The following is a 72089-nucleotide window of genomic DNA, read 5'->3' on the forward strand; positions in this document are numbered from 1 at the left end:
ACAACTCCTGGTGCACTGCTGAGTTGTGAAATCAGAGCAGCATACAGAGGCTTTGAGAATTCAACAGACTTGGAGACACATGGAGACAGAATGTGCCCTATGGCCCAGACCACATCAATTGCCTGCTAGGAAAAAAATTTAAAAATTTAAAAAAAAAATTTTCCAGTGAATTCTAACTGGATTGTGTTTATTCTATTTTCTTATTTTCTGTCTTCTTGACACTGGCATCTGGGACCTTGCTGATCAGGAAAGGACTGCCCCTCCCAGGGTAAGCTAATCCTGAAGATAGCAGACAAATGGTCCTAGGAGCCTATCTTTAATATGCAAAACAATCCAGAGCCTGTATTTCCCTCCCACAGCATCCCCCTCCCCCCCTCAACTCTTACACTCCATTCCCCTTCTCTAATCCATCACTCCAGGACCAGATACCAGACAATTCAGGACAGCCCCTACATCCCAGAGCCTTCTAAAATTACTCAAATTAACCGATCGTAAACCTGCTTACCCTGTGTCTTCCATTTTTCCTATGGCAATCTCACCAAGATTTTCTCCTGCTCCCTCGCCTTCCAGATCAATTCCTGACTTTCTGGGTGTGGCATTGCCTGTGGTGGCATGCCTAGACGTGTTAGGAACTGTCATAATCTTTCCATTGGCAATTGGCTCCTGATCTGTTGGCCTCACCATACCTAACTCATAATAAAACCTACATTTTACAACAAAGACCCAGATTATACATAATCTTTTTTATAGAGTCTACACAAATGTTTTTCTTTTCTCTCCTTTTCCTTCTCATTTTACCAAAGTATACTGATAAAGTTACCAACACAGTATGTTGCTATTTCAAAATATTTGCTCAGATTGTATATTATCTATTAAAAGCATATAGTTAAGAAATTACTTCTACATAGTACAAGTCAACAGTGATTTGTCAAATTCATGAGTCTGTCTTACTGATACAGCAATTCTAAAAGCTCATGAATGAATGCTTATGAATGCTACCATTCTACCTATCACTAGTGTTACCTGAGACGGCTGTTTTTCTCAACTGTCCCTTTTCCTCTTAATAAGATAATACAAAGTCTCCACACAGGCACTAGGAACCAAGACTGCATTTCCTAGTCTCCCTGTAACAGTTAGCTGTGTACACATAATAAAGTTCAGGTCAATGGGATGTGTGTACAAGAGAGATGTGCAACTTCCGGGCTAGACTGCCCACCAGGTGAACTGTGAAATTGGTGGTGAGCCATTTTGAACCGTGCAAAGAGGGCAGCACCTAGGGACCACAGAACAGCAAGCGCGAAGGAGCCAGACCCCCTGAGCTCTGTGTAGCAGAGCCACTCTAACAAGTCAGATTCATACGAGAAAGGCAGAAAAAGCTACTGGTGTAACCCACCATTACTTTAAAATCCTCTGAAAAGAAGTTAAACTTATATTCTTATATTCACTAATAGAATGCATAACCATTGATTTTTTAAAGGCTTTAAAAGGGTTTTTGAATTGCATATTAGACTTCTCTGAAAAAAAAAAACATTATTGATATATGAAATTCTCAGTATTTGTTAGTATATCCCTATTTGAAATGTCAAGCCTAGGATTTAAAAGAAGTGTTGTTTTCTTGACACTACATATCAAGATAAAAAGCCAAATTAATGCAAATCTCTGGAAGAAGTTTTTTTTTAATATTTACATATATTTGATAGAAACTTAACTGAACTCTGTAAGAACTCTTAAAACTTATTGCCCTTTTTGATATCAATACGGACCTGTCTTCAAAGTTGAATTACACAATTATAACACCAGTGGAATATGAAACCTTAGAGAACAGTTCTGCATGATTAAGACTGTGAAGAAAGAGGGTCTAGGCTTTGCAAAAGATTACAGTGAGTTCCACCAACAAAAAGGAGAGCATAGAATCCCTAACCTAGAAAAGAATCTAAAAGTCAGGTCAGCTACCTTAAACTTCAATTGCTTTGTAATGCATTATCATCACCCCCACTTCAAAAAGCCAACCTACATGAGGCAGCCTCAAGCACCTCCTCAATTAAGCATTTTGAGTAGAGCTCTTCATGCTCATTTGTACACCTGCTTGTGAAATTCTTAAGCCTGCTGTGTCATAGAAGATCTCAACCTTTGCCAATACAAAGGGACATAAGAGAAAGCAAAGAGGTTCTATGTTCTTTTCCTCTCTTCCTATCTCCTCTTTCTTCCTCCCATTAAATAGAAGAGGGGAAAAAAATAGAACAAAAACATCTGAAAAAGCTACAGAATCTGCCTACGTCCATCCCTAAGTATCTTAGGAACAAAATTGTTACGTTATAGAGGAGAGCTTAGAAGCCTTACTTAGAATTTCAAATTTTAAACCCCATATGGTCAATATTCCAACAGTGATGGGTATTTGGAGGTTCAAAACAGAAAATGAATTGAAATAATTTAGGACCAGCCAATTTGATCCAACCAGAAAAGGTTCTCTTTTATTAAATGCATTTCCAAGAGCAAGGTAAAGTTGTAAAGCCAACTATAGTTAGAACTTCCTCTCTTCAGCCTCTTAGGATTTATCTTAGGATAAAATATGACCTTTGGAAATAGCTCCCATTCTCTTTCTTCTGTAACAGGTCTGAGCGGGACTAAGGAGAAACTAGTCTTTCTCTGATGTTTAGACAAACAGGTTGAATTGTATCTCCCAAAGGATACGCTCACATCCTAATCCCCAAATCATATGAATATAATCTGGGAAAAGAAGTTCTCTGGAGATATAATTAAGATTCCTGGGATAAAACCATTCTGGATTATCCAGGTGGCCCTAAACCTAGTAAAAGGATCTTCTAAGAGACACACAGAAAAGAGGCGGCAGCAAAGTGATCACAGAGGTAGAAATTAGAGTAATACATCCACAAATCAAGGAAGCCAAACACCACCTGGAGCCACCAGATGCTGGAAGAGGTGAGGAAGAATTCTCCTCTAGAGACTGTAGCCTTATCAATGCCTTGCTTTCAGACTTCTGGCCTCCAGAACTATGAGAGAATAAATCGCTCTTGTTTCAGGCCACCTAGTTAATAGTAACTTATTGTGCCACCACAGGAAACTAATGCTCAGTACGGTAAGCTCTGTAAATGAGTATGAAGGCCATGGTGCCAATGTGGTATGCTAAGATCCAAGGGTATTTCTCTCTCTCTTCCATGAACAGGAATAATGAAGACTACATAGCTTAGCCAGGGTTCAAGAAAGCCATTGATTCAGATCCTCCATAAGTAACAACCACCCTAGAGGAAATGTCTAGACCTCCAAGAGTCTTCTGTTCTGGATTCAGGAGTAGGAGAATAATTCTTTATCCCCCCCCCTTTTGTCTCTACACACAAAAACATCTCTTAAGTACTTATTAAAATACTATTTCATTGACTGAGCCACAGTAGGAAGATTTGAAATAGGTGGTCTGTGAGACTATGAAGTTCTCCTGAAGTGATCTTTCAGCAATACGAATTCACTTCAACTCTAAAAATGTATCATAGGATCAGAGCAAAGAAGTACACAAAACTTTATCTGCAAAGTATTTGTCAAAGCATTATGTATTGTAGCAAAAAAAAAAAAAAGTAAACTAGATAACCAACACTGAGGATTGATTAAATTTTACTAGAACCACACAAAAATATTCTATGCAGCTACTGAAAAAGAAGGTTCTTAGTGATATATATGTTGACAAGCAATATATTGCTGAGTGGAAAATCCTTACGCAATATTATGAATAGCTTTTTCTCCATCTTATATGAAACATAAATGTCTGTAGGATGACATAACAAAATATCAACAGTCATCCTCTGGGTTTAAAATTATATGTGATTTTTATTTATGCTGATAACATTTTAATAATAAATATGTATTATTAATGTAATTCACAAGATATTTAAAGTTAAACCATTAGAAAATTATAGACACAGAAACCACTGTCAATCTTACCAAAAACTCCTCTATTCACTGATTCGAAAAAATAAGTTGAATTTTCTATAACTTTTCCTCAGGGCAACTTGAAATGTCACTCTGATTTTATCATTCCCTTGTTAAAATAGTGGGGACCTTACATATTTGCAGTTCATTAAGTGCCCTATTTGAGAAATCTGATACCAATTTCCTAATTGCACTGGATAAAATAATCAGAAAAATAGTTAATAGACACGAGCATCCTCAGCATTTTTTCAGGGAAACTATAGTTCCCCCCCCCCAAAAAAAGAGAGAGTTACATTGTGTGACTCAAATTAGGTAGATGATTTGTAATGAGACCCATTTCAGATCACACCATTAAATGCAACCAGTCACTCAATTTTTTCAATTGCCACAAATATCACAGGATTATATAATTATTGCCATTGTTATATCAATTTAAAGAGTTAACATAATTGAAGCTCAGTCTACAACTTTATGAAAATTTAGCAGATATAAAGCACACTTTCTTAAAAACTCACAGTTTCTTAACTAGGGCAACAGGAAAGAAAATGCTACTGAATGATTTCAATTTGTGTATTTTTACAAATAAAACTCCTTAGGAGAAAATTTTAAAAGCTGACAAATAAACTGACAATTTGGGAAACTTTTCATTGTATAACTTCATACAAAAAAATTTAATGAGGAAAGATTTGTAATAAATTAATATACTGAATTAGGTCTAAACTCAAGGAGATTACATTAAAATCTCATTTCATTCTATTAAAAATTCAATAAAATGATGCCAATTAAATGAAGCAATCGGTAAGAACACAGAGATTTACTCAACGTTTCATCTATTCTCCCTCATTATTAGGTTTCATTTTTAGCAGCTTGTTGACAGTAATTCTCTGCTGATACTACCAGCACTAGAATCATGACTCAGCTTTGAAATCAACTTGGAGAAAAAAAACATAATCCTCAAATTGCCATTTAGCACATCTGCTTCTCCAGGTAATTGAATTCTCATTGAAAATATATCACTGGAGATGTATTAAAAGTAGCGGAAGAGAGAATGAACTGAGGGGAAGCACTAAAAACATAGAATAAAGAACAGCACAGAGCGTAAGAAAATAACTTAGAAAGTTGCTACTTGCTGTAATTTCTATTGCGTTTCTACTTGGAGATTAGCCCCCAAAAGACTAATCCATTCCCATTTTTATTTATGCACCACAGGCTTCAGTTTAAAGAGGTGTGGTGTGCTTGCTGGGCCTGCTGATTTTAAGTGTCGTATCCTAGGGCTTAGTCTATTGAAACACCCTGATAATGGATCCAACCACACTTCCAAACAGTCCACCCACCAGGTCTCAGCTGGACTGGCTCATTACAAAAATTCATAATCATTCTGCATATGGACTCAAAGTGTACCAGCAACTGAGGTGTCAGCAGAAAGCAGTATTATTTTGCTAATCTCCAAGCAACTCAGAGACAGAGTCATGGCAGATATCCTGTAGTTTTGGGGTCTTCTTTCCAGTCTGTTGATATGTTGGACACACAGACTCAGTGAGGGATTAAGTGTCATTGACCATACACTGGATTTGGAATATGTTTTCCCCAACCTTTCCTAACTCCAGTCTCTTTGTAAGCCCAGCCCTAACAAGCAAGAGCACTTATTTTAATGGTTATTCTAATCAATCGAATTCCAAAGCAACTAAGGAACATCAACTATTCCAGAATTTTGTTACAGAGGGATTTTCCATAAAACTACAAAAGTATAACAGAATATTTTATAAAGTCTACAACACCAATAGACTAGTATTTGGTAACTTGCATATATGTATAAGGCAGCTAAGCAATAAATATATTTTAAGTGAATAAACAACTAGTAATTTATCAGCAAAGACAGCTGAAGAAAAACTCCTAAAATGATCTGTTCTCAAGAGAGAAGACCTTCTCATCTGAGAATGACTGTGTCCTTCAGCCATGAAATATTTATCGGGATCTGGAAACATTTCTGTTTGTCACAATTGTGAAGGATGCTACTGGCATCTATTGGGGAGAAGTCATTTCTCGTTGTCACAACTTGGTCGGGGGCAGGGGGGATGCTATTGGGTGGAGGCCAGGGATAAGACGAAAATATCTTACAATACACAGGAAGATTCCCACAACCAAGAATTACCCAGGTCAAAATGTCAGTCAGAGCAAGGTTGAGAAACCCTAGATTAGAGAACAAAGAGGAAACTCCAACTCAAGATTGAGAAACTGGTAAGTTGATAAAGCAGAACAGTCTTTAGGGGCCACTCGTCATCTTCTGTTGAGACTATGAGGCAAGAGAACCTGAGAATGTGGAGAAGCACTTCTGGTTATACAGACCTTTGGCAGAATGGACTATTGAGAGCCCAGGAGTGTGGACATGCCACCTTCATTTACACCCACATTCACAAGCCTCAGGCTGAAGCCAAAACTTAACTGCCAGCTGTTTTATGTGTTCAGAATTTGCACAAAGATCTTGCCCACATTAGCAACTGCAACCATTGGTTTAAAAATCAGATGCCTTTTGAATTATACAAGTAACTTCCTACCGCCCTCATCCGCCACTTACAAAAAATGTCTTATTTTTTCCTTCTAATTCATCATCCACTTCTTTTCTAACTTAAAAAAAGACACCTATGTTTTTCATAGTCCTAGATCTCAATAGTACCCATAATTTGGGCAGGCAATCAGGGGAAAATTGAGAATAGTGTTTCTTCAGTGCTTTCCCACCTTTCCAAAGTCTTATCCCCTATCCCTTCCAATGACATTCAGTATTGCTTCATTTTCTACAGTTTAACATAAGGCATCGAGTTGTTCTCGTCAGCATCACGCCTATACTCTGGTCCTCCTCCCTCAGAGCCTCTCTACCAAAAGCTAACTATTCTGTAGGACATGCCTGAGTGGCCCCAACTATTAGAAAGTATGGCACGAGGAGACAATGGAGGTTATTCCATTACTTCTCGCAAGTGTATTTATGCAGTAACGAATGACTCTGAGAGACCTGAAGGCATTACAAAAAAATCACAGTAGACCATGATTGGTATAATATCAGACTGGAGTAAAGACTATATTTAGGGGGTAAAAAACAGCATTTTGTCAATGTCCAAATTGTACCAAAACAGCCATTCAGATGCTAGGCAAGACCAGTCTGAGGTGCTGACAATGATTTCTCACTCCCTCTGCATTGGCATGCAGGAACATGGCAGAGAGGGAGAGGGTGGTATGCGCCCCACCATCCTGTTAATGGCATTTATGTTGGAGGCTTTTTAAATACAGTAGAGTAGATCTCATCTTTTCATCTGGCATTCTGTAGAGATCGTTAGAGGTCCACTGGGTTTTTTGAAAAAGGCATTAAAGGAACACATGACAGGGAAACACAAATACGAACAACAGCGAAAGGTCTCTGAAATCAGAACCATCTGTGTGTTCCCTGCCAGACGTCACTGATCTACACCCCTGAGGTGGGAGCATCCTCCTCCACTGTACAATTTCTAGCTCTCTTTTTCCCTTCTCTTTCCTATTCCCCTCTCTTTTCCTTTTCTGTTTCTTCTCCTATGCTATTTTCCCTTCTGTGTCTGGTGTATCTGGCTGGGGCCCTGCAGGAATGCTCAGGGATGCCCAGAAGCACAGCTTCGTTTGCAGCACAGCTAGCAGCTAGAGGGCTGCCGACCCGCTGGTGGGAAGAAAGGAAAATCAGGTTCCTGTATGAGGACAAGATGACTAATCATTAAATTATGTATCAAATTTTGATGGAGCACTTTGTCCCTGACAAACAATGACCAGAGTGTGGTGGACATGAATTAGATATGAGCCTGGACACAAAGACTTCCTAACACTACTGAAAATCAGAGGAATAGAAAAACAACTGGTAAAAAATGAAACAAGGACAAAATCAAGGAATGGGTAATTCGGTGGCATTCAAGCTCCCCTTGGAGATAGAAGGAGGTCATTTAGGCTACAGACCTGTGTTACTAAAGACACTGAGGAATGAAGCCTGATTGCGAGATGGAAGGACACCTGATTCACTGAACCATGAGGCAGTGGTCTCATTGTAAGGGGTGACAACATTTTTTGGGCCATGAATAACTTTTGGTCATCTCATGACCCCAGTGGAACCCTTCAAAGAACAATGTTGTGTTTTTTTTTTAATGTATAGGATAAAATACACAGGATTAAGAACCAATTATCTGAAAGCACAGTTCATTCCTTTGAACTCATCAGCGGTCCCTGGACCCCAGAGGAACCACTCCTATCTGGAGTCTAAGGCCAAACTCCAAGAGTTAATGTAACTTCCAGGCTAAAGAATAAAAATGTGGTGGTGGGGTGCATGGGTGCCTCAGTTGGTTAAGCATCCAACTTCAGCTAAGGTCATGATTTCACAGTTTGTGGGTTCAGGCCTGCACTGGGCTCTGTGCTGACAGCTTGGAGCCTGGAGTGGGCTTCAGATTCAGTGTCAACCTCTCTCTCTGCCCTGCCTGCACTCTTTCTCAAAAGTAAACTTAAAAAAAATGTGGTGGGCAAGAATGAGTGAAACAACTTTGCAGCAGCTTAGAACTAGGAGACACTACTTTAATCCACCACAACCTACAAAAAGAAATAGTCATTCAATGAAGACATGGCAGCTAAGACCGGTATAGGACCAAACAAAGGCTCAGAGAACTAAAACAAGCTAAGGACACAACAAGTGGGATTTGCTGGACTGGGATGTCCGGCTTGCTCCCTCTCTGAAGGATGCTGACTTTTCCTGGCCAGAGGGTTGTTCTCCCACCACAGAATACCATCTTCAGTGACAAGAGTTAACTGTGTGCATGTGCACAACTTAACTCTCATCTTCCTTCCTCTGTATTTCAAAGCTCTGTATTTCAGGAAGAATGTTTAATGGGTAGCTCATAAATTGCTTTTTGAGGTTTATTTCCTGCTTGTGAGTCAATCAAGTTATTTAAACTCTGGATTGAAAGAAATTCAAATGCTGTAGGTCCTTCCATATATGCCAAGACAAACTGTAGATGTCTCTACTTGGGTCTGGCTGAGCAGGTCCTAAACCTTCAGACTTGCCTCTGAAGTACCTAACTCTTGGCATCACTCCAGTGGGTTCCAGGACTCGGGCAAAGACTGTTTATTTCTGGAAGTATCTGAGAAGGAACTTTGGTTGCTCTCAAGAGTCACCATTGATTGTCTTTGGGAAAAGTTCCCAAGACTGCCCAAATAGCTCCTGGGGAACAGGGATAGGGCTGTTGGGGACTGTACTGAGAACAAACAGCAACACCAAGCAGGGACTTGAGATGGGTGAGAATCTGTCCCAAGACACTGTAGCTCAAGCCTTCCTTCTCCCACACCCACTTAGAACCAACCATCATCAAGAAAAATAGGATGCTCTAAATATCCAAGGTGGGGTCACTCAGGAAAAGGGTCACTCAGGTCACTCTCTCAGAGTATCTTCAACTATTATACCTACTGCAAGGCAATGTGTGAACTGTCCCCACTGCAATTACTCAACTGTTTCTTATTGTAGGAACAAACTGTTAGCTGCCACTAATTGTAGATTCATGATAGAAGTTGTAGATTTTTTTTTTCTTATTTTTTTGTTTAGGAATATGTTAAAAGGTATGCATTAATACACAAAAGATATTTCAAAAACACTAACTTCTTCCCTAAAATGTTTCTATGAGGACTAAAGGCCAATATGCTAACTTCCCCCACTGAGATGACACTTTTAAGAGTCACTGGTGGATTCCTGTAGCTAATTCTGCAAACTACATAGAGTGCATTAAATTTGGCAACCCACAATGTGAACAGAAGATTCATTGAGAAATCAGTCAGCCCACATCTAAATGGATAGTCAGAATGCTAAAGGAAGGTCATAAAGTTTAGAGTGCAGTGACAGCAAAATGGGACCTAACCTTTTCATCTGTATGTGGAAAAAGGGGGTTGCTAAATTATCTGTGGAAAAGCAAGTACATGTTTACTGTCTATTTGAACAAATTGGTATAGAGAGCAACAAATCTCCTAACAGCCCAGGAGTGCACAAATTAGATGCTCTCTCTTCCTAGTGTTATGGTGTAGCTATTATATTCATTCTTTGCATTAACAGGGCTACATACTGATGTTGCTTCATGGGTCACCCAAGGCATGTATCTTCTAACATTTTGATGATTTCCTGTACCTCATACAAAAAGCACATTAATGAAGATAAGCTTCATCTTGAAGGATGAAAAGATAGAGGCTTCGGTACAAATTGTGACCCATTAATGGGTAACTCAGAACTTATCTCTGCAGAGCCATTTCCTGAGTTGCCAGGGGAAAAAAGGGAAAGAAAAGAAAAAGAAAAAAAAAGATATTGAACAATGATTCAACGTGTGATTTAACATTCAAGAACCTAACTAATGCACTCGGTGGAAATCTAGCCTTATTACGCCCTCCTGACTTTGATAAAGTATTCCTGGTCCACACAGATGCCTCTGACATTTGACCTGAGTCACTGCTCTCTGATAATGAAGGAAGAGAAACACCCAGGGATATACACACACAAGGAACTTTTAAAAGGAAAACTCTAAGTTTCTTTTTCAAGGAAAATCCTGGTCTACTAAGAAGCTCGTCTATTCAGCAGGTTTGTTCAAATTTTCTTCCCGTATAAAATTCAACAACAAAAAAGAAAGGCAACATTTGTTTCAGACAGTACTCTATCAGACAGTTACTCAGAACTATATGGTAATGTTCATGAGATACATGTGTTCACATAGTTTGCTGAATGCAACAGATCCATGATGGAAATGATAAAATATTATGCCAGAAAGTGTATGTGACTTAAAAAAAAAATAGTCCCTAAAGTCTAAGAACTTTTTCACCTAATATAACATCATACACATAGATATTTGTTTTTTAAAATGAAGAGATATATTGACATAGAAACATAACAAAGTTCTAAGTTTTGCTTGTTGGCTATTTTGTCATTTTGGTTCTCTTCATTTACCTTTAAGTGTGTTTCTCTATGCCTCCAGAACATTTTTTTTTTTTTACTATATACTGCTTTTTTTTTTTAATTTTTTTTTTAATGTTTTATTTATTTTTGAGACAGAGAGAGACAGAGCATGAGCAGGGGAGGGGCAGAGAGAGAGGGAGACACAGAATCGGAAACAGGCTCCAGGCTCTGAGCTGCCAGCACAGAGCCCGACGTGGGGCTGGAACTCACGAACTGTGAGATCATGACCTGAGCTGAGGTCGGACGCCCAACCGACTGAGCCACCCAGGCGCCCCTACTATATACTGCCTTTAGTAGTTTTCAATGTTTGTAAAAGTTGCCCCATATTTTGATGGTTTAGACATCCTTTTGATAATCTGTTTTGATCACTCATCATCTTCTCTCCACTCACAGCTCCTTCTGCTTGAATTAGTCTGCTAACAAGTGTGGACATTCTCATCTTTTTATTCAGCAAACCACAGTCTAATGCCACCAGTGCCATGAGGAAATATATGGAAACCATGAGTGCCCAAACACTACTCACTAAAACCATCTTAGTAATTGGCTTAATGTAAGTGTTTTTCCCTATTTGTTATAAATATTAGTTTTATTTATTCTGACACTCCACAAATCAAAAGAAATCCATCTATTAGAACATGGCTTTTTAAGGTAGAAGAATTTCAGATGGAGTTGGAAATTATTAAGGAATCTCAAGGGCATTAAGCCTGAAAATAAAACCATTAGATCTTCTCAACAAATGGAGTCAATACTGGGAGAGATTAGGTACATGTGCAGTTTGTCTTTTCCTCCAGTGCCTAAAATTAGAAACACACCACAAGAGGAAGTAATAACCCTGAAAATATTCAAAGTCTAATTTTTACTCACAATGATTATTTTTAATATTTTGAAATATCATTTTTATACCTCCATCTGAAAGTATTTATAAGAATAGTATTCCAGGGCTGTGGAATACTTCACTATAGTATTTTATGAAAGCAATATTTTTCTTAGTTATACTGGGGGAATGAAATTGAAAAATATTTTAACAGAAACAATTTTCTAGTCACTTTCTAAATTAGCAATCATGTATTCTTGTCCTAAGTCTCACTAGTTGGACAACATGGGCTTTCAGTGTAGGATTATTAGCTGTTAAATATAACACAGCCAAAAACAAAAACTCTCCTTCAGTCCTGATCCAAATTATTTGACTTTTTGCCTTCTCTCAATTTCCACTTTTTTCCCCGTCTATGAACCCAGAAAATGAGATATCTTTTTAAAAGGGAAAGCCTAAAGTCATTTCTCAGTCCTTGAAACTCTAAGTTAATTCATTTCTGAAACAGATCAATGCCCATAAACACCGTTGGCCCCATCACACCCAGTCATTCTCAGTGATAAAGTAGAAGAGACGATACACATAGTGAGCTGCCCCTTGAGAGAGAGAGACATGTTATCTTAATGGCATTCATTACAAATCTACAGTGTATGTCATGGTTGTTTGGCCAAAAATGCTCCCTAACTGTGTTTCTAATATCACTCAGGAAGATGTCAACAAAACAGTGTTTGAACTGTATCAGAGGTTCACAGAAAGATTTTCAGTGCTCCTGAAAGTTGATTTACCATTTTCTTGTCAGTTATTCTCACCTTTATAATATACAGTGTTTGCAATGATTCACGGATGTTTAAAACAAAAATTCACTAATTTTCTCTTCATCATACCAAATTTTGGTCCTGTAGTTTCTGAACCATCCCTTGCTTCAATTCAAATATACTATGGATATTTTAACAGGGTGCACAGCCAGTGAATTCTTTTTCTCATTTACAGCACAAACAAATGTTTTCTGTCTACATAGTAGATGGACCACCATTACTCTACGTGCTAGGGACACAACATGCTAGCAGGTAAATGCAATAAGATGTCAAAACCCAAAGAATTGGAGTGTGTATTAGGTATTTGGAACCAAATGGAAAGTATGAGTCCATTCCAGTTAATTCTGCTCTCTTCTAAAAGATGTTAAAGTTTATAAAAATGTTAGCCATTTGATTTTTATAAAACTTTAGGAATTATGTTTAATAGTTCTTTTATTAAAACACTAAAGAAATGGTGAACCATGTTATTGCAGTAAAGTACACTAGTAACATTTATGGATGCTAACACAATACTAAATATTAACATGGCAACCTTCTAAATATCTAATTTTCAAATCAAATTTTGGGAAAACGTTGATAATATACTGAGCCCATTCAAGAAGTATTGCAGACCCCTTTATCTTTTATTTCTAGGTGAATAATTCATCCCTCTGAAGCAATTTGTGCTAAGATCTATTATTATTTTCATATCCCATTGATATACAACATTTGAGTCTATCCATGGCTCCAACAAACCGTATTTAAGCTAATGTTGGTATTCACTGTAATCATAAAGCTTTTAAACATCAAAGTCAAAAGCCAGTCTTAGTCTTTTGTAAAAGGTGGAACTATCCTATCTATTTGTGACCTTTGAAATGTATTATACCTATTGGGAGGGAGTGGCAGCTGACTCCTCACATAAAACTCAAAAAAAAAAAAAAATCACTGATGAATTTTAAAACATCCTTCCCAGCTCATTCATCAGTGGCCCATCTAGCCAATACAGTAAAGCAGAGAAGATTAGTGTTCAGATAAGCCTAGGTTACAAAAGAGAGAATCTGTGATTCAACCTGTTTTATTACTGAAATAATTCATTTCTAAATTATTTGTCACTTAAATTTGGTTTGGTTTTTCTTAATTTGCAACATGAATTATCATATTTTAATTCTTCCAAATATTGAACAGAGAGTTAATGCCAAAGCAAAATTACTCTTAAAACACTTTTTTTGTTAGCTATTAGACTTGCCTCAAATAAATAACTCTTCTATTATGTTTATATATAAGAAAGTACGTGCAGTTCCTCAAGTAAGACACAAGTTAAAAGAATTGTTTTCAGCTAAAGAAGCCACAGTTCATGCATGGTGGAATAATTATTTCAACCACAACCACAACCACAACAAAAACAACACTCAGAAATATTTGTTTAACAACTTACATAGCTATGTTTTTAAATGTCAAACAAAGCAATCTTTGAAAGTTATTATTTAGTGGGAGGGGAAAAATACAGTACTTAACAACATGGCTAATACTAAAATCACACAAGTTATTTAATTTTAAGATAGCATTAACAGAAGCTCTTTAAACAAATTCAGTACACTGTCTTGCTTAATGGAGCATGCATTCGTATATGTTCAAGATAATAATACCTTCATTCAATGGTTTAAAGAATGTCCAAAGCATTAAAACATTGACCCTCATAGTATCCCAAATAGTAACACCAATAATCTCTATCGATAGATATAGAAAACAGGATACAGAGCTAAAATGAATAAAAACCCAAGGATTTAGCCCAATACTTTTGAATGCATCCTTGGTCTCCACTCCTTTATCACAATGAAATCTAAACTCTTTAAATAACATAAACTCTAAGAGACATTTCCAAAGAATTAAGACAGATATGGGTCTTTGTTTTCATGAATGCGTTTCTTTAATGTGGTCATAATTGTCTCCTTCAAGGCCTTCTTTATAGTAAGCCTTGTGGATTATTTTTTAACATACATTTTCTTGACCCCTTCTTCCTACTCTATATTTTAAGAGTTCCAATGTAATTACCATGGGGTACTGCCTGGACACTGGAATTTTTTTAAAAACTCCTCTGGCAATTCCATGTACAACAACATTTGGAAACAACTATTCTAGGCTGTATTTTCTGGATAAAAATACAAATGTAGTCAAGTCTGAATTTTTTCAGATAATTGCCTTAATTCTTCCTTTCACAAAGTAGTGTGACATCTGGGCCTCACCTAAACAAACTAATGGGCCAGAAATACAGTTTCTATATGATATTCTTATTTCTTTATAGGTGAACTACATATGTAATACATCATCTCTAAGTGACATAACCCCAACATTCTAAGGGAAGGTCATCAACATTCTTTGATGTGGACCCAGTCTTTCTGGAATTAGCTAATATTATCTTTACGCTTTCCTACACTGCACCTATCAATAGTATTCCCCTCTTCTGCATCTAAAATGGTGGTGACTGTTTAAGGCCTGGCCAGATGAAAAGCTCTTCACAGGTAAGTCGCAGGCTGGCAGAGCAGCTGTTGATGTTGATGTTGATGTTGCTGTTGATGTTGATGACTGTTAACTGCAGTCACTTCAGTGCTTCATCTTCCTCTAAAGGGCACATGTCTTCCAGCATATTTCATTCATGCTCTCAGTTCTGCTCCATGGGGTGGGGGGGCAGGGAACAAACTAAGTCTACTCAACCTTCCATTAAGAACTCTTTACAGTTTGACACAGTTATCATACTTCCTTTCCCACTTCTCTTCACATTTGCTAGAAAGATTAAAGATAGATGCCATCAACACCAATCAATGCCTGTCTAGAATCTAATTACCCTTTCTATCAATCATTCAATGTTTCAGTTAGTGATTTCTACATTTAAAATAACACCGGGGCACCTGGGTGGCTCAGTCGGTTAAGCGTCTGACTTCGGCTCAGGTCATGATCCCGTGGTCCAGGAGTTCGAGCCCCATGTCGGGCTCTGTGCTGACAGCTCAGAGCCTGGAGCCTGTTTTGGATGCTGTGTCTCCCTCTCTCTCTGACCCTCCCCCGTTCATGCTCTGTCTCTGTCTCAGAAATAAATAAATGTCAAAAGCCTTTTTTTAAATAAAATAATGCCAAAGATTAGTGATTTAAAACAATTCATTATTTTTACTTTGCAATGTGTGATCTGACTGGATTTATCTGTAATTCTTAAGGTATCCTAAGTGGTTTCAAGTCACATAGCAGATGGGTATGTAGTCTCTTAAAGTTTGAGTAAGATATACATCCAGTGTGACCTCTTTACTGTCTTAACTGATCCTTGTCCCCTCTTTCCACCTGCCTTCTCAATCTCTTAGAGAGTCATCATTTGGCATGGATCTTTACCACTTGATGGTCCCAAGGTTGTCATATCCTAATGTGGCAGCTAACTTCTAAGAGGCAGAAAGCACAAAGTATGAGGACATTTAAGGGCTCTGCCCAGAACTGACACAATGTCATTTTGGTCATACTTATTTTACTGTTTAATGTAGTCACGATACCTGCCCATATTGAAGGGGGTAAAGAGATATAATATCCATTTCTTGATGGGATCACAATACAGAAGAGCAACATGTGATCAAAGATACTGTTGTGATCATCCTTGAAAAATATAGTTTGCACCATTCAGCAAACTTTTGATGAGTGTCTTTATATCATAGGAACCAGACTGGTTTCTCATGATTACAAGTCATGGTTTCAACAAGTTATTTTAGCAGCTGAGTCACGTACCACCTCCATCCTCTAGAATCTTTTTCACACAAACTTCTGCCAAACTACTACATGATTTTTATATTATTATCTAAAAAAACTGTATTTACAACTTTGCTTCTATCCCTATAAAGTTTTATCCAGTTCATCCCACCCATTTATTCTAACCTGAAAGTATAATTCTGAATTGTATTATCTCCTGGACTCTCATCACCTCAGAGGTGTTTCTTCTATATTTTCTATAAACCATTCATTTGTCAATTCAACACATATTTACTGAGTACCTTCACAGTCAAAGCACGGACATAAATATATACGTTGAACGGAACTTGAGCAATGATTCAATTATTTGTCATTATTATCCCACATCTCCCTAAGGCTAATACTGACTCATTAACACATACTGAATACAGCTATTTCGAAGGGGCTGAAAACTGTACAAATGTATTATCTGCTTTTTCTATAGCTAGTTCACAAGCAAAGCATAGGAGACTTTGTCAGATGCCATGTTCGCCATATTTGATCTATGGCAGCAATGTCCCATCAAGAGGAAGGCAGGAAGGAACAAAGAAAATTGGGTTAGTATCACTGCAAACTCAAATGGATTCCAGTTGATCACTGCTTTCTATTTTAGATTGTTAGATAATATTTGTCTTATAAAATGTTTTATTTTATAATCTTTGAGATTAACAATTTATTTAATTTCATTTGCTATCCAAAAGTACCAAAACCCATGTGCAAAGAGTCCCAGATTGGGATGTTTTCATTCATCAAAAGCTCTTAATAAATATTTATCGGGTATGGATTACTGGTTTTAAAAGAACTAAAATTTAATTAACATACTCAATTGAGCATAAATCATTGGCCTTAATGATCCTGAATTTGATTACTTTGCTTTAAGTAATTATCTTAATATTGCCTTGTCTTAAGTCATAATTAATAACAATGATTACCGTATAATAGGTATGCCCTTTACAAGGAGTTCTAATTGGTACAAGAGACAAAAAAGAAACCTTTCTATGAGACTCCTATATTTAAACACAATAAAATGGTTTTACTGCTATATTCTCATACAAAAACTTTTCAGATAAGTCAAATACTTGAACTTTGAAAGCACACAATCTTCCAAGATATGAATCTGACACATAAATTTGGTTTCTAATAATGAGCTTACTTGATTTGAAAGCTTTGTTTCTGGATTCCCACAACTATTTGCTATAAACAATTTGGTATAAAGGCAAATATATAATAAATTATTTCCAGTTTCATTATCACCACAAACCGTCTAGTTTTAGAATTCTACTGAATCAGATCACTGCGGTAAAGCTGTGCTGTATTTAGGTCTGGTACTTTACCATCACATGAAAACTCCATTCAACAAGAATTCTAGAAGCTTCCTATTGTTGGAGCTTTCCTTATTATGTAAGACCCTTTCATCAAGAAAAACAGAATACTGATAAAGTCTGTTTTGCTGCAAACCTGTATACATTTACATCCCACTGTCAATTTCACCTTCAAGTATTTCCCAAATACTAATTAAAGCAGACAACTCAGTAAGTAACTTGCTTGAAGTCACTCTATTTTTCTTAATTATGTAAGCCCACCACAGATAGTTAAGAATTTTGATGATACCTAATAAATGTTACTATCTATAGCATTCTAAGTACTCAAGCTGTTTTATTGTATTCTGTTTATTAACATATGGGGAAACTAAGTCATAAGGTTTAATAGCCCTCTAAAAAGGTCAGAGATGAGTCATTAATTCTATCACTAAAATTAAAGCCTTTCCAGATTCTGTTCATGAGTCCTACCTACCAGATCATAAATTCTACTTTTAAAAATCATTAAATTATCCTTTAGCTAAAGTGACAGAACAGTTCCTTTTAAACCTATGGCTCTTTGGTTCAAGTGCCAAAATAGAAGGATTTGTCATAAAACCACAAAAAGAACTTTGATTAAAGAACCCCTAATGAAGATCTGACATTTAATCTGCTCTTTTATTGGAAAAGATCTTTAAATATTCTCTCCTTATAAATTCATTTCATATTCATTTGGAATAGTACTTGATCATAGGAACGTGACTGCATGCTGGTACTAAAAGAAGGTAATTAAGCAATATGTTCTGTCAAGGACATCACCACCCTGTAACATCCATCATCCCACTTGGATAGTTAATAATTTCAGTAATGTTGCCATGACATTGTAATGAGAACATTTCATATCCTGCAGCTCTTTGTCAGTTGGACCTGCTCTAAGGTCAAATGCTGGCAGCTTTGTAATAAAACTTTCTCATATGTTTGCTGTGCCTCATCTGAGGGGCTTTCCCCCCATATTAGTGAAGAAAAATGCCAACTGGACTTGGGCTCCTAAAGATAGTCTCTCATATACCGAAGACCTTTGTGAACATTCTAACAGCTGCATTGAGAAAAACAATATTGTATGAATTTGTACAAAGGAGCAAAGTCAGAGAGTATCATTTTCTATTAATACAGATATGGATATGCTAAAGTAATATGCTAAGAAATAGAGCCATATTTTTAAATGACAATTTTAAAATAAACAGGTCCATGAAAGTGACTTACAGTGGAAGATCTAATAGCACTTTTTCCTTGGGAAATTTCCAGTTGACTAGATATTTGTACAAAGCCAAAGAAAGTTCCAAATTTGAAATTCTACTCTAGACTGCATTAAACTCTCATCCAAAGCCTCATCTCAACAACAAGCATTAAAAGCCGAAACAGGTTGAAAGAATAGCCGTAAGAACTTGGATTTCTGAATTCTAGTCAATGGCAGAAGTATGTGTATGTGTGTGTGTGTACAGGGACGGCGGGGGGCAAGGGGGGGGGGTTCTTCACATAAAGATAAGAGCAATCCTGTATCAGAAATAAGTCATGGGTATTAAAAGTTCAGCATAGGGAATATAGTCCGTAATACTTCAAGAATTTTGTATGGTGACAGAGTTATGGTAATAACTACACTTATGATGAACAGTTGAAAATGTATATAATTGTCAAATCACTATGGGGTACACTTGAAATACTATGTGTCAATGATACTTTAATTCAAAATAAGCAAAAAAAATCTATGTCCACATTAATAGTATTTTTCACTGACCAAAACAAAAGCAATAGGTATTAATCTGCATTTGTGGCTTTAAATTAGACTATATAAGGAGAAATGTGAGCCTTCTGAACCTCTTTGAAGACAAAAAAGAATTCTGAATTGGACCATGAGGTCCTTGCAATGTTTATCTTCAAAAAAAAATCCACAGAAATAAATGCTTTCCAGTGACCCCTATGTGAACACAGCCACTCTCCCAAGATTTTCAACATTATATTCAGAGTCTTAAAATTTCAAAACACTGAAGACAAAACACTAAGTCAGAAAAGAGATGTAGGAAAACAGTTTTAACCATATTGTACTTATCAGTAAGATAAGAATCTTGCTGATTTACAAAGAAAGAATAATCTCATAAAAGACTATCTCCAAAATACACAAAGAACTCTTAAAATTCAATAATAAGAGGAGAGCCTGGGTCAATCAGTTAAGCATCCAACTCTTGGTTTTGGCTCAGGTCATCATCTCATGTTTGTGGGTTCAAGCTCCACACTGAAAACTAAATAGGGCTCCTCGCTAATGTGCAGAGCCTGCTTGGGATTCTCTCTCTCTCTCCCCTTTTCTCTCTCTCTCAAAATTAAATAAATAAACTTATTTTTTAAGTTTAAGCCTCAAGAATAAAACAACCTGATTAAAAAATGGCCCAAACATCTCAACAGACAATTCATCAAGAAAAGATGTACAGATAGCAAATAAAACGTGATCCGTATCATATATCATCAGGGATATGCAAACGCAGACAAGATTCTTGTTTACACAACTATTAAAACAGCTCAAAGCCAAAACACTGAAAACACTCAATGCCAGTAAAGATGTGGAGCAACAGGAATTCTCATACATTGCTGATGAGAATGCAAAATGGCACAGCTACTTTGAAAGAGGGTTTGGCTGTTCTAACAAAACTAAGCATACACTTAAAGCGATCCAGAAACCATGCTCCTTGGTATTTACCCAAAGGAGTTGAAAACTTAGGTCCATACAATAATCTGTACCTGAGTGTAGCAGATTTACTCAAATCACCAAAATGTGGAAGCAACCAAGATGTCATTCAGTGGGTAGATGAATTGCTAGGCTATGTTAATATCCAGACCATGAAATGCTATTCTATCTATGCTAAACAGAAATATGCTACCAATCCATGAAAAGAGACAGAGTAACCTTAAATACATATTGCTAAGTGAAAGAAGCCAGTTTTGAAGACCACATACTGTATTCCAACTATATGACATTCTATAAAGGACAAAAGTATGTAGACATTAGAAAGATCAGTAGTTGTCAGGGGTGGAAATGGGAGGAGATGAATAGGCAGAGTACAAAAGATTTGTAGAGCAATGAAAATACTATGCATGTATTATATTAGTGGATATGTATCATTATACATTTGTCCACACCCACAGAATCAACACCAGGAGGCCACCCTGATGTAAACTACCAACTCTAATTATAGTGCATCCATGAAGATTCATCCTTGCTTAAAAATAAATTTTGTGTAAAAAGGACCACGTGGTGAGTGATGTTGTTAATGGGGAAGGCTGTGCATGTGTGAGAGTGGAGGGTATATGGGAAATCTCTGTACTTTTCTTTCAATTTTATTACAACCCTAAAATTGATCAAAAAAAAAAATAAAATCTTTAAAAAAATAAAAGTAGGGGGCACCTGGGTGGCTGGGTTGGTTAACCATCCGACTTTGGCTCAGGTCATGAACTCACGATCCATGGGTTCCAGCCAAGCGTCAGGCTGGGTGCTGACAGCTCGGTGCCTGGGAGGCTGCTTCAGATTTTGTGTCTCCCTGTCTCTGCCCATCCCCTGCTCTCGCTCTCTCAAAAATAAATTTTAAAAATACATTAAAAATTAAAAAATGAAAATAGAGCCATCCATAGAATTTTCTTGCTGAGCTTACTTTTGTTCAAATCATGAATAACTCTGTCTTTCCAGGTTAGGGTCAAAGTTTAAGGAGGTTTTTTTGTTCTGATTAGGATTTTGTTATCCACAGGAAGAAATGAGATCAAGTTGGGTCTCCACTTAGATTCATCATGGCAGGAGTCCCAGTAGACTACAACTGCTCTCACTTCTCACCCACCCAATGGACCATGTTCCACAAAGACCACTTCTTATCTGCGAACCCCCACTTCCTAACACAGTGCTTGGCATAACCAACTGTAAGTGTTGAATGAATACTGGTGAAAAGAGGTGGAAAATTTCCCAAGGTCAGACTCTGAAAGAAATTGTTAAAACGTGAAAACTGTTGGAATTGGCTAAAAGCGAAACTATAAAAAGGAAAAGAAACCTAGAATCACCACTGATAGGAGAAAAAGTTAATCATATATGCTAGGTAGAACTGTTCACTTTATTTCAGCAATCATCATTTTTTTTAATTACCATAAGCTTTGGAAAGTCATGTCTTAATAGACACAAGTGTTAGCCTATGAAACATATATATCATCTTAGGACATATGTCATTTTATAAAAGATATATTATTGATCCTGTTTATTGATATGATCTCAACACCTCTGGATTATGAATAAAACTTTTCCCCACCTTTAACCTGATATTCTGATTCTATTGGGATGGGTTTGTACTGGATACTCTGTTCTCTTAATTTTTAATATAGAATCGTGTTTTGTGTTCAAGAAACTTAGTGTCATCTTTAATTTCTTCTTTGAAAGTATTTTCAAGATGATACCAGCTTCGCTGTACAGAGGAGAAACGTAAACTTGGATTCTTATATTGTTTTTGATTACCTTTCTTCTTCCTTTAACTGAAAAATAAAAATCCCCCACTTATAAACACTTTCACAGGATTAATTCCGTCAGTTACCTCTCTATCAAGGAACAAAGTCACCTTTAGCAGATGACAGAAAATAAAATAGATGGTGGCTATGTTTATTCTCTGATACTGTTACCAGACCCCAAAGGAACAGGAGGAAAATACTGTGCTTCCCTTCCCCGAAAGCAACAGATGTTTGTCTCGACAGAAGAAAAGGCCACTGCTCTTGAGCACCTAATCCACCTTTAAATTCTTTCTTTTTCCCACTTTGCTTCTGGCTCTGTACTCTAACATTTATAAACTTTCCATATGGCAAAGCAGATGAGAGTCCCTTGGGGCATATCTTGTAAATACAAAATGAAATATCATAAGTGATAAAATGTTATAGTTGTCTAATTCTTAAAGCTTCAAACATTTCCCATGGTCTCTCAACTGTGGCCTCATATGTATAGCCGCAAAACCACCCTCCTTTCTTTTGAACTGGAATAATTTACAGATTCTTTCCAGAATTTCAACCTTCAATTTAAGTAGTACAAAGAAAACAACATCTCGATGGGGGAAAAAAAGAAGTGAAATATTTCACCTGGAAAACAATAAATGTGTTCTCTATAAGGTGAATGAATACAAAATAGTCCAAAGCTAAGAAAAAACTTCATGTAAATTTAAGAGGAGGAAAAAACACCAAGTATCAGTGGGCTTAAAAGATAAATCCCAAAATAAATCCCTGAAAATCCATTCACATTCTTAGTATTTAACCACAATCGAACAAGATAATACAGATAAGCAAGTAAAATCATCTAAATTAAGTCTCTTAAGTTTAAAAAAATCTGAAAACAATACTTGACAAACTTCTGGAAAAAAGTGAAACACCTATCGCCTGAAAATAAAGGTGGCGGTGAGGGGGCAGAATGTTGCAGTAAATATTCACTATTCATTTTACTAAAAACTACTATATAGGGAGGAGTTAAGATGGCAGAGTAGTAGGGGGACCCTGGACTTTCCTCATCCCTCAAACACAGCTAGACTGACGTCTTATCACTTGGAACACCCAGGAAATCCATCTGCAGAAGGGCCCAGTGATCTCCTCAGTTGGAGGGACAGAGCTTGGTAGTGTTTGGAGCTCAAACTCTGAGGTTCTGTAAGGGCAAGACTTTCCCAGAGGGGAGCCGTGGTGTGCGCTCCTTGGGAGGAGGGAGCTGGCCCCGGAATGCATGTCGTGGTGTAGAGATCTCTGGGGCACACTGGGAGAGAACATTGCCCTTCCTGGAGTACTTTTGCAAGAGGGTATATTGCCTCCCCTAGGGCCAAAGACACTGCAGGCACCAGCCAAAGGCCTTTCATCAGCAGGGGACAGAGGTGCACTCAGAGGGAATATAATCTTTGCAGCTTTTAACAGTGCTGAACCATAGATTCTGTACACTGTGCAAGCGGAGGACTGTTTTCAGGGACAGAGGTCTTCAGACACAATGTGGAGAGGCTCTACTCAGAAGGAGGAAGGCAGGCCTTCCTGCTTTGAATCCCAGCCACGTGCCAAAGAAAAAATGCAAGAGAGCTGTGGCGCAGGGTGAGCTGACTACCCTCACTATTCTGTGACAGCTGCCTGAACAGCATGGGGTGTGACATCCCTAGTCCGGGATGAGAGTCTGGGGTGGCACCATTTCCCCCCAACACCAACAAGGTGGTACTTCAGGGAGCATCACAGCAGCCCCCAGCGGAGGCAGAACCCACTGACACCCAACCCCTACTCCCATACCTGGCAACTGCTTATTTACTGGAGGAAGACAGTCTCTGAGCCAAAGCAGAGGACATCTCCACAAGACCAAAACAGCCAGCCCCGCCCCCGTATACATCCAGTGTACTGAAAACTGAGTGTTACAAAATCACACATGCAGTTCTTTTCTTTTTTCCTCTTTGCTTTCTTCTTTTTATCTTTTGGAATCAGGCTTATAGTTTCTTATTTGCCTTTTTCATTTCCTTTTCTCTCTTTTTTTTAATCATGCTTTTTGTTCTTTTCCTCTTTTCTCCTCTTCCCCCTCTTACTCTTCCCCCCTCCTCTCCCCCACTCCCACTCCCTCCTCCCCTCCTCCCACTTCCTCCCACCCCCACTCCCCCTCCAGCTCCCCCTCCTTCTTCCCTCTCTCTTTCTTCGGAATCAACATAGTTTTTTTGATTATCTGGCAGTTTTTTTGCCGTTGTTCCTTGTCCTTTTCTCTTTTTTTGGCATCAGGCTTTTTTCACCTCTTTTTTCCAGGACTACTTGAACAAAAAAATCAAAGCACAACTAGTTAAAGATCCAAACACTCCCCACTACAATCAAGGAGGAGCTCTGCAGAGGACTGACCAGTGGGGAAGAGCAGCCAAAACACAACAGTAGAGTGCACACAACATATACCAGAAACACTTCCTGAAGTGCCAGGCCCTAGATATTGCACCACACCTTTTTACTATAGCAGTACTCTCAGGTGGGGAAACATAACAAGCTTTTGAAATATGCAAAAGGCAGAAACTTGGCCAAAATGACAAGACAGAGGAATTCTCCCCAAAAGAAATGTCAAGAGGAAATCACAGCCAGGTACTTGCTCAAAACAGATATCAACAATATATCTGAACAAGAATTTAGAACAACAGTCATAAGACTATTATCATGGATTGAATAAAGGCATAGAAGACACCAGAGAAACACTTGCTGCAGAGATCAAAAACCTAAGACTAGTCAGGATGAAATAAAAAATGCTATAACTGAGGTGCAAAACCAACTGGATACAGTCACAATGAGGACTGAAGAAGCAGAGGAGACAACAGGTGATACAGAACATACAATTATGGAAAATAACGAAGCTGATAAAAAGAGGGAGAGGAAATTGTAAGATCATGATGAGAGCCTTAGAGAGCTTAGCGTTTCCATGAAAAGAAACAATATCCATATCATAGGAGTCCCAGAAGAAGAAGAATGAGAAGGGGGAAAAGGTCATTTTGAAGACATTATAGCTGAGAACTTCCCTAATATGGGGAAGGAAACCGGCATCCAAGTCCGAGAAGCACAGATAACGCCCATCAAAATCTACAAAATCCGGTCAACACCATGTCATATCGTAGTGAAACTTGAAAATTATAAAGGTAAAGAGATTTCAGAAAACAGTTAGGGACAATAGGACCTTAACCTACAAAGGTAGACACGTAAGGTTAGCAACACGTCTGTCCACTGAAACCTGACAGACCAGAAGTGAGTGACTAGGAATATTCAATGTCCTAAATGGGAAAAATATGCAGCCAGGAATTCTTTATCCAGCAAGGCTGTCAATAAGAAGAAGAGACAAAGAGTTTCCCAAAAAGGAAAAAAAAAAAAAAAAAACCTAAAGGAGTCTGCTTAAACCAGCCAGCAAACAATTTTAAGGGGGACTCTGAGTGAAGGAAAACAAAGACCAACACAACACAGACTACAAAGGACCAGAGAACATCACCAGAAACACCAACTCTATAGGTAATACAAAGGCACTAAATTCATACTTTTCAATAATCACTCTGAATGTAAATGAACTAAAGGCTCCAATCAAAAGACCTAGGGTATGAGAACGGATTAAAAAAAAAAAATCCATCTATGTCTGCCTACAAAATACTCACTTTAGACCTAAAGATACTTTCAGACTGAAAATAAAGGGATGGAGAACCATCTATCATGCTAATGGTCAACAAAAGAATGCTGCAGTAGCCATGCTTGTATGAGACAAACTAGATTTTAAAACCAAAACTGTGACGGGAAATGAACAAGGTCATTACATCATAATTAAGGCATCTATCCATCAGGAAGATCCAACAATCGTAATTATTATGCCCCAAACTTGATAGAACCCAAATAAATAAATCAATTAATAACAAACATAGAGAAACTCATTGATAGTAATACCATAATAGTAGGATGCTTTAATACTTTAATTACAGCAAAGGACAGATTATCTAAGCAGAAAGTCAACAAGCAAACAGTAGCTTTGAATGACACACTGGACCAGATGAACATAATGGCTATATTCAGAACATTTCATCCTAAAGCAGCAGAGTACACATTCTTCTCTAGTACACAATTAACATTCTCCAGAATAGATCACAAAAACTGCGTTACCAATTTGCCCATAACAGGTACAAAAAAAAAAAAAAAGGTATGATGCATTTTTTTTTCCAGATCACAATACTATGAAACTTGAAATCAACCACAAGAAAAAAAATTGGAAAGCCCTCAAATACATGGAGGTTAAAAAACATCCTACTAAAGAATGAATGGGTTAACTAGGAAATTAAAGAAGAACTAAAAAACAGATGGAAGTACATGAAAATGAAAACCTGACAGTCTAAACCCTTTAGGATGCAGCAAAATCAGACCTAAGAGGAAACTGCATTGCAGTTCAGCACTATCTCAAGAAGCAAGAAATGTCTCAAATATACAACCTATTTTTACATCTAAAGGAGCTAGAAAAGGAGCAGCAAATAAAGCCTAAACCCAGCAGAAGAAGGAAAATATTAAAGATTACAGCAGAAATAAACAGTATAGAAACAAAAAACAAAAAAAAAATAACAGAACAAATCAATGAAACTAAATGCTGGTTCTTTGAAAGAATCTACAAAATTGGTATAAACCCCTACCCAGACTTATTATAAAGGAAAGGGAGAAGACCCAAATAGATAAAATCATGAGTGAAAGAGGAGCAATCACAACCAACACCACAGAAATACAAACCATTAAAAGAGAATACTAAGAAAAAGGTATATGCCAACAAACTGGGAAATCTCGAAAAAATGGACAAATTCCTAGAAACTCATGCACTACCAAAACTGCAACAGGAAGAAATAGAAAATTTGAATGGCCCACATCCAGCAAAGAAATTGAATCAGCTATCAAAAATCTCCCAACAAACAACAGTACTGGGCCTGATAGCTTCCCAGGAGAATTCTACCAGACATTTTAAGAAGAGTAAACACTTATTCTTTTGAAGCTATTCCCAAAATTAGAAATAGAAGGAAAACTTCCCAACTCATTCTATAAGCCCAGCATTGGCTTGCTTCCAAAACCAGACAAAGACCCCATTAAAAAAAGACTATACAGACCAATTTTTCTGATAAACATGGATGCAAAAATTGTCAACAAGGTACTAGCAAAGCAGATTCAAAATACATTAAAATAAATATTTACCACGATCATTTATTACTCTACTGGTTCAATATTAGCATATCAATCAACATGATACACCACAATTTTAAAAGAACTACATTATCCTCTCAATGGATGCAGAAAAAACTTTTGACAAAATACAGCATGCTTTCTTGATAAAACCCGCAAGAAAGTCAGGATAGAAGGAACATTCCTCAACATCGTAAAGGCCATATATGAAAGACACACAGCTAACACCATCCACATGAGCTTTCCTCCTCAGGTCAGTAATACGAAAGGGACGTCCACTGTAACCACTGTTGTTTAACATAGTACTAGAGATCCTAGCCTCAATAATCAGACAACAAAAACAAATAAAAGGCATACAAAATGCAAAGGAAGAAGTCAAACTTTCACTTTTCACAGATGATAGGATACTGTACATGGAAAACCTGAAAGACTCCATCAAAAAATGCTACTAGAACTGATGCATGAATTCAGAAAAGTCACAGGATATGAAATTAATGCACAGACATGGGTCACATTTCTATACATCAATAATGAAACAGCAAAAAGAGAAATCAAGGAATTAATACCATTTGCAATTGCACCAAAAACCGTAAGATACCTAGGATTAAATCTAACCAAAGAGGTAAAAGATCTGTACACTGACAACTACAGAAAACTATGAAAGCAATTAAAGAAGACATGAAGAAATGGAAAACCAATCTATGCTTGTGGATTGGAAGAACAAATATTGTTAAAATGTCTGTAATACCCAAAGCAATATACAGATTCAATGCAATCCCTATCAATATAATACCAGCATTCTTCACAGAGCTAGACAAAAAATTGTAGATTTTATTTTCTAAACATAGGGCCAACTAATCTTCAACCAAGCAGGAAAGAATATCCAATGGAAAAGACAGTCTCTTCAGCAAACAGTATTGGGAAAACTAGACACTACATGCAGAATAATCAAACTAGACCACTTTCTTACACCCTACACAAAAATAAATTCAAAATGGATAAAAGACTTAAATGTGAGACAGGAAACCATCAAAATCCTTGAGGAGAAAACAGGAAACAACCTCTTTGGCCTCAGTCACTGATACTTCTTACTCATCACATCTCAGGAGGCAAGGAAAACAAAAGCAAAAATGAACTATAGGGACATCATCAAGATAAAAACTTCTGCACAGTGGAGGAAACAATCAGCAAACCTAAAGGGCATTTGATGGAATGGGAGAAGATATTTGCAAATGACCTATCAGATAAAGGGTTAGTATCCAAAATCTATCAAGAACTTACCAAACTTATCAAGAACACTCAAAATACAAATAATCCAGTGAAAAAAAATGGGCAGAAGACAGGAGTAGACACAACTCCAAAGACTTCCAGTTGGCTGACACATGAAAAGATGCTCAACATTACTCTTCATCAGGGAAATACAAATTAAAACCACAATGAGCTACTACCTCATACCTGTCAAAATGGCTAACATTAACACAGATGTTGGCAAGGATGCAGAGAAAGGGGAACACTTTTGCACTGTTCATGGAAATGCAAACTGGTGCAGCCACTCTGGAAATCAGTATGGCATTTCCTCAAAACATTAAAAATATAACTACCCTATGACCCAGCAATTGCACTACTAGGAATTTATCCAAGGGATACAGGGATGCTGTTTTGAAGGGGCACATGACTCCAATGTTCTTAACGGCACTATCAACAATAGCCAAAGTATGGAAAGAGTACAAATGTTCATCGACTGACAAGTCTATTGAGAAAATGTTGTATATATACACAATGGAATATTACTGAGCAGTGAAAAAAAATGAAATCTTGCCATTTGCAACAACATGGATGGAACTAGAGGATATTATGTTAAGTGAAATAAGTCAGAGAAAGACATCTATCGTATGATTCCACTCATGTGGACTTTAAGAAACCAAACAGATGAACATAGGGGAAGGGAAGGAAAAATAAAATGAGGGAGGAAGGCAAATCATACGAGACTCTTAAATACAGAGAACTGAGGGTTGCTGGAGGCTTGGTGGGTGGGGGGATGGGCTAAATGAGTGATGGGCATTAAGGAGGGCACTTTTTGGAATAAGCACTGGGTGTTAAATAACTGATGAATCACTGAGTTCTTCTGAAACCAGTACTAACTTACTTGAATTTAAAAAAAATCTTTTTTAATAAATTAAAAAAATTAAAACTACTAGATGGGCATAGGTTGCCCCTGTGATGAGCACACCTACTACAATTATAGGAACTCTACTAATTATGCTGTATCGAATGAAATGGAATTGCGATCAGTGGCCAATAGCTCAGGAAAATATTTTCTATTACACATAAGTATTAAAATGGTTGTATTGAAGACAGCGTTTCAAGAGCATCCATAGATCCAACAGATTTGCCCTCAAGTTACAAACTATTTTCTGAAGGAGAACAAAAATGCTCATGGCTCTATTTTTCCTTTGTAATATTGTCCTAATGAACATTGTCTCTTTGTTCAATGACTTTTCACATCCTAACAAAGTGGAAAATTGAGATTGTTCAGATGGAAGCAGATATTTTGCCTTAATTATCTGATTAAGTGTTTCAAACTTCTGCTTTGCTATGGTTATGTAGACTTGGCCTCTATGTACTCAAGTTTGTTTTTTGTTGTTTTTGTGAGAGAGAGAGAGAGAGAGAGCATGTGAGTGTGCGCAAGCATGCACGTGGAGGAGGGGCAGGGTGAAGACAGAAAGAGAAAAAGAGAGAGAGAGAGAGAAAGGGGGGGACAGAGAGAGGGAGGGAGAACCTTAAGCAGGATCCACACCCAGCACAGAGCCCAATACATAGGGCTCAGTCAGAATGGTGAGATCTTCACCTTAGCTAAAATCAAGAGTTGGGCACTTAAGCAACTGAACCACTCAGGTGCCCCTGAAATGAAGTTTTTTGAGTCATTTAAATGATTTTAATCCTTGTTAATATAGCTCATCAGGTTTTTTTTGTTTTGTTTTGTTTTTTTAGAAATAGGGTAATTTGTGCATTTTCTCTTAAAATTAATATACAGTGTTTTAAGGTGACAACTTTACTAATATGGAAGATAAAAATATAAATGTGATTTAGTCCCCACCCACAAGGAATTCAGACATACAGAGTTTCATGTAAAAACATATGAACAGTTCTGTAACTATACTTTTTTTTCTTTTTTTAATGTTGATTTTTGAGAGAGAGACAGAGCACAAGTGGGGGAGGGGCAGAGAGAGAGACACAGAATCTGAAGCAGGCTCCAGGACTTAGGGCTCGAGGTCACAAACCACGAGATCATCACCTGAGCCAAAGTTGGACGCTTAACCAACTGAGCCACCCAGGCACCCCTATAACTATTCCAATACTATAGTTACATATAATTAAGGTTTGAACTGTAACAAAGATCTATGGGCACCCAGAAGCCGGAGATGCTGGTCTATGCTATAGTCATATTAGAGAAGGTAAGTTCAAGTCATTTATAAATTTTATCAATGCTGTGCATACGTTTACAGAATTGGTGATCAAACTAGAAACCAACCCACTCATTTCCAGTAGACACTTAGCATCTCATGGTAAAATGGGCTCTGGCCAAATACCCATAAATCTTGGATCAAATAAGCTGGACCACTGCAGTGTAATAAAAAGTGTATTGGGGATTTTTTTTCCTAGTTCATAGCACAGAGCTCCTACAACCCTTGGAATTTCCTGAGTAATAGGAGTTTCTTTCATTTTTGCTTATAAACCCCTTCAACAATACTTGAGTTTACTGATAGTGAAATGATTAGAGCTGGGTCCCTAGGTATCTTCAGGATGGGGGCTGGTTGCCAGAGGCATCAACCACGTGATTAGAGGGCTGGAAATTTCAGCCTCCCCCACATTGATCTCTGGAAATGTGAGACATGCTGGGGGTTAAGTTTAGTCACCAATGATGTCATCTATCATGCTAACGCAATGAACCCTCTATAAATACTCCTAAACAAAAGGTCTCAGAGAACTTGTGGGTTATTGAATACATCAAGAGGCAGGGAGGGTGGTAAGCCCAGAGAGGTCATAGAAGCCCCACTTGACCCCCATTTCACACGTTGTCCAACACATTTCTTCTGGCTTTTCCTGGGTTATACCTATATAATAAATCAGTAATCATGAGTGAAGTATTTTCCTGAGTTCTATAGGTCTAGCAAATTACTTTAACTGGCATTCATGGGAATCCCCAGTTTTATAGACAGGGCAGAAATGTGGGTAGTCTGAGCAGCCCCCATGGGGCTGGCATCTGAAGTGAAGACAGTCTTTTGATACTGAGCCTTTCTGTAAAGTCTGACACAAGCTCTGGGAGTTAGTGTCAGAAATGAATTGAATTGTTAGACTCTCTGTTGGTGTCAGAGAACTGGAGAATTGGTGTGAAAAGGACACCGCATTTTCAACGTCAGAAGAAAAAAAAAAAAAACCTCTCAGCTACATGAACTTTAGCAATTCCATTTCAGAGTTCATTCTGCTTTTAGACATGAGAAATATGATCAAAAGCCAAAAGTTTCTATGCTAAACTGATTAGCTATTCCTCCTCTGAGATTCAGTATTGACCATATTATATTACAATTTTCTGATTATTGATCCACCTCCCTCCCCTACAGGAACATGAATTCCTGAAAGGTAGGAATCATGTGTTACCTTCATTTGCCACATAATGGGCAATCAATAAATACTGGTTTAGCAAAAGGAAGAAATTTCTGATGGGAACCCTAACATCTTAGCTCTAAGCAGAAGCAAATTATCATTTACATAATCATAACCTCTCCTTCAAACTGTAATGAAAATTGAACTAGAGAACATTTGGAATGCCACAATAACTCTTTGCACCTGGGCAGAACCTATAAGACTATTTACAATATCTGAAAAAGTTATAGAATATTTATGTCTATAATGCACTGAAAATACTAAATGCTAATGAGCATAAGGAGTGAGTGAAAGTCTCACAAACTGCTGGAAGAAGTACAAAATGGTGCAACCACTTTTGAAAACAGTTTGTCAGTTTCTTATCAAGTTTAACATATTGTTACCATAAAACTCAGCAACCACACTCCTGTTATTTACCCAACAGAAACGAAAATATATATACATATATACACTTGCATGCAAATATTATAGCAGCTTTCTGCATAATCACCAAAATGGGGAGGGGGGAGCCAAATTCTATCAACTGGTGAATAAACTGTGGTACATTCATACAACTGAATTTTACTCAGCAATAGAAAGGAACAAACTACTAGTACACAACATGGATGATATCAAAAACACTATGCTAAGCGAAAGAAACTAAAGTCAAAAACACACAAAGCGTGTGATTTCATTTATAAGCCATTTTGGAAAAGGCAAAACTAGGAAGAAAACGCAGATTAGTGGTTGCCTAGGGCTGGATATCAGGGAGCATACGGATTGCCAAGAGGCACAGGGGAAATTTTGGGGGTGATGGAAATGTTCTATGTCTTGATTATGGTGGTGGTTAAGAATTACATACATTTATCAAAACTCACTAATGTAATCATTTAAGAAGGAGGACTCTTACCATTCAGAAATCATACCTCAATAAACCCTGACTGTAAAAAAAAAACTGCCATCTGCCATTTAATCTTGCTATTTCTTAAGTCAGAAAATATTTGAAATATCACTCCAAGTTTTGGGGGTTTGCCCTTATTACATGTTTCCAGGACATGGAAATAGAGATTTCCAGTAGTAGACATTTCTAACTTTGTATAGTATCAACCTGAAACATGAAATTACAATAGTACTTTTACTCTATTATATCTTGCCATATTAAGAAGGTTGTGATTGAGGGTGGAGGTAAAGTGAGTCCCTTTTACAATTCTATTATTTGATATTTTATTCTAGTAAATAAAACCAAAATATTTTATCTTTAGATATGACTTTACAATCAACCATGAGACCAGATGCAGGAGTTTCATTATTTAAACCAGCTCCATCCATCAGTAGGAATAACTGAAGAAACTTTGCAACCCAGAGTAAATATTCAGGGGTCTTGGCCAGAGTTTCTAACATTCAACAGCACCTCTGAAAAGCATCGTCACCCTTTAGAACGTATTTAGTTTGATGCAAGTTCTGTAGGGTTTCTCCTCCAAATCCATCAATAGTTTCTTTATTAATATACAACTATCAGAATTCCTCAACTAATATTGACAACACAGACAAGGAGAAAATCTGTGTTAGAAACCGAAATGGCACAAAACTTTTCTGACTAAGGGTATGGACTTTCAAATACTGTTTACCCTCAGAACCTCAGAATTAGAATGGAATGCACTCTCCTCTAAAGTATATTCTTCTTCCAATATTAAGATGTCTACAGAATTCTAAGTAAGATATTTTAGGTATTAGTTAACCACTACCAATTTTCAAAAAGCAGAAAGAAAAGGAAAGACACAAAGAAGGAACTCAACTTTTTCCAAGTGGAAAAATACTGCTGTACATTCTAAATAATGGCCTGAGAGAATTCATGCTTCTCTGTAATTCTGAACACAGCCTCTCTAGATTTCAGGATTTAAAGGGAAAAAAGGAACACAGATACCTGAAGCCCTGTAATAATGATTTATCTTACCATCTTACATCCTTGTCCCTGACAGATTTTGACTTATTTCCACGTTAAAGTAAGGTGATAGGCTTCTCACCTGATTCTTTCCTTTACCACCAAGAACAGATCATTCATTTTCCTCAAAACCAAGTTTCCTTCTTCACTCTATTTCTGCCAATTACACGATTATTTAAAGCAGTGTAATGTCTGACTCTTCCACATCCAATTCCAACATGCCATCAGCTCCCCAGCCCTTCTCTAGGAATGTCTCCACACCACCTTTCTGCCTTCACCACACTTCACCCAGGCCAGGGCTACGATGCTCATTTGGCTTCCCCATCTCACATTTTTACTCACTCAATCCATCCACTGCTTGTAATGTAATCCTCTTTCCCAAAGAGCATGTGGTAGGTCATTCTCTTACAGAAAAAAAATTCCAATGGCTCCCAACTGCCAAAGATTATAATGTTTAACTGGTCAAAACTTACAACACTTCAAAATACAACTCATTATTTCCAAAATTTTGCCACTTGTTCCCTAAATTAACCCTCTATTCCAAACTACCCTGCTCTTCTCTTTATAACATGCTCTATTCATTACAAACTGAGATTTCTGCTGAGAGAAAAAAACAAAAACTCAGAAACAGCATGGCTGAACTTCTTTTAAGGAACATCCTTCGGACTCTTTTCACAATTGGGAACTTCTCATTCCTCAGTGCTAAATTTAAGTCCCTTGTACTCGGTAAAGTATCCACAGCCCTCAGTGTACTCTCTCCTCAACACATGTGGCACGCATCAGCACTATTCCTGTGGGTCATAACATATGTCATGATCTATCGTGTGTCTATGTGTATAGGACAATATATGCAGTAATATGGAGATTAAATACATTTATATATGTTATATACTTATGTATACTTATCAATTTATATATGTCTAACATACAGTTGTATGTTAATATAGTGTTAAATTTATTCATTTTTATGTTTTATATGATTTTATTACAGATTATGACTAATATGTTATATATTATATGGTAATTAAAAATTAATATATTGAGATTGGCAAATATATATTGTTTAATATTTATATTTTTTATATTTATATGTCTATTACACATACACAATCATGTTTATGTGTGTATATGTGTGTGTGTATATATATATATACACACACACATATGTGTGTATATATATATATACACACACACATGTGTGTGTATATATATATATATACACACACATGTGTGTGTGTATATATATATATATATATATATATATATTCACATACAGATTGATCATCTTTTCTCCCCAAGAGGCTATAAACTTCATATTCTAATATTTTTTTGTACACCAAGTGCAAGTTCTCAAAGAAGATGACAGCAGCATAGGAACACAAGGAGAGAATGGGTAAAGGAAACCAGGACAATTGGCAGCTGTGTGAGAAAATTTAAACAAGTTCCTACCTCCCACTTGCTAAGCCTACCATTATAATAATCCAGGATCTGCATGAGGCCATCAGATGGTCCTGGAGATGTTCCTATACCTCCTTCTAAAGGGCAAGACTTCAGCAAAGAAAGCGTGCAAGCGACCTCTCAATCATGAGTCAGGGAATAGGGAAATGGGTGCACTTTTATAAGTGCCGACTGAAGTAGAATGTGAGTTAATATTGGTGATACATAAGATTAAAAAATCATGGAGACAAAACAAAGATTTAACAAAGAAATTCAACTAAAAACTGTCAGAAAAACAAAAATTCATCTCACAACCATTAAAGAAGCTCAGATTAGAGTACATTTTGAAATACTTAGCAAATTATTGAATGCTTGTGGTTTATTTGTTTTTTAATGATAATGGCTAATACTGACTGTGGTGTACTAAAATACTCATTCTTACCCTCAACTGGTATATTGGGAAAACCATTCCATGAAAACCTTGGAAATAAAAATCAAGACTGGAAATTTAACTTTGAACTCAGTGTTCTTACTTTTAGAAATCCAGTCTAAACAAACTCCAGCCAAGACAATACAGAAGATGTCTCAACATTTTTTGTAATAGCAAAATTTGAAAACAACCTCAATACTGAAAAATAGAATGGTTAATATCAATTATGGCCCAGCCAGTGATGAAATACTAGGTGACAATTTACAATGTAGGTTTTGATGAATATTTAGCAACACAAAAATTTTTCAAAATATCATGTTAAGGTAGAAAAGATACAAGTGTGTGTGTGTGTGTGTGTGTGTGTGTATGTACATATATGTAATGATTCCAATTCTGTTTTAAAATATGTACAATAAAACATTCTGGAGGAAACAGGCCAAAGCGTTAAAGACAGTAAGAGTTTTTACTTTGTGTCTTCTATCTTCCACCAACTCCTTTACAACTTAACATGAATTAATTTAATAATCCAAAATAAAGGTGAAGGTCTTCCTTAAAAAAATCACAGTTCTGAACGAATACTAGATCTCTGCAAATGTAGTTTATATAACAGAAGCTGTAAAATAGCTGGGTACTAAAGAGGCCTTTGTATGCAAATTACTTCTAAGTAGTGCAAGGCCAGCTCCTACTGGGAACTGGACCACTTTCTAATTTAGGAATTTCAGAGAAACAAAGTCCCCTTCTGACTGGAAAAACAGCAAGGGAGGCTCACAAAGCACACAGAAATTTGACCTCTGCATTCTTTTTTGTCCTTTGTAAAACCGAAATAAGAGAATTGCTACCAAAAAGACCAACAAAACTACCCGGGGAGAGTCTAACCAAAAGCAGAAACATGAAAGGATTTTAATCTAAGTTAAAAGAATATGATCTAATTACAAGGGAATATTCCGATGGAGTGTGTGTATGTAAGATTCATGTAAGAATCTAATGTTAAGAATTTACCTAAGAGAAAAAGAACCTCTATGAAGCTGTGTGTTTGTTTAAATTTTGCTCTTTACACATTTTTAATATAATTGCTGCCACCAAGCTGTTTGACTTTGGCAAGTCACTTCACGTCCATGTTTTGAGAATGGTGCTAGTTAAAAACATGACTGCCAGAGCCAGAGTGAGATTGCAGTTTTCCTCTTCTGCCTCTAACTCTTTGACTATGTGAGATCAATGACCTTCTTCAGACAGAAGTTTCTACCTGTAAAATTAGGTAATACTACCTAACCAAGTCACAAGTAAATGAGTTAATATACACAAAACACTGACAGAATATTTAATGCTATAAAAGTGTTTCTATTATTGTCACCTTTAAAATGAGTTTAGTTTCACAAAGATCTGGAAGTTTCCTTTTAGTTCTAAAATTTGCACATTTAAAGGGATTTAATTACTGGTTATGTTTATATAGTTTCATAAGAAATTACGTTGTCAGTTTTAATTTTAAAAAATGAGGAGTGACATCACCAGGATGGCAACATAGGTCACTTTTTTACTTCACTTCCCATTATAAGAAAATCTAGGGGTGTGCCTGGGTGGTTCAGTTGGTTAAGCAACCAACTCTTGATTTCTGCTCAGGTCATGATCTCACGGTTCATGATATAGAGCCCCGTATGGGGCTCTGTGCTGACAGCAAGGAGCCTGCTTTGCATTCCCTCTCTCCTTCTCTGTCTGCCCCTCCCCTCTCTTTCACAATAAATAAACAAACTTAAAAAATTAGATTAAAAAAAAAAACAACTATCAACTATTCAAAAGCAAGGCAGCAGTGAGAGAATCCTAAAACATGGCGATGATGCTGAGGCATCCCCTGGACCACAGAGATCAAGACAGACTGCATTAGAAGGATAAGAAATGGGCTAGAGACTGATCACATTGCCCACCCCCAAGGCCACCACAGCACCATACAAAAAGATCTCCTCTGAGCCTCCAGTTCCTCCAGTGGAAAAAGAAAGCCCAGTGGAGATAAGTCCTGCCCACCATTGTGGGTCACTTTGCAGAAACTCCTATTCTGATCTCCTATGTCAGGGATTATAGGAAAACCTGCAGGGTTCAACCACTGGGTATCTGACTTTGATGGAGAAGTGGGGAAAGTCTTGCAACAACCAGCACACAGATCTTGGCTGACAGCATTCATACCTGTAATGCCCAAGTAATAATCCACACCAGTGGCTTTGCTCATCTATAGAACCAAGTCAGAGGCACACTCTAATCAGGGAACTCCACAGGGTGAACATTTGCCTTATTCCAAGCCCCAAATGATGAGTTTTTCCCACACCCAGGCAAGGAGATGAACCATAACCCCACCACTGTGGAGAGAATCTTCTGGCCCCATCTGACCAGAAGGGCTGGTGACAACTCCTGTTGCTGTGTGACCCAGCAAGCTTGAACCAAGAAGCAGGCAAGCAGAGCAGATGACCACCCGAGCAAAGCCAGTACCGGCAAAGAGGTTTCCTGTGCTATATACTGGCAGGGGGATTAATTTCTAATCAAATTTGATGGCAGTTCCTGGCCCCTTCAGACCAGAGAGCCTGTTTGGGAAGTTGAGAGTAACCTGGAGTAGCCCTTCCCTGTCCTTTTCATGCAAGGGAGCTGCTATACAGCCCCACTCACTGTTGAGAGTGTATTTCGGCTCCATCTGACCAGAAGCTGTGTCAACTCCCAGAAGCTGTGCAGCCCAGCTGCACTCAAGCCAAGAAGCAGGCAAGAAGAACTGATACTTTACAGACCAAAGCCAGTGACCTTGTTCCAACAAGAAACTTGGAGTATGTATTGGCATGAGTTAAGACCACAAAGAGCTGCTTCCATCAATGTACCCTAACAGGGAATTTAATATGTAGCCCCACTCATTGCTTCAGCCTGACTGACTGGAAGCTAACCAGAGCACAAGGGAAGTTGCAAAGCCCAGTTCAACAGCCCACATACAGTGGCACTTAAACACAGAGCACAGCCCCAAGATTACCCGACCTGAAGAGCAAAACCAGTGGTCTCGCTCTAATTCAGGTCTCCAAACAATGAGCTATATAGGTCCTAGGTCCTGTCCTGCTGCCCTGCAAGGGCAGGGAAGGTAATTCACAGCCCCATCTAGTTCTAAATATAATACACTATAGGTCCTTAAAGAACCAGAAAAAAATAAAGAAGAAGAACTGAGCCCAAATTTAGAAGAATTTCCTAATGAAGATTTTCTGATAAAGATTAGAACAGAAATAAGAGATAATAGTAAAAAAAAAAAAAGAAAGAAAGAAAGAAAAAAGAAGAAAGAAGTTTAACCAAAATTAAAGTTGGTTTTTGAAAGGATGAACAAATTGATGAACTCTTAGCTAATCATGGAAAAAAGATAAAAGACAGCAAAATTTTAAACAAAGAAGACGTTGCAATGGATACCACAGAGATTCAAAGGATGATAAGAGGCTACCGTCAGCAACATATGCTAACAAAATGGACAACCAAGAAAAAAATGGAAAAATACTTAGAAACGTACAGTTTACCAAGACTAAATCAGGAAAGAACTAGCATATCTGAGCCAACTTCTAGTAATGAGATGGAATCGGTAATCAAAAATCTCCCAACAAAACAATGCCCAGGACCAGATGCTTCATTGGTAAGTTTTACAAATATTTAAACAATTAACACCAATCTTTTTTCAAAAACTGCCAAAAATTTGAAGAGAAAATACTCCCAAACTCATTTTATAGGGTTCATTGTCCTGATACCAAAACCAGAAAAGGATGCTACTAGAAACACACACACACACACGCACACACACACACACACACACACACACAGGGACACACCTGGGTGGCTCAGTGGGTTAAGGGTCCAACTCTTGCTTTTGGCTCAGCTAATGATTTCACAGTTCATGAGTTCGAGCCCCATGTTCGGCTCTGTGCTAACAGTGCTTGGAATTCTCTCTCTGCCCCTATCCAGCTCTCTCTCTCTCTCTCCAAGATAAATAAGTAACCTAAAAAATTTTCAATTAAATAAATAACTACAGGCCAATTTCCTAGCTGAGTATAGATGCAAGACTCTCAGTAACATTTTATCAAACCAAATTCAACAGCACATTAAAATGAACATTTACTCTGATCAAGTAGGATTTATCCCTGAGATGCAAAGATATTTCAACATATGCATAAATGTGATAATTAACAGAAAGAAAATAATTATATTATCAACTCAATAGACACAGAAAAAGCTTTTGATAAAACTCAGCATCCACTTATGATAAAAACTCTTAACAAATTAAGCATAGAAGGAACATATCTCAACACAATAAAGGCTACATATGACAAGAACATAGCTAACATCATACTCAATGGTGAAAGGTTGAAAGCTTTTCCTCTAAGATCAGGTACAAGACAAGGATGCCCACTCTCACAATTCCTATTCAAAATAGTACTAGAACTCCTAGCTAGAGCAAAACAGGCAAGAAAAAGAAATAAAAGGTATCAGAATTAGAAAAGAAATAAAATTGTTTCTATTAGAGATGCCAAGATTTTAGATATAGAAAATCCTAAAGACTCAACCAAAAAACTGTTAGATATAGCCAGCCTGTTTAGTCATATTGCAGGATACAAAATAACAGAAAAATCAGTTGCATTTCTAAACAGTAACAACAAATTTTCTGAAAAGGATATAAAGAAATTGACCCATTTACAATAGGATAAAAGAAAACGGGGATAAATTTAACCAAGGAGATGAAATATTTCTTTTCTGAAAACTCTAAGGCATTGATGAAGGAAATCAATGAAGACACAAATAAATGGAAAGATATCCTGTAATCATGGAATTGTAGAACTAATATTGTTAAAAGATCAATACTATCAAAAGGTATATCTACAATGCAATCCCTATCAATACTCCAGCGGCAGTTTTTTTACAAAACTAGAAAAAGCACTTCTAAAATTTATGTAGAACCACAAAGATCCTGATTAGCCAAAGAAATACTAAGAAAGGAACAAAACAAGAGGCATTACACTTCCAGATTGCAAGTTTTACTGTAAGGCTATCATCATCAAAACTGCATGATTCTGGCATGAAAACAAAAAATAAACTAATGGCACAAAATGGAGAGTCTAGAAATTAACCCAAGCATATATAGTCAACTGATATTTGACATGAAATTCAAAAATACTCCGGGAGGAAAAAATTCTTTCAATAAATAGTGCTGAGATAATTGGATAATCATATGTAAAAGCTTGAGACTTAACCCCTATCTTATATCATTCATAAAAATTAACTCAGCATGGATTAAGGACTTAAATATAGGACTTAAAAACATGTAATTCCTCAAAGAAAAAATAGAGATAAAGCTCTTTGACATGGGTCTTAATGATTTTTTTGGATATGACCCCTAAAGCTCAAGCATCAAACCTGCAATAACAAGTATGACTACATAGAACTAAAAAGCTTTTTCACAGCTAAAGAAACAATCAACAAAGTGTAAGAAACTCTATGAGAAGGGACAAAATATTTGCAAACCGTACATCTGATAAAGGGGTTAATATCCAAAATATATAAACAGTCCCTGAAACTCAACAACACGAAGTAAATGAATGTGTCAATGAATGACCCAACTTAAAAGAGGGTGAAGGACCTGAATAGACATTCCTCCAAAAAAGACATACAAAAGGCCAACAAGTACATGAAAAGATGTTCAATATCACCAACCATTAGAGAAATTCAAATCAAAACCACAATGAGTTATCACCTCACACTTGTTAGGATGGCCATCACTAAAAAGACAAGAAATAATAAATGCTGGCAAGAATATGGAGAAAAGAGAACCTAGGGACACTGTTGGTAGGATTGGGAATTGTTACAGCCACTAGGGAAAACAGTGTTGGGGCTCCTCAAAAAATTACAACTACAACTCCCATAAGACCCAGCAATTCCACCTCTGGATATTTACCTAAAGGAAATGAGAACACTTAATGCAAAAAGATATCTGCATCTCCATGTTCACAGTTGCATTATTAACAATAGCCAAGACATGGAAACAACCTAAGTGCCCATCGGTGGAGAAATGGATTAAGAAGTTGTGGTATATTATTCATCCATAAAAGATGAGGAAATCTTACCCCCTGCAACAATGTGAATGGAACTTAAAGGCGTTATGCTAAGCAAATAAGTCAAAGACAAATACTATATGATCTCACATGTGAAATTTAAAAACTCATAGAAAAAGAAACCAGACTTGTAGTGATTGGCAAGACAGGGTAAGGGGAGGGGGAATTTGGAGGAACTTGGTCAACAGATACAAACATCCAATTGTAACAAAAATACTAGGGAGTTAATTGACAACAGAACTACAGCTAACAACTCTGTACCATACATAGGAAAGCTATTTAGAGTAAATCCTAAAAGTATTCATCGTAACAAAACCTTTTCTTTTTTTTCTTTTTATTGTCTCAATGAGAAAATAGATAAATACATGTTAGCTAAACCTACTATGATAATCACTTCACAATATATGTAAATCAAACCTTCACGCTATATGCCTTAAATTTCTACAATAATGTATGTTAATTATGTCTCAATAAAACTGGAGAAGATTTAGTCCAGTCCTGCATAGGAATATTGTCTTTGCCATGCTTTTGTACCTCAGAGAAATGTTTTAGTTCTATAAAGCTATACATACAATGAAAATCAATTACGTACCTGACCAACAATATAAGAGAATTAACTAGCACATCTAAGGCATCACCTATACTTTTGGGCATGATCATTCTGTAACATATTAAAATAGCTTCAACATGGTTAATTTGCTAATTGGGTATTTAGTTGGATAGTAAATATTGATGAATTAAAAGCACACTCCAGTTAACTTCATACATTATTTTTTTCTTCCCCCAAGCTAGAGCATCTATAGCTCTAAGCCATGCTAATTGGATTCATGTTCTTTTGCTGCAAATAAAGTCCAAAACTATTGTAGATACTTAAACAAGAAGAAAATAGAGTATTTTAAAAGAACTGGAAACAATCGAATATTTGCTTTGGCAAAAAAAAAAAAAAAAAAAAAAAAGAAAGAAAGAAAAAGAAACCAAACCATTCTTTTAGTCCTAAATTCTAAGTCAGCAATGTGTACTTGGTGTCTTGGCTTCCTTCTCCTGCCCCACTGCCCCTCCACATACACCCCCTTCACAGACACTCACACACATATACACTTTTAATGCCCTGGCAATAAAAGGAGAAAGAAAATTAAAACGAAGGTTTGAAATATGTCATCCCAACAGTAACAGCATGCGTTACTCCAGAGAAAGCCAGGTGGTGGACACAGACACAGAGCTGCTACCTTTCAACTTGAGACTTCATCATTATAGGGGAATCTGAAAAAAAAGATGCTTCCCACAGCCAAACAGAACACCAGGAAACAATCAGTCCTGGTAAGCATGGTGAGCTTCTTGCTGCATTAATCTTCCTCAGAGCCCTTTTTTCCCTGTGCACAGAAACATTTAGTAAAGAACAAGAATGAAAGGAAATTATACCAGGGTTTGATGGTCCATTCTGTCATTTGGCTCTTCTTTTTGCAATCAGCTTAAAAATGAGAAGGGAGACTCAATTTAACTTCTTTTGCAAAGTGTCTGTATGAGAAGCAGGGAAAGAGTGTTCTCCCCAGGCTCTCAGGAGGCCTGGCAATGACTGTTGTGGTCAATTACTCTACAGGAAAGGTACGCTTTGTGGCTCAGCATTTTCGAGAACAAAGTCATAGAAAGTTTTTCTCAAGGGAAATCACAGGGGGTGTATGAGTAGATTATGGAGCACTAAAGATATCACAGCCTCAAAAATGTTTTTCAGCAACAAGTGACACAACCGAGTTGTTGAAAGCTTCAGTCTAGTCCTGATTCTAAGAGATGTAACATACATATAAACTGTCTTGTGAGATTGCTATGTCTCTACCAATGGTTAAATTAACTACTCCCCAGTGGAGCACAGCATTCCAAGAATTAAATTACAAAAACTCTTCTAATATCAAGTGGTCTGTATATTTAATACAACACTGTGTTTACCTCTAAGAAATGGCTACTTCACAAACTCCCATAAAAGAAATGTCTAAGGCCACACACTCAGGTAAGTACTAACACAGCTTATATCAACTCCTGTCAATTAGGAAAAAGGGTTCTAGCCAAAGCAAAACTGGATAATTAGTGAAGGGACTCAAAATTAAAAAAAAAAATTCTCTTTTCAGTCTCTTGGACCCCAAAAAATTTCTATTGAGTAAAGACAATGAGATAATACGAAGACCAAAAAGATCCTCTGACTCCCAATGTTTGAAGTCAGCTGCTAGATAGCCAGATCCTACAGGCAAATTGTGATCTCAGAGAAATTACAGAGGGCTAGCGTTTCATCCATAAATAAAGATTGTACTATATAAGACAAAAATATTGATTATGGCTCCAACAGAAATTCCTCATCATAAATATTCATAAATAAAAATAGAAAAAGAAAAAAGAATATATGGGCTCAAAAGAGAAGGCTTGAGGATCAATTCTATCCAGAATTTGCCATCAAGTATGTCTATGAATATAAACATCGAGAAAAATAGAATCAAAGAAGAGGAACAGAAATACATTTAAACAATATTGAGAAAACAAACAATAGCCAAGGAGAGGTAAAAGATGGAATTAAGGCAAATAACTGAGCACTGTGAAAATAGTAATGCTGAAATGAGAAAGAGTTATGAAGGCTGTCCAAATACGGTTAATTCTAATAGAGATGGGAACATTACAGGATTGAGCACAAGGAGACAAGTTAGAAGACTACTTCCCAGGGACACCTGGGTGGCTCAGTCAGTTAAGCATCCAGCTCTTGGATTTTGGCTCTAATCATGACGTCATGGTTTGTGGGCTGGAGCCCTACATTGGGCTCTGTGGTGACAGCATGGAGCCTGCTTGGGATTCTGTCTCCCTCTCTCTCTGCCTCTCCCCCACCCACTCTCTTTCTCATTCTCCAAAAAATAGTAATAAATAAATAATAAACTTAGGGAAAAAAAAAAAGACTACTTCCCATTTGAATCCATAATTGTTACCATAGCTAAAAAGGTTCTATTAAAGTGCCCACGAAATCCTGCAGCTGCTCATTTTAAATCCCACTTTTATGAGAAAAAGGTAAATGAAACTAATCCAGAAGTTATTTAAAGGAAGACATTATAGCAAGCACAGCCATAAATCAAGGTCTAAATTTCCAGGAGAATAAATGATAATGGTAGATCATCAAGAAAATTTTGGATCACCCTCTGTTTACTAAGGCAGACAAGTATATAATACAGTTTTAAAATGTCAATCAAAAATGATTTTTCAAAAGCATCAGCACTTTGAGCTAAGACACAATCAGAAAAAGAGGTCACCCAAAATGTTACGGGCATCTAAACTGTTTAACTGAGCAACTTCTGTATCCTAGTAAAGTGATCTTCATTTACAAAGTCAAGGTGTTTTTCATACTTAATGTTATGTGTGTCGGTGTGTGTGAGAATAATTACCTTACATGCATGTTTTATGTTATATTCCTATAAATAAGAAAAAGGTACCAACACACTTTAATGACTTAACCAAGGGCCCCCGGTTGGCAATAGGTGGGGGGCTAGGAAGAGTGGATACTAGGAAGGGAAGTGACATGTATTCTGACTCAGATTAAAAATGGTAGGTAGAATTAAGAGAAAGCCATTGAGAAGCTATATTTATTGTCCTAAACTGGAAAAGGATGCAAAATATCCATTCATGAGGACCCACTCCCATAATGAGGTGCTATTTCCTATGCAGGACTGGTGATGCCTTTACACCTACCATCAGCAGGAATTATGGTATTTCTTTCTTTACCTGGTGTTCTTCTGAGGACAGTTCTACTTCCCTTTTCTGCCCAGCTCCCAGAGGACCAGCAGAGCAGGAGGGCAAAACAAGTAGCCACGTATCTTTCTTTTCTTTCCTTTTCTCTTCCCTTCTTTCTTTCTCCCTCTCCCTCCCTCCTTCTGTTTCTCTCCCTCTCTCTCCCCCTCTTCCCCTCTTTTCTCCTTCCCTCCCTCCCTGATTAGCACAGTTTTTAGATTCCTGACCACCTGCCACCAGACACAGGTTTGGCACAGCCTCAAAGACTGGTTAGACCCAAGCCGGCTAAATTATGCATTATTCTTTGTGTAACAATAAATAATAATATGCTTATATTCATACAGATCTTATACTCAAGGTAAATAAGATACTATCAGGAATAGCTTCCCAAATCTGTGATATCACATAAGTTACATCTGCATTTTCCTTGTTATTAGTTTGCTGTATTATTTCCATTGTTTCAATGAATATTTGTGTTGGTATTAGAATTTGTGTTAGTGTTCACATTAGAACTCTTTTATAGTGACCAAAACCAGGGTTTCAGATTCAGACACATAAGGGTGTGATTCCTGATCTGCTGCTTTTTAGCTATGAGCAAATTATTTAGTTTCTAACTTCTTAACCAGTTTTCTCATTTGATTTTAGCTCACACCGTTATAGTAAGAAATAAGATAATCCAAGGACAACATCGTATCACCTAGTATATATCATCTCATGATGGTTAGATTTTTTTCCCCATTTCCTTTTTTTTTTTTTTCAGACAGACTCCTAAATTGATATCCACTCTGATATTCTTATGGGATTTTCAGCAGTGCATCCTCAGTGAAAGATACACTGTCTTTAGCAGTTAGGATGCTTGGTAAGATGGAAGCCTGACTTCAAAGAAAAGTCCCCATCGTGGAAAAACAAGACTATGGAAGCATCTGCTAATTAGCAAGCAAGCAGTGCTGTGATGTATTTTGAGTGTCAAAAATGAAGTAGCAAACTCAGGACTATTTTTGCTGTGAAGATAGCCAGCCTTTAAGAAAGGCCAGTAATTTAATCCGAAAGATATAAATCATGACTGAGAAGCTCCCTGCATCAATAATGGAGAGAAATGCCTACATTCTAGCAAGTTTTCCATGATAAAAGACAGGTTTCCATACATATGAGATCAGGAAAAACAATTATCAATCAAAAATAACCCCCTTGATACCTGTTTGAAGTGAAATTGGAGGTCAGCAAAGGCCAAAAAGAGAGAGAACTGGATTGTCTCTGTAATTTTAAGGAGCTCTTCACTACATATTCTCTTTTACAAAGTTGCAGCTGTATGTAATTTTGAGACGTTAATGATTTAATGCCTGCCAGACCAAGAAAGAGAAAAGATGTCAAAAATCAAAGACAGATATAACTGTATCACGAGCATAAAAATGGAGGCTGACATCATAATGATGAAACATCATTCCAGGGCAAAAGTATGCAAACTAAAATAATGGCCTAATACAGAATCACACAGCATCTTGGAAGAATACAACTGGCAATTGATGAAAACAGGAGTATATGTACCATCTGATAGCCAGAAAAGGAGGAGTTCATGGAGCACAAAGTCAGAAGCCCCAGAATGGTCCTTTGCTATGCAAATAATATACAGTACAGTTCCAAGTCTACTTTCTAAAACAGGATGATCTGTCATCTCTGCGTTGCAGACAGTGAGGCTGTAGAAGTTTAACCATAGTACCCAACCAATGACCATCTGGGGCTATTTGAGGATAAAGTAAAGTCTGACCTCAATTCATCATTCTTACAGTATCATTTAAGACCACAGAAGTCTTGAGAACCCATGAAGTCTCAATACGCATTTAGTGACTCATCACTGAGCATTGTTGTTATGCCTAGAGAACTCATTAACTTTTATGGTGAAATCAAAAGGTTAAAATATAAGCAACTACTAGACTGTAAGAGTCTTACCAAACAGTTACTTTCTTTAGAGTCCAGACCAGATTAAATCTCTCTATCACCAGAGTCTGTTAGAATCTCAATTAACATTAAATGGAAAAATGAAAAAAAGTAGGGAGGGAAGGGAAGGAGGAAAGTAATAGTGAATGGAAAAAAGGTGAAGAAATATGTGGCATCCTTAATGTCAATTCTAAAATCTAGTGGAAATTTCAAGATATCCCTATGTCAGTGACAGTAGGCACGCTGAATTAGTCAGCACAATGCTTAGTAGCTGCTGTAACAAACACCCCCCCCCCAATCTCATGGACTTAGAACAATAAAAGTTTATGTCTTTTTCATGAAGTTATAGTGTCCTCAGTGGCTCTCATCCAAGTGATGACTCATAGATCTGATGAGCTGCTTATATGTTTTAACTGTGCCATGTAGAACCATTATAACTTTTGGAAGTTATAACTTTGCCATCTCACATAGGCAATTTCCTAGGTCACCAAAGAAGGAATGGAGAGTGATATTTTTATGGTCAAGGCTGGAGATGGCAGATATCAATTCCATCCATGTATCATTACCCAGAATACAGTCATATGCTCCCAACAAAGCCATCAAGGAGGCTAAATCATGTAGCCTTTGCATGTTTCCAAGAAGCAGCAGCAAAGAGTATTTAGTAGTCTCTGCCATAGGTATTACAAAGCAGCAGATGATCCAAAAAGGCAGACAGGGAAGGCTGTGTGAAAAAAATATGAAACTGAGCAGGAGGAACAAAGTCACTTAAAGCAGAGGGAACCATAGAAACAAAAGCATACAGGAGCTTGTGTAGAGGACACAAGATTAAGGACCAAAAATTAGACAGGTCTGGCTGAAGCAGAGTTTTCTGGTAAGTGAAAAGAGTGAGACACACCCAAATAAGTAAATTTGAATGATTGGAAAGGATATTTAATGCCAAGGAGCTTTAGCTTTTCCCGTTAGGTTATAAATACCTTTGTTCATAGCTCCCAGCTATAAGCAGTGAAGAGTATGAAGGGTATGCACCAACTGAAAAGAACAAACTGACAACAAGACAACTAGCAGTTTACTTTCACAGGAACTGGTATTAGAAACAAGAAAACAGGCTCAAATTGGAGTCACTAATGCCAAACCCCATATAACCAAACCAAGACTGGACTTTTAGTTGACTCTCCCAGACATGGAATCTTAAAGCAGGCAGTAAGGAATCATGTGACCAGCACAAGTGGGGACATCTGCCAGATAGGCCCCTGCAATCCCCTAAAGGAAATTAACTTTGAAATAACCAACCCATTTTTGCCTAGAAGTTCCTTGTTCCCAGTCCCATATGCCTATAAAATTCTTTCATCTTACACAACTCTTCAGAACTCCTTTACATTTACTAGAGTAGATGCTACCTGATTTGAATTTATTTTTGTTTAGATAAACTCAGTATTTTTAACAAGTTTCAATTTATATTTCAACACTGGGTACTAGTCCTAGTTCCAGTACTTAACCATCTGTGTGAATTTGAACAAATCCATTATATCCTGCATCTCAGTTTATTCATCTGTAAAATTGATGAGGGAGCTTAAGGCAAACTGAGGGCAAAGTACAAGCTAGCATATACCCCTGCCCAAGTGGGATATGTGTGACATTCTTCTGCAACTCCTGGCTGCCCAAGAACAAAGGAAAAGGAAGAAAACAAGTGGCTGATAGAGATCACAGTCAGGCAGGACATGAGTCTCCATCAGTTTACAAATATATTAGTCAATTAAAAGAAAAAGGGAATCTTTATCAATAGCCTAACCTCCAAAAACCTATGGACTCATCACCCCAACATCACCCCTCCATAGTGATATGGGGAACAAAGTCAAGAAGGAAATGGCAGGTAAAATTAAATTTCCTTATAACCTATAGCCCACTGACAATACTTGAGGCAAATACCGAGTATAACTTCCAGAAAATGTTAATGCCTTACTAGAGGGAAAACAACTTTAGCTGGGCAATAGCAAGGCCTCAAGTATGTTAGGAGTACTCCTTAGCATATCACAGTCCTTTTGAAGATCTCCCTTTTGACTTTACCTCCCCCAATTCCACAGTACATAACCAGTTACTCTTAACACCCTTAGTGCAGCTCTTCCTGCCCATGGGTCCTGTCCTCATGCTTTAATGAAATCAACTTTTTGCACCGAAGACATCTTTAAGAATTCTTCCTTGGCCATCAGCTCTAAACACCACCATCACTCCAAAACCTCATAAAAATAAAAAAAAATATATTGTTTATAGGGTAGTAAAGTTATGTGGATATTTTCTAAAATATGTGACAGAAAAATAAACAAACACCAAAACACGTGGTATGGTGGGGTAGCTAGCAATCATTCGAAAACAGGGTAGCAAGAGTGGTTCCATGGAAATGGAAATGGAAATGGAAATGGAAATGGAAATGGAAATGGAAACAGGCAGAGCACAAAGGATAAATTAATGAGATTTGGAAACACAAGTATGTGGAAGAGAGTAAAAAGGAATCAAAAATAGCTTAAATTTTGAATCTAGGTAACTAAGAATAATGGCGTCAATGAAAAAAATAAAGTAGTTGGGTGGGAGCACATTTAACAGGGAAGACAAAAAGGATTTGGGCAAATCAATGTGAACTGAAGGCAAGAAACCAGGTGCCTTGCCAAGAGTAAGATCAAATTCAGGATGTGACTGTCACTTACAATCAATTTAGGATCAATTCACAGAGAAAGAGTTCAAACATAAGTGAAGTAAATACTGCGATCCCTTTCAGAATTTTGGATTACTCTAATCTACATTTAACTTAATTACAGATAGTATTTTTAGTATGTGGGTTTATTTATCCTCTTTTCTAAATATACACAAGAAATAAAAATCTAAGTGAATATCAGCATTCAGAGAAAGAAACTGCTTACAATTGAAAAGAACAGCAATGGTCCCAATCTACTTGGGAAGCAGAAAACCACACTAGTCCTCAGGCCTTTCCTGCAGCAAAACATTTCTGTTTACATAATTAGCTCAAATGTGTGTAGCTCAATCCATGCCCCAATACTTGGAGCTTTGGAGAACCCCAGGAGACTCTTTCAGATTCCTCCTTTTCCATCACCTCCAAATGCCACCCACCTTTCTTGGATTTTTTCCAGTTCGGGTGGGTCCAGGCCTACAGTTTTTCTACTTTCTTCTGCTGTTGGTTTTATTCCTTATTCCTAACATGACCCAGGGCTAGAAGGGGGCTGTCTGGAGGTGTGGGCACCGAAGGTGCCTCACTGTGCATGGTGGGTGTACAGGACAAGAGTAGCGTCCCCAGGGTAGGAGAAACAAATGTCTTTTATTGAGTCATGGAAATAGAGCTGGGTGGTCTGAAGTGCAGGGTTGAAAATAAAACCAAATTAAAAAAGACATGAAAAACGAGACAAGGTAAATGAAACTAAAAAAAAAAAAAAGTAAATGTCACACAATTTTGTAAACTCTTGTTAAGCATCCAAATCCCTAAACACTCAACAAAACTTTTGCACAGCTACTTGTGCCTCAGGCTTATTTCCTAATTCAACACTATAAGGGAATCAAGTTAGTGAAAGCCCACAACAGAAAGTGAAGTACAATGGATGTCTCTCACTGTACCTAATTTATCTTCTAAGATATTTGCAAAAATTCTCTTTTCATTGACTCCAAATATTGTCTCTATGGGTGTTTAGTATCAAAATGTCAAACAGCTTTGTAGGTATGAAAATCAGTTATTAATCTCAGAAGAGAGAAACCAACTCAGCTGATCTGTATAAAGCACTTAACACAGTACCTGGCACAATACAGGCACTTACTTCTCTTCTTTATATAGTAAACATAGTAGGGAAAAAGCACAGCTTGCCCTAGAAAAGCATATATCCAAATGAGAGGCTCACTATGCCTTCCTTTCAGCTTCCTTTGTGTTAAGTATTTGGTAGATACCATACGTGCTGACATATATCCAAGGAGGAGCCATCCCATACTGCATGGTCAAGGGTGCTGAGCAGGCCATCCAAGAGCTAGAACTTGGGCAGGGAGGAGTGAAGCACACACACAAACAGAGTGGCTGCATCCAAGTCATGTCATAAGTAAGGCTCTGTCAAAGCCAAAGAAATCAAATAACAATAGCAAGTCCAAAGGAAGAGACATTCCTACAAATAGCAGTTGAATCCAAAACTGAGCACCAGTAGAAATTACAGCATCACCAGGACAGGCTGGAAACAAACTGAAGCGGGCTGAGAACATCACTGTGACTTCCTCCACCTGCCTTTTTTCAGAAGCTCAAAGGTACAAGATCCATGCAGACATACTGACAACACTTTCTGCAGTTCCATGGCCAGCCTGTCCTCCTTTCCCCATGACTTTACCTACTAGACTCCCTCAAAACTCATAATCTAGGAAGCTGTTCTTACAGTACAATGTCTACAAAGTTTTGTGACCAAGACTCTGTGGACCAAGAGGAAAAATCAAACATATTATATAAATACTAATTTAAGAAGAGATAAAATGTATTTCCATAAACTTTTTATTGGTAATATTTAAAATACAGCATAACCATTTAGTGTATGTATGTATGTTTGTGTGTATATATGTGTGTGTGTGTGTGTGTGTGTGTGTGTGTGTGTATATATATATATTTAATAACACAGGTCTACAAATGAGGTAAATGGAATTCTTTGGGAAGGAGATGACATTTTCCTTAACTGAGGTTCAAAGTGAGTTCCCTATGTTAAAAACGATTAAAGACAACAATTCAGGTGATACTAGCAAACTTTATTTTACACTTCATGAAGTGAATAAGTCTCCATTCAGAAAACTGCAGAATGGTGTGGAAGGCAGGAAGCTTTTACAGAATAAAGAATAAACAACAACAAAGAGAAAAATAGAAAATATCTGACTGGATGGGGCATATAGTCAACCTTCTTTGGGTTAAAGATGAGTAAGGAAATAAAGGTAGATCCCAAATTGGCTTGGCATTTGGGGATTGGCTGATTGGATATGCTGTGTTTTGGTAGAGTATTTACTGGGATGTGAAACTTATTTAAGTTTCTGTTTGTTGATGTGGCACTCTGGGCAAGAGCAGTTCTACCTTGGGCTTAGAAAACTATTTCAACATCTATAATCAAATCAATTGCAAATGCTCATCTGTAAAAGCCATTCATAGGTTGGGCCATGACACATACATAGGTAGTGCCTAGATTTGGCTCTGAGGCTTTAGTTTGTCAACTCCTGATTTAAACTCATCTCCTTATTTTATAAGTAAGTGATCTAAATCCCAGAGGTTTTGGTACTGTTCAAAGTCACAGAACCTGCAGAAACAGGACAAGCATCTAATCCCACCTGATCAATTATGTGCTCTGATTCTAGGACCATTCTGTCAACATTAAAGTTTCAGATCTACTGTGATGGTTAAGTTTGTGTGTCAACTTGGCTGAGTCATGGTGCCCAGTTTATGTGATCAAACATCATCCTAGACGTTTCTCTCAGGGTGTTTTTGGATGAGATTAACATTTGAATCAGCAGACTTTGAGTAAAGCTGATAGGCCTCCTTACTGTGAGTGGATGTCATCCAATCGCCGATGGTATGAATGGAACAAAGCCTAACCTCCTCCATGCAAGAAGGAATTCTGCCAGCAGACAGCCTTCGGACTCGAACTGCAACATCAGCTCTTTCCTGGGTCTCCAGTCTGCTGGCCTACCCACGATTTTCAAGTGTCTGTGTGTGTGTGTGTGTGTGTGTGTGTGTGTATACATGATAGATGAGATAGACATAGAGACAGAGATAGAGTGACAGAGATAGACAGAATGACAGAGACAGAGCGATAGCAATATCCATCCTATTGGTTCTCTTTCTCTGGAGACCATGAGCAATATACTCACCAAATTATTCATCTCATGGATAATGCTGTGAAAAAATAACCCAAACTCACTCACTCTCTCTCACACACACTGATTTTGTATCGAAAACTATATGAAACTAAATATGTTACAATTCATAATATTTAATATTTTTTTAATGTTTTATTTACTTATTTTTGAGAGAGACAGAGAGACAGCGTGTGCATTCAGGGAAGGAGCGGGGTGGGGGGTGGGGAGACAGAGAATCTGAAGCAGGATCCAGGCTCTGAGCCCTAAGCACAGAGCACCACTTGGGGCTCGAACTCACAAACCATGTGATCATGACCTGACCAAAGCCAGATGCTTAACCAACTGAGCCATCCATGCACCCCTAATATTTAATGGTGCTTTATTTTTGAGAGAGAGAGTGAGTGAGTGGGGTAGGGACAGAGAAAGGGGGATACAGGATCCGAAGCAGAGAACCACATAGAGGGCTCAAACTCTGGAGCCATGAGATCATGATCTGAGTGGAAGTCCAACTCTCAACCAACTGAGCCACCCCGGCACCCCTAATATTTTTTAGTCATATTTTTTAACTACCTACCAGATGCAATTTTAGAGATACAATAGTGAATAAACAAGACCCAGCTCTACCCTCTTATGACTTGTTTTCTAATGGGGATAACAAAGTAAAAACAAAAATAAGCAGTGAATAGACCAATAATAAATAAATACTGGCCGAAAAATGCTATGTAGAAAACAAAAAGAAGGTTGACAGAGAATGGTAGGGGGAATCAGGAAAGCCTCCCACAAGTTCAAAGCTAAAGCATGAGGAGTTCAGTGAAACTCCAGGAGGGACAAAGTTGAAGGTCAAGAAATGGCATGGACAAAAAAGACCAGAAAGAGAAGAAAGTTTGAACTCTTCACACACCTGGAAGGTCTATCAATGAATGGTAGAAAAACAGTACAAGATAAAATCCTAAGCAGAGAGCCAGAATTTGGCTCCAAAGATGATGGTGGGGTAGGTAAATGTAGTGTTGCATCCCCCAACACTTGTCTCTGCTCACCAATGTCCTAAAAACAGATTGGAAAAGTAATTTCCCATTCCAATTGAACCAAAGTAGACAGGTTCCTGGGAAAAATCATTCTTCACATTGTATACTGACTACAGGCAGGGCCTTCACAATCCCTGTGTTAAGACCTTCCTACATAACTATCTACACAGTAATTTAATGGAGATGAATATTTACCAAAACGTCAGATATACTTCAACAGGAGGGATCAAGTTCAGAGTAAATTACAGTAGGTTTTGGGGGGAATTGTTACAAAGTTAACTTTTTATATTCAGCACCTAGCTCAGTGCTTGGCATACAACAAATGATCAACAAATATTATAGGATGTTATTAAGGGTTAAGGTATCTAACAGTGTTATAAAGGGTATGATACTATGATTTTATTAAGGATGTAATTGTGGTCTTCATCCCCTTTTCTGGAACAGAGAACTCCTAAAACCTTTGGAATTTCCTAAACTATCAGAGTGATAAAGGTGCCTTGTGTCCTGTTAATGACACCTAAGGATGGTGGTTGGTTGCCCGGAGAGCCAACTATGAGATGAGAACCTTAGAAGTTTCAGTCTCACCCTCTAACCTCTGGGGAGCAGTGGGGGCTGGAGTTTGAACAATTGCCAAAGGCCAATGATTGAATCAAGGATGCCTATGTAAGGAAGCCTCCATACAAGTCCAAAGGAGAGGGTTCCAAAAGCTTCCAGGATGATAAACCTATACAGATTCAGAGAGCACAGAAACTCCACACCCTTGCCCCATACCTTACCCCCTATGCATCTTTTCCATCTGGCTGTTACCAAGTTCTATCCTTTGCAGTAAACACATCATCTAATGAGTCCAATGGTTTTCCTGAGTTCCATGAGCCACTCTAGCAACTTAATTGAACTCAGGGAGACAGTGATGGGAATCTTACTTATAACCATTCAGTGCGAAAAGGTGACAACCTGTACTTATGGTTTACATCTCAAGTGGGGGCAGTGTTGTGGAACTGAGCCCTTAACCTGTGGGGTCTGAGGCTATCTCAGGGTCAGCATTTAGGTAAATTGTAGAACACCCAGCTGGTGTCTGAGCATTGCTTAGATGGTTAAGGGAAAAAGCCCCACACATCAGAATTGGTGACCAGAACTGTAAAAGGTTTGTTAAATAAACAAGCAAACACATAAAGAGAGTCAGGTTTTTGTGTGTATATCCTAGTTTATGTCCTACTCACTAACCGGTCTAGGCTGTTCCAAGAATTACCTAAGCCACACATTTGCAAGCAATATTCCAGGTGCTGAGATCCTACCTCAGAAATGTTGACTGGCAGAAAGTAGCCTGTTTTCCAGGTTTTGAAGGCTCTTTCTGGTGTTCCTTACTTCTGTTTATAGGTTTCAATAGCATTTATTGGAAAACTCAAAAGCCCATCTTGCAGAGCTTGGGAACATTCATATAAGCTGTAAGATTTGTTTTATGGGGTTTGGCTTTTCTTCATTTACCAGCTACTTTCCCTCTCTACAAAAACAATACTCAGTGGTACTGGCCAACTACGAAATTAGATCATTCACATGCAAAAACCTCTGGCTTTAGTTATTTGGGGAATTCCTTCATTTGTATATTTGAGGGGTGGGAAAGAAGGTGACAATACTGAATTGTTATCACAATTCCTTCTGTAGAGACCAAGATAAAGAAATCTAGAGTGAATCAAGAAATGAGTTTCCTAAAATAAATGTTTCTTAGAAAGTATTTTAAAATATGTCAAAATCCCTTTTATGTACTCCATTTATAGAAAAAAATAGCTCCTTTTTCAAGTTCTAGACTAGGTTTATGGACATATAGCCTGGAAAGGACAAAGTGGTGGTGGTTGTAAGGGGAGGGCATTTAAGAATAGCAGCGTCTAATATTCACCTACAAGTTGTTTGCCTGTTTGCAATATAATCACTCCTTATGTCTCCTTTAAACCTCCCTGCATCTTGCTTTGGAAAAGTATAGTTTTATGTGGAAATCAAGGAAAAGGTAGAATTTTCTATCTGGGTCAATGCCATGTGGAACACGATTAGCACATATAAGAAACTGATACACACCATAAACTAACCATCTATAGGAAGTGGCCTATTTGTTAAGCCTCTCTTATCTAGATCACAGTAACAGGGAAATCCCAGTGGATATCTGCATTACATATGGACAATTCGTTTGGCAACCACCACCACAACCACTGACATCAGCAGCCAGACCAGAAAACAGAGGACTGTAATACTTCCCTCCTTGGGGGATGGGGGTATTAAAAGTTCCTTGAAGGAGGTAAGCTTTGAGGCTCTATAAATCCAGTTCCCACTTCATGTTCATACTCAGAACCAAGAGCTTTTGTTAGAACCAAGAGCTTTCTTTGACTGATCTAAAATCCCTTTATCATAACTGCTAAAAATCACCCCTAAACCAAAGAGCTTAAGGCACCTTTCTAAAGCAGTACAGCCTGGTATGTTATAAGCTGAGACTAGAAACAGGTTGTCCTGCTTCCCACACCAATGCAGGTTCTACCAGCACACACTGCCTGGCTTTAAACACAGGAACCAAAAGCCTAGGGCATGATTTGAAGACCAGGTACACAGGGAAGCAAGACCACCTGGCAAAGACAGGTGAAGGGCATTACAGCAAACAAGAACTAAGGTCTTGATTCACAAGGCCCTGAGAGGCTGCCATGATCCCCTGATGAAGCAAAAAAGATCCGTGAGCAGCCACCTCTTAAGACCCAACTGAAAAGAAGTCACCTGGGAAGCTGACAAAAAGGAAGCTGGAAATGAAGAAGCCTGTGAACGAGAACAAAAAGAGGAAGGAGAGGACCCTGGCTACTTAACTGACAGAAACAACCCACAAGAATTATCACAGGCATCTTTGTTTGAGCCCAACCCGACAAAGCTAACATTGCTTGTGAAGGTGAATAGCTTTCATACAAACTCAGAAAAAATGTGGCTAATAGCACAACTCAGTGTTGAGTCCCACATTTGTAACAAGTAGATCAAGAGATACTCCATGTAATTATCTTGAAATGTTTGAAGCATCATAGAAAAGTTACTATCAAAAAGTTTCCCCTTTCACTATATTCTTCTAAGTATCATCTTTTAAAATCAAGACATCAAGAGTGATGCAAACAAACACAAATTGCAATCTCTATTAGAAAGAACAAAGGTCTAGTAAGGGCCCAGGGAATAGGTGACTATTTCTGGAATGTTTAGGACTTTGACAGTGAAGTCCCAGGTTCAGAAGAAGGGCTAAAATGAAATCAGTGGAAATTATCTCCAGAATTTGCTGTAGCTCCAAGGGCTATGGCAAAATCTCGACTGTGGGGCTTCAAGAATGTTCATTCCTCACAGTTCTGGAGTCTGGGAAATCTAAAAATCAAGGTGTGGGCAAATTTGATTCCTGCTGAAAGGCTGCTTTCTGGCTTGAAGACAGCTGCCAACTCCCTGTGTGTTCATGGGAACAGGAAAGCATTCATGTCTTTTCCCCTTCATAGAAGGGCACTAATGCCATGATGGGAGCACCACCCTCATAATCAAATGTAGACCTGATGACCTCCCCAAGTCTACCTCCAAATACCATCACATTGAGGGGTAGGGCTTCAACATCTGAATTTTGGAGAAACACAAACATTCAATCTATAATAGGATCCAATCTAAGGCATTCAATAAATAAATGTTAAGTGCTCCTGACACCCAAAATCCTCATATATTCCTCATAAGTCATGTGACAACTTCCCCTGAATATTTTTACTTTACCAGATTTAGCAGCCTTATTTTTTGTTTCTCTAATAATTTGGAAACTCTGTTTGGAGTAAGACCAGAAATTTCAAATCAAGTATTTCTGAGAATCTTTATTTTGTTTTATTTGTGACCTAAATTTTGTAAACTTAAGGCCACATACTTTGGGACATTATTTACATATTCACTTAACATGTATGAACTACAGAAAGCCACCAATGAATTTGGTTGTTTTTGAATTTCTTTTTCCTCCTCCTCTTTTAAAAGATTAAACCATGGCATTTTAGTCTCCTCTATTCCCTTCAGGGAAAACAATCTGCCAATGTTTTTCTGAAAGAAGCTAACAATACAAAGAAATATTGCAAACAATTAGAGAAAAATGGTATTTTGAACATAGTAGAAAGTGTACATCCATTTTTGTACGAAATCCCAGAAATGGTATTAAAAAGTCCAGTCATTTCATTTTTCAGAGAGCAGAACAGCATGTAGTTATTTATCGAGTGCACTTGGTAGGGGACCAACAAAGCATACAAAAGGCTTCTTTTGTTTATGATCTGGATTTCCAGTGTTCAGAAGGTTTTTCTCCAACATCATCACAGTTCATCCAAACTTCTTATACAAAGCAACAGGGTCTCTACTTAAGCCTCTCATGAACAGAACTATCTGGTCAAGGTCATGTTGATTTTCCCCTAAGAATTAGCACCCTGCAGATCCTATTGTTATCTATTCTTTCCCCAGCCTCCTGTTCTTTGTGCAGGGCAGATGTCTCCCAGAAGGAAACCAGATGCTAGGACTGTGGGGGACTCTCCAGCAGCGTAAGCTGAGCTACAGGAGTTAAGAAGAGGCCAGGTTGCAGGGCCCAAACCACCCCTAGTGTTATCTTTAATGTCAAGAAGCATGCTCACTGGACAACACAGACAACCACCCAGGCTGAAGGAGGGAATTGCACACACATGAAGCATTGCTGAATATTTGAGAGCACACTTCTTTTGCCTTTACTGTTACTGGCAACGTGCTGTTGATGGAATGTTGTGCCCGGAGGGGTTCTAAGGTCTCTAGTGAGATAGGGGTTCTGTAATAAGCCTGTGCAAGTTTGGGGTTTTGGAGTTTTCCCCCCAAATTACCCCTAGACTCAAAATCAAAGGCACAGATTTCTCAGTCTGATTCAAAGCATATGCGGTCATACTTTTGTATCATGAATTTTTGTTTCAAAAAAATAATTCAGTATTTACTAGAGCTATCTCACCTGATTTAGAACAACAACAAAAAAAAAAACAACTTGGTTGTCAGGTCATTAGCCACTGGGAGTCTGAATAGTTGTTCTATTCTAATTAAAAAGAAACATTAACTTCTTGGCACCATGGTTTAGTCAAGATGGCAGTGTAGGATCTGCGTTTTCAGACTTATCTAGGACTGGATAGCCATGGGGTATTAGAGCGAGGTTATCTCTGTATCTTAGCTTTTCACCTTTTAAAGGATGACAAATAATATCCTTCCTACCCCATTTTGCAGAACACCAAAAGCAAGTAAGTATCACAGGATTTTCAGTTTACAAGAAAAAGCAAGGTAGCAGAGTAAAGGAGCCACCACTCCCAACATAACCATAGCCTTGTTGTGCCAGGTGTGGCAAACTAAGATCCTAGACCGAGGCAAGTGTGAGGCCAGATCAGGTAGTGTGCTGGAATACAGTGTTAACCAAGTGTGTGAGCCATCGAGGTGATCCACAAATACTCCATTTCTCTTTCCATTCATGTTTTAAGATTACATTCCCCGTGTTTCAAGATTTGTACCTCGGGTTTGCTCTGATCAGGGCTGAGGATGAGTTGGTACAATCTCAGGATGTTAAGTGATGCCACAATTATATCCAACACTGAAGGATGAACTAGGCCAAGGGCCTTTGTTGCCAGGCTGTCCAGGAGACAGAGAATCTGCAGTCAGGGTTCCCATCTTCTTCAGATATGTGCCCACCTATTTATTTATCTGTCCCACTTGGTGCGACAAGTACCTAATCATATCTTCCAAAGAAAACATGCATTCTCAGGGGCCATACCAAATAACCCCTTAATGAGGAATCAAATCCTTCTTCCACCTCCTAGCTCGCATGGCTGCTTATTTTTCTCTGGATTCAGAGTTACCTTATCATGCAGAATAGGGTTTGGCTGCCTCCTACTTCTAGGAAATAAGAAGGACCCTCTCAGGGTGTCTGGGTGGCTCAGCCAGTTAAATGTCCGACTTTGGCTCAGGCAGGTTTCTAGATTCAAGACCTGGATCAGGCTCTGCTGACAGCTCAGAGCCTGAATCCTGCTTCAGATTCTGTGTCTCCCTCTCTCTCTCTCTGCCCCTCCTACACTCTTGCTCTCTCTCTCAAAAATAAATTTAAAAAACATTTTTTTAAGAAATAAGGACCCTCTCAAGCTGCCATCTGAGTGAAGACTCACTTTACCCCTTGGCCAAGGGCACTTATCCTCAATTTGCATCTAGGGGAAGGGGAAGTGGTAGCCTTTTATTCCACCTACCTATGCGTTAGACTTTCATACAATTAGCACATTCATACTTATTATACTCAAACACCCCTAAGCCACCTTTCAGAGGTCAGCTTCAGTATCTCAGACATCATCACCACTGATGAAACCACCTGCCATCTGTAACCACCAACATCAAAACCCTGGCCTTGGCCAAAGTGGCAGAAGGGTCTACCTACCAAGGGAAGTTTGCTTCTATGGTCTTACACTTTAAATTATGTGAGTGAAATAGTTTAATTTCTCTCTCCAAAAGAAATTATCCTCCCTGTGCCCCACTCTTGTGGATGTACTCCAGGCTTTCCTTGTCTCCCACCTGCAGAATATTCGACATGAATCTGTGAACAGGGAGTGACTGGGAGAGTTTTGAAAAATACATGTGTATGTGTTTGGTTTTCACTCACATAGGCTTTTATCAAGTATCAGTTATTTCTTGCCAAAGTAATGCTGTGTAACAAACAATCACAGACCCTCAGTGTATTTTGACAATGAGCTTTCCTTGTTAATGTATCTGGATGATTAGCTAAGCAGTTCTCCTTAACCTGGCTGGCCTGGTGGTTGACTCACTGCCAGATAATTTAGGGTGACCTCAGCTGAGGCAACTGGAATGACTTAGCTCTGTTCCATAGGTCTCTCAGCCAGCATGCTACCTTGGGGATGTTCTCATAGTGCCATCAGAGGCCCTAAAAGCAAATTATTCCAAGAGTCCAAGGATCTTTCCAGGCTCTGCTTTTATCACATTTCCTAACATTCCACTAGTCAAAGCAAATCATATGGTATGGTAGTTAATTTTGTCAACTTAACTGGGCCACAGAATGCCCAGGTATTTAGCCAAAAATTATTCTGAACTCCAAAGTTCATAGCAGTGTTATCAACAATAGCCAAATTATGGAAAGAGCCCAAATGTCCATTGATGGATGAATGGATAAAGAAGATGTGGTATGTATATAAAACGGAGTATTACTCAGAAATCAAAAAGAATGAAATCTTGCCATTTGCAACAATGTAGATGGAACTAGAGTGTATTAATAAGCAAAGTGAAATGAGTCACTCAGAGAAAGACAAATATATGATTTCATTCATATGTGTAATATAAGAAACCCAACAGATGAACATAGGGGAAGGGAAGGAAAAATAAAAACAGAGAGGGAGGCAAACCATAAGAGATTCTTAAATACAGAGAACTGAGGATTGCAAGAGGGAAGGCATGTGGGAGAATGAGCTAAATGGGTGATGGGCAATAAGGAGGTAATGTTGAGCACTGGGTGTCATATGTAAGTGATGAATCACTAGGTTCCACTCCTGAAACCAATACCACACTGTACATTAACTTGAATTTAAAAAAATAAAAAAAAATTATTCTGGATGTGTTTGTGAGGATATTCTGGAGGAGAGTCACATTTAAATTGGTAGAATGAATAAAGCACATGACGTTCCCTAACTTGGGTGGGCCTCATCCAAACAGTTGAAGATCTGAATTGAAGAAAAAGGCTGACACACCCCTGAGTAAGGAAGGCAAACTCACCCCCACTTGACTGCCTTTGAATTGGGATAGGAATTTTTTTTTTCCTACCTTCCAAACTCAAAGTGAAACACGAACTCATCCTGGGTCTCAACTCTGCTGGTATTCCGACTGGAACTACACTATCAGCTCTCCTGGTTCTCAGGTCTTTGGACTTGGACTGAAACTACACACACCCCATCAGCTCACTTGCCTGGGTCTCCAGCTTGCCAAGGGCAGATCTTGGAACTCAGCAGCCTCCTTAATCACATAAGCCAGTTCCTTATATTAAACCCATCTGTTTTCCCGGAGAATCTTAACAAATACACATGGTTAAGCCTAAAGTCAAACTGGGAAGGCTTCATGAAATTACACGGCCAAGGCTATAGATATAAGGAAGAATGAAGAATTAAGGTCAATTCTGCAATCTATCAGGTGGCAAAAAAATAAAACCCTTTTTTCCTATACCTGATTTTAGCTACCCCAAACTTCTTTAAGGGTAGTGAATGCCTTGGCTGCTGCAACAAAGGGCAGAAAGGGCAGCCTGCCCAGGGAAGGCAGATATTCCGGTCACCTTTCCCATCTCCAGGGGCAGCTATGCTGGACACATGTCAAGTTCTCACCCACCTCAAAGGATATCTGAATCTGAGAGACTCCGTACATAATGAACCATTATTAGGAATTTCAAAATGTATTTTTAGTTATCTGAAAATGTAATTCTTTTAATTATGTGCCATTCAACTTTCAAACACATTTGTAGGAATCCAGTGTATGGAATAAGGCACTGCTTACAACCAATCCCCTTTACCTGATAATGTCTGGATCCCACTATGCTGGCCTGGACCTTCAATGTTCTTGGCATAAAAGGTTAACTTGGTAGGGTAAATAAAGTAGATACTGGCAATCCCATTTCACATATGGGGAGACAAAAAAGATATTAAATGATTTTCCCAAAGTCTGAAAGCTCATTAGTAGCAGAACTAGGAAAGAAATGCAGGGCACTTCACTCTTTGGTAAGGATGCTCTTTGGAGCATCATTCAGCCACTCACTGAGGCACTTAGAGATGAACAACTAGAACCTTGAGAACAGCAGAGTGCTCTCAACGTTGGCCTCCAGTGAGGTGAGGGACAGGGCAAGACTTCTCAAACATTTTCTCAGGCAGAAGGTCAACTCATGTTCACTGAATATTTTCTCCCTTCTCACTGTGCTATGTTGTGGAGATAACACCAGGGAGCAATACCAGACACAGTGCCTGCCTATCTTCAGGAGGGACCTGTAGTGAAAGGTGGGGGAAAGAATAAACTGTAATCAGATATTCACATGAACAGATAGAAACATACAACCTTGATGCACACACTGAGGGAGAGGCCCCAGCTGGCAGGAGGCCCTCAGACAGGCAGAGGGCAGGGAGCACTTCCCCCGGGAGCAACGTGCTTCAGACACAATCTGCAGGAATTGGAGTCATGAAGATAAAGAGAAGAAGGCAGAGTGTTCCAGGCAGTGCCTAGAATGTGCAAAGGTCTCTATAGCAGGAAGAAGCAAAGAAACTATAAACGATGGAAGGAAGACATTTCTAAGTGGAGCAGAGGAGCTAAAGTAGAGACTAGATGAAACAGGCAGGGGCAGATCACTGAAACAGGCAGGCCTGGAGATCACTGAAGAATCTGCTTCATCTAAAGAGACTGGTCAAGGAGCACCTGGGTGGCTCAGCCGGTTAAGCCACAGAATCTCGATTTCGGCTTGGGTTATGATCTCATGGTTCACGAGTTTGAGTCCTGACTCAGGCTCTATGCAGTGCTTGGAATTCTCATTCTCTCTCCCGCTCTCCCCCTGTTTCTCTACCTCTCCCCCTCCCCTGCACTCATGCACTCTCTCTCAAAATAAACAAACATTAAATAAACAAACAAACAAATAAATAAATAAATAAAGAGATGTGTCAAGACACTGAAGATTTGTAGGTCAGGAGCTTATTTCCAGGGTTAGCGGTCATGGTTAGACTTGAGCCAACAACCCACCCAGGGAAAAAGTTTGCTATTTTCTGGGCAGCTCACTCCAACCATGGAAAAGTAGGATGCTTACAAACAGAAGTCTCTTCTATGACATTCTTACCCTTCTGAAATAGTACAAGAGAAGAAGAAACATGTCATGGTTTAAGGCAAGGAGTCTAGGCTTCTCAAGTACATCCTGAACCTCAGCTGTGCCACAAATTGTTATGATGCGCTAATTGCCAAGGTTTGTATTTGCTCTCCCTTTGTGTGCAAGGCAGCTCATCTCAGGGACCTGAAATAGTTCTCTGCTCAAGGTGGTGCAAAAAGGAAGATTAAGGGGCAGATTGACAATCCATGCAATCACATTTTTAATTATTATAGACTTTTCCTTGTAACTGAATCTAGTTTTTCATGGCAGCTGAGTTTCTGTTTAGATTTTTAACTTGTGGGGGTGGGGGGGTGGAAGAACTTTCAAAGTCCTATGATTCATTGGCGAAGTAAGAAAATGCCACTGAGTATGAGAAACACAGAAAGACATTAAAATATATTAAGAATCTATTGTCTACCCTGCACTTCAAAGTAATTTTTAAATGGTAATTGCACCTTTGAAGAGTATCTAATTAGTATGAAAAAGAACTTTAGATGAATGTAGAGCTCTTCATCTGGCTTCAATTGATACACAGTGATAATATTCAAGACTAATTTCTGAAGCTCTTATCGCTTGACTGAGCACTGCTCTTTTCTGGAGTTGAAAAGTACTTTCCAATCTTTTGCTTCTCAGAAGCTAAGCAGAGGACCTGTCATAGGTTACGGAGGCAAAAGAGAGGAAGTAAAAATATTTAAGTGCTTTTATGGAAAGTGCCAGTAAGTCCAACCTAGGTCAAGATTACAGTCTGTGAGTGAAACAGGGCTTCAAACCACACGTCTCCAAAAATAAAGTTTCTGCTTTCTTTTCATCTGGATCATTCAATAGCATTTGGTAGTTCCTCTGTGTGGCTGACTGACACCATCACCATCATCTTCATCAGTAACAAAATAAACTTAGTGCTTGCTGTGTGTTAGGTATTAAGTGCTATTACAGTTAAATGATTAGCACTGTAAAATAGCTTTAGGAAAAGACATTCATGATCAGTCTCAAGTAAATGCTCAAATGGTCTAACTAGCTTATTAAGCAGGATCATTCATTACAAATCTATTAAATTTGCATAAAATATACTCTACCGCTGGCACTCACAGACACAATGGCAACACCCTTTGAACTAAGCCCCATAAGTTGCCTTAATGGGTTACATCAAAATTTTAATGGCCCAGAACTTGGCCACTTACATTTAGCACCTAGACAGATGTTGAGTATTGCTAATGAGAAGATTATCAGATACTGCATTTCCAATGCCCTTCCTTTAAATTCTGTAATTGACATACATGATATTATTTAACATTCTTTTACCTCTCTCTTTCAAAAGGATTTTCTATTAACTGAGCCAGCTACTTTTCTTCTGCCAGGACTTCAGATGTATTTCTGACATCATCTCCTACATCTCTCTCCCCTCTTCACTTGAAGAAAACCAAACTGACGTCCTTGTCCTTGATGCTCCTGAAAATGCCAACCTCCTTAGGGCCTAGAACACTTTAAGTCTGGGTCCTCAGAGCAGCAGACACCAAAATGGTATTCGACACGCAAGATATATGATGGGAAAAATGCCTCTGAGGGAAAATCAGGAGGGGGGCTGGACAAGATCTGGGAGAGCTATCAAAGCACAAGGCAGGTCTGATCCTCATGAAGAAGAGAAGGAAATTTGTGCAGGAAAAGATTTAAAAGGTGGTGCGGTCCTTTTAAAAATATGTTTTTTAAGTTTATTTGTTTTGAGAGAGAGAGAGCATGCAAGCAGATGAGGGGCAGAGAGAAAGAGAGGGAGGGAGAGAGAAAACTCCAAGCAGGCTCCACACTGTCAGCACACAGCCTGAGGCGGGGCTCAATGCCATGAACACTGAGATCATGACGTGAGGCAAGACCAAGAGACGCTCAACCAACTGAGCCACCCAGGTACCGCGAAAGGTAGCGCAGTTCTAAGACTTTCTGCAAGATCTGTTAGTGGAGGTAACGGAGGGGTCCTCCATCTCCCCACAATGTGTCTGCCTTTGCATCCCTGCTATGCTTAGTCACTGACAAACGGTGATAGATTTCAGAGCAGAAATGGCTGTCGGTCAATGACACCCCTAGCAGGCCATCAGAGACAGGAGAAGCACATTCTTAGGGCCCCCACACCTCTCTTTCTCCAGATGTTCTCATGACTGGTTCCTGTACTTCCTTCAGTTTCTGCTAAGATATCCCCTTAATGGGTACTTACTTCCCTTACTACTGCATGTAAATGGCAACCCCCTCACATTCATTGTCCTTCTACCACTTCCTACCTACCTTTCTCTGCTCTGTTTCTTCTACATATCAGAACATATATTTACTTGTTGATGAAGTGTACTGTCTCCTTCCATTAGACTATAAGTCCCAAGAAAGGGTGGCTTTGTTTTATTAACTGACAGGTACATTTTTAGGTGCTTAAGATCTAACACCTGCTCAGCACAAGACAAATATTTGTTAAATGAATGACAAAATTTAACAAGTAAGCATATATCATGCATCACTATGTAATAAGCACCGACTATAAACAGATATAAAAAGTTTTTTGCTTATAGTCTTTCATTTCCAAAAAGGTACATTACTCACATACTCACATCTGGCCCTAACCTTGTAAGACTGTTAGGAGAGCCCGTGTGGTAGACAGACTTTAAGATGCTTTCAATACTCCCCATCTATCTCCTGCGACCCATGTCCTTGTGGAATCCCCTCCCTTGAGTGTTGCTGGCTAAGTGACTTGTTACCATCTAGTATGATATGTCAAAGGTGGCTGAGCTATCACTTCAGTGATGAGGCTACATAAGATTGTGGCCTCCATCTTGCCAGTCAACCTCTCTCACTGGCTTTGATGAAATCAGATGCCATGTAAGAGAGGTCCATGTGGCCAAGAACTGAAAACAGACTCCAAGTAATAGCCAGCTTGGAATTGAGGTCTTCAGTCCAACAGCCCACACGTAACTGAATCCTGCCCAAAACCTTTTGAGATTCAAAGTAGATCTTTCCTCAAACCAGTCTTTCAAATAAGACCCCAGGCCTGGTCTACACCTTGACTGAAACCCTTTTAAGAGACTCTGAAAAAGATGACCCAGGCAAGCAGTACCCAAATTCCCAGCCACAGAGATGGGTGTTGTTTTAAGCAACTGAGTTGTGGTGATTTGTTACACAATACATGATGACTAATGCAGGCAGCTTTCCATGAACTCCAATAGAGATGTACTTTTTTTGGTCAAGAAAGATAGTCCCTTTGTAGAACATTTTCCTCATTGATAAAAGAGACTGGACCAGAATCTTCTAAGGTTCCCATCCAAATGTAAAAACCCATGATTTTATTACTTAATCATCTCAGACTGTAAGGCAGATCTCATTCATAATCGTATCAAATGCAAACTATTCTTTTTTTTTTTTTTAATTTTTTTTTCAATGTTTTTTATTTATTTTTGGGACAGAGAGAGACAGAGCATGAACGGGGGAGGGGCAGAGAGAGAGGGAGACACAGAATCGGAAACAGGCTCCAGGCTCCGAGCCATCAGCCCAGAGCCCGACGCGGGGCTCGAACTCACGGACCGTGAGATCGTGACCTGGGTGAAGTCGGACGCTTAACCGACTGCGCCACCCAGGCGCCCCAAATGCAAACTATTCTTGACATAACTTACTCAAATATGAAATAGTTAAAGGTACTTCTTCCAATTTTCGACTAAAAGATTGAACACGTAAATATTTTCAAGATCATTTTGCCTATTATAAAAATAAATTGCAAGACTCAGTAAATGATAAAAGAAAATTAAAATCATCTATGATTCTGTCACCTTAAGATTTACTGCTGGTAATATTTCAATGACTTTTTTCTAGTCTCTGGATTGTGTTTATTTAAGTATATATTGATTATTTTCACAAAAATGGGATCATACTCCATATCCAGCTTGATATTTGTATTGATTGTACAGTACATGGTGAACATTTTTTCATGTCATAAGTATTCTTCCAAAACATGATTCTGATGGCTGTATAATATTTGGTTGCAGAATGTGTCCTTCCACTATTGTAACTGGTAGTGCAAATAATATGTTAATTAGTATGCTGTAATCAAAACACATCACCCTTTATCTACCTGTCGGGTTATCTTGAATCCTACAAAGACGGTTTCAAGATAAAAAACTATACACTTACTTAAAATTTTTGTGGCCTTCTGCCACACTGCTTGCAGAAAGGCTGTTCCAGGTGGCAATCTCACCACAGGTGTTTGAAAACACGTATCTCAATGTACCCTCAACAGCTGTGTTTTTTTTTTTTTAATCTCTATCAACTCAGTAGGTAAAAATATTGGTAACTTGTGAATTTATTTACATATTTTCCATTACTCATGCTTTTGAATCTAGTTTTCATTTTTAATTAACTATTTAGTGTTTCTTTTTTAGCAAACTATCTGATCTTCTATTTGGCTACTTTTCTATAGAAATCATTTATTAATGATTAATATATTTGCTATGTATACATACATATGTATGTATATATACTCACACGTATTTACTTTTTAAGGTTTTACATATACCTATATACTTAAGAATCATAAATATATTTAGATGTGTATATGTATCACATGTATATATAATAGACATGTGCATACATGCTTGTATGTATACAGCGAGTTAACTGTTGCCCACTCCCTTCAAATATGCCTACCCTGGTCTTGTGATGGACTTTACTTGAAAAAACAAAAAGGCCTTTTCGGATATAACTAAGGATCTCAAGATCATACTGGATAATCCAGATGGGTCTTAAACCAGATGACATGTTTCCTTATAAGACAAAGGCAGAGAGAGACTTGAGGCACAGAGGAAGAGGCCATGTGAAGATGGGGGCAGAGATTAATGGAAACTGAGAGGGCATCATGCAGCCACAAACCAGGGAATGTTTAGACCCAGCAGAAGCTGGAAGAGGCAGGAGCCTTCAGAGAGAGCACAGCCCTGCTAACAGCTTGATTTCAGACTTCTAGCTTCCAGAACAGTGAGAGAATAAACTTGTTACTTTAAGCCCTCAAGTTGAAGGTAATTTGTAACTGCAGCCCTAGAGAACTGTGTGTGTGCATCTGTGTGTGTGTTCACAGGTATACACAGGCACATTTCTGTGTATCTGTCAGACTAGTACACATTAATATAATTCAGGGTAATTCAACTTTACCGCTTCACATTCTCGGTCTCTGGACTAAAGATATATAATATTCTCCTAGAAAAGATTCTTCCACCTCATTGTTTTCTGTAACTTGCTTAATTTTAAATATAGCCTAAAAATTAAGCTACATCTTGTGTCCTCCCCTGTGTCAGTCATTTGGGGCATAATAAGCAAGGCCTCTCCTCTGCAGTTTTTCTTAATCCCGCCAACATTCCACAATCATGTTTATAAATTCAAAGAAAATTGGTGGCCAATATGCTAAAATTCAAATGTCTTTCAATCCAAAAGATTTTATTCTCCCATAAAGAACTTTCATATATAAAGACAAGTAACTACACTTTTAGTTATCAGCCTTTAATCCAATGCCTCATCGCTGGAACCTGCACATTGTTGGCTCTTCCCTGCTCTGGATTCCCTATTTTCATATATTTCTATAGTGATGGTTTGTGAGAATCCTCGCCAGCAAGTCTTATGCTTCCCTGAGTCCAGTGTGCAACATTGGTCCTGGGACATAATTGGTGTTCAACAAGTACTTTTCAAATCAATCTTGAAAACTGTGAAGTACATCAAGTGCTTGTCTATTACAACATCCTATAAGAGGTAACTCCAGCCTGTCCTCCTAGTTAACACGAGTCCATCCGTACATACATAGGATTGTAGGTAAATCAATCATTCCAAGACCATGTAGACTTCTCTTTGGCAATTCCAAGTGAAATTCTATTCATCACAGTCCACAACATGGGAATGGGCCATAAGTAGCTCTCTTTTCCATACTTGTTTAGCTTTGTGCTAAACCCGCAATGACTACTCCAGAACTTGGTTTATGTTTCCTACAATAAAAATTTAGAACAGCATCACAAAAACCTGAACCCCGCCCCCACGCAATTAAATACCGAACATTGAACCCAGTTGTTGAGTATGGCAGTGTCTGATTATGTGGTAAGAAACAGTGTGAGAGAAATAGAAATAAACCCTGCATCTGAGCCTTAGGAGCAAACTGTTACAATCAATTAAAAACAAATCCACAGCTAGCAGGTACCATAATCTCCGTAGTGTGGCTGCCTTCCACTCATCTTCCAGAGAGGTTACTCTGGGAAGATATGTTCAAACTACTTAAAGCCAGTCATCTCAAAGAAGTTGTGACAGTTACTTTGCTGTTTTCTTCCCACTCCTCAAGGGGAAATTTAATCAAGATTGTCAGAGCTTAAAAGAAAAGGCGGGGGGAAAAACACACGATCATGCTACACTTCAATAACCAAATAGCACCACCAAAAATTAATCAAAAGTTGACTTGAAACCCTTCCAGGACTGCAAAACTCACACAGAATCCCAGAGGTGGTTGATACCGTGAATTCTGATGTTCACAGCTCATCATTTGATCAAACGGTGATGCTTTCCTGCCATAAGTGGTATAATTATGCTATGCATCATATGCATTCATTTAATAGTATCCCTGCTTCCCACTCAGCCAGGCATTTCTCACAAAGTGCCATCTTCACAGGCCACTCGTTCTGCTGATTCAGCTTTCCCCTACTCTGGGTCCGGCTGCAGCCTCTGTTTGCTCATGAGACAAGCTAATGACCTAGTGCTTTCTTACATGTTGAGATTAATAAATAACTAATATATTTTAGCACATTCATTATGGCCAGTTTTCCACTAACAAAAAAATTGCACGTCTGGGTCTTCTGCTTTGACGAATGTGGTGCTTTATCTTGAAAGCTGATTAAAATGAATACCTCCGAGGAAGATCATATACACAATGTATTAGTACCCAGCATACTCTGATGAGACACTTCTCCTTCCCAACTCTGTTCTCACCCCATCCCCTGCCCCAAAAAGTCATGCTAAAACTAGATGTCAGTACTCAGGAGGAATTAGTGTTTTTTCAACAATCAAAATTACTCATCAGTTAAACTACAGCTTGTAATTTAAGACAAGTTTCATTTTAGTTGAGTTTGGAGAGTAGAGCAAACTAATGAAGAATTCCAAGAAATTTGAAATATTCTGAAGTCTTGTTTCATGCCCAATCACAATTTTAGAAAGCTTCCAGAAATTCTATGACATAAGCTTTCTCATTTAAAACAATACATTTTTAAGGCAGTGGTCTGGAAGAAAATTACCTATACTACTGAACAAGTGCATTACGGTTTTCACTAAACCATCCAAGCACGCTTTCTCACTGAATCATGTCTCATCTCCTTATTCTCTCCCACGACCTAATTTTCTTGATCACACTGAACTTCTCAGCCTTCTCAAAAGTCATGCTTTTTCTTAACAGTTTTGCCTGAAAAAAAAAATTATCTTTCCAGGTCTAGCTCAAGTGTTACATATCCATTGTTCCTGTTCCTATAGCTGTGTAACAAATAACCCCAAGAATCCTATTTACATATTTTCATCCCTTAGCAGTGTCTGGAAACATGGAGGCACTCAATGAAGTCTCATTTGCTCATTCGATCATCTTTGCATTGGTGTTTACTGAAGGCCCGCTATGTGTCAAACACTGTGGAGGTCCTGAGGATGAAACAATAGCCAAAAATTAAAAAGACACAAGACTTGCTCTCGGTCTAGAAAAAAT

At 38.1% G+C, this 72089-nt stretch overlaps 1 long non-coding RNA gene across 3 annotated transcripts; it reads left to right on the top strand.

Moving 5' to 3' along the window:
• The first annotated feature begins 14964 nt into the window (after positions 1 to 14964).
• LOC122237609 lies at positions 14965 to 47862 on the top strand. 3 transcript variants are annotated; one of them, XR_006216192.1, is made up of 5 exons: positions 14965 to 15048; positions 16734 to 16845; positions 20782 to 20890; positions 21378 to 21543; positions 46392 to 47862. It is a non-coding gene; the product is annotated as an uncharacterized LOC122237609 (long non-coding RNA). The 3 variants fall into 3 exon arrangements; XR_006216190.1 differs by lacking the exon at positions 46392 to 47862 and having other exon boundaries at positions 21378 to 21910; XR_006216191.1 differs by lacking the exons at positions 14965 to 15048; positions 16734 to 16845; positions 46392 to 47862 and adding an exon at positions 17746 to 17820 and having other exon boundaries at positions 21378 to 21910.
• Positions 47863 to 72089: the final 24227 nt, after the last annotated feature.

The sequence above is a fragment of the Panthera tigris genome, chromosome B1 (genome assembly GCF_018350195.1).
Source record: "Panthera tigris isolate Pti1 chromosome B1, P.tigris_Pti1_mat1.1, whole genome shotgun sequence".
In the NCBI taxonomy this organism is placed as follows: domain Eukaryota; kingdom Metazoa; phylum Chordata; class Mammalia; order Carnivora; family Felidae; genus Panthera; species Panthera tigris.